General features: G+C 38.4%; 3 protein-coding genes and 1 long non-coding RNA gene across 4 annotated transcripts; 3 read left to right on the top strand and 1 right to left on the bottom strand.

The window, feature by feature from the left end:
• The first annotated feature begins 409 nt into the window (after positions 1-409).
• On the top strand, positions 410-3,605 carry sh3bgrl3 (SH3 domain binding glutamate-rich protein like 3). Its single transcript, XM_082186843.1, has 3 exons — positions 410-568; positions 2,213-2,380; positions 3,001-3,605. Exons 1-3 carry the CDS (start codon positions 524-526, stop codon positions 3,064-3,066), a joined length of 279 nt encoding a protein of 92 aa, XP_082042969.1. The 5' UTR covers positions 410-523; the 3' UTR covers positions 3,067-3,605.
• A 5,030-nt stretch (positions 3,606-8,635) lies between these two features.
• On the bottom strand, positions 8,636-11,277 carry LOC309511564. Its single transcript, XR_014210676.1, has 2 exons — positions 10,792-11,277; positions 8,636-10,434 (listed from the first exon to the last, which is right to left on the bottom strand). It is a non-coding gene; the product is annotated as an uncharacterized lncRNA (long non-coding RNA).
• Positions 11,278-14,885: 3,608 nt separating this feature from the next.
• Positions 14,886-18,824, top strand: trnau1apa (tRNA selenocysteine 1 associated protein 1a). Its single transcript, XM_082186792.1, has 9 exons — positions 14,886-15,254; positions 15,387-15,484; positions 15,699-15,798; positions 15,937-15,989; positions 16,638-16,769; positions 16,845-16,964; positions 17,748-17,919; positions 18,119-18,149; positions 18,353-18,824. The coding sequence occupies exons 1-9, from the start codon at positions 15,231-15,233 to the stop codon at positions 18,529-18,531; spliced, it is 909 nt and encodes a 302-aa protein (XP_082042918.1). The 5' UTR covers positions 14,886-15,230; the 3' UTR covers positions 18,532-18,824.
• Positions 18,825-19,245: 421 nt separating this feature from the next.
• Positions 19,246-32,862, top strand: stx12 (syntaxin 12). The gene is made up of 10 exons (XM_082186804.1): positions 19,246-19,363; positions 21,029-21,217; positions 25,035-25,104; positions 25,195-25,294; positions 25,457-25,594; positions 26,308-26,351; positions 26,484-26,589; positions 26,835-26,907; positions 30,176-30,258; positions 31,878-32,862. Exons 2-10 carry the CDS (start codon positions 21,121-21,123, stop codon positions 31,968-31,970), a joined length of 804 nt encoding a protein of 267 aa, XP_082042930.1. The 5' UTR covers positions 19,246-19,363; positions 21,029-21,120; the 3' UTR covers positions 31,971-32,862.
• Positions 32,863-68,883: the final 36,021 nt, after the last annotated feature.

The following is a 68,883-nucleotide window of genomic DNA, read 5'->3' as shown; positions in this document are numbered from 1 at the left end:
CATTATGACAGATATGTTGTTTATGGAATTGGAATGGAATTAATTTGAATAAGGGGGAGGGGGATATAACAGAGAATTTTGTAAATTACAAAATACAAGTCTTTATTGTCCATAATACAGAAAAGTTGGAAACACAGGGTTTGAGAACAGAATTATCTCTCATACACTCTAAAAACAGGCTCCAACATTTCTTTTCATAGCGATGACATTTTTGATTTCCTAAAGAACTATGTATAAAAAAAAATCTTATTGTAAAAAAAACCTAAACATTTTAATAATATAAAGAAACATTATCCACTATAAAGAACCTTTTGTTCAATTGAAAGGTTAAGCATTGTATGTTCACGAGGAAGCCAAAAATGAGACAGCATTTCCTTCTGTAGAATAAGGCGCTGTCTCTTTAAATGAGTGAATAGCGGGTGTCAGTGGTGAAACCTGGGTGAGACGGCGACTGTAGAGCAAGAGAACGGGAACTGATCGCCTCCAGAAACACAAAGGGACATTACGATTCAGCATCATCACTATGGGCATCAAACTGTATTACACCACCGTCACTGCATCAAGAGAGGTGAGAATAAACCTGTGACCATGTGGATTTAGAAAGTAAGCATTGTATCTGAAGAATGAGTTAAATACATTTGAAATGGAGGATTAGGCTTCTAGACACACCCAACTGCTACGTTTACATACATCTAGCCACATTTAAAGGCTATTGCGACATAATAACGCTTATAAATGCCTTACTAAGACATTATTGTTGCACTCAAACGTTTTAAGTGATTGCAAAACGTAGTTATTTGTAGATTCCGGATGTGAAGCGATTGAAGGAAAGATGTGCATTGCATTGGGAGCGGAAGTCATGTTGTCTGTCTGTGTTGAATGTAGGCTAGTTGGTCTCGCACTTCTGGTGTATGAAGTAGGAACTTGTTTTGCACGAGCGCCCATTAGATGTTGCTCATAAAAAACAAACAAACAAACAAACAAAAAACGTTTGCTTTAAATTGTTCACGTCATTATGGAAAATCAGATTGAAACGATGCATTGAGCTTCTGCAAGTTAAATTTCTGCTTCGTTGAGTGCGCACATCTGTTATGAATAAAGAAAGAATACCAATGATTTACGGCTGATTTTGCTGCATTTTTATAATCGCGGGCCTTCAAATCACGTGAAAAGCAGAACATATTGATACTCTGTCATTTTTTTTTGCTTATTAAAGTTTTACAATCTATTAAATGAGCAGCACTTTTGAGAAATGTTATTAAAATGAATTAGTCTATGTAGTGGGTCGCCCCTCATGGATGCCACCATGTTGGGATCACATGACCTGCCATGTCATGCAAATTACTTGCTAATTACACATGCAAGATACTACTACTAAAAACAAACAAAAATAATGACATGTTAGCACTTGCAGCCAGTGCTTAATGTGCTTTATAAAACACAAGTAAATAAAAAAGCAAATTAAGCTATTTAGCAAAAAGACAGCAGAGAGTGTTCTATACAATGGGGGGTCAGTGAAAGGATTGCTGGAAACATGTTTAATGTATGAGATATGCACTAAAGTCCCCTAATCAGCACTAATAGTATTTTTTTCCATTTTATTGTAGGTTCATGTTTAATTTTTAACCAGTGAATTGCCTAAGGTGTGGTTTCTGCAGATATGACCCAACTTCCTGAATACAGCCTCGTTACATAGTGTTTCATTATTAATAATCAACTCAGCATTTTGTAGTGAAACCACTGGCTGTTAAAAGCAAAGTACACTCTACACCTATTCATGCAATGTTGATTTGATTTGGTTGGTAAAAAGACCAGATGAGAAGAGTTTCTACTGTACCATTTTAATGCATTTCCTGAATTGGTGCAGTAAATTAACTTCCCCAATGTTCTCACATGATCATGTGACTTTTCAGGAAGTGTCAAGATGCATTCACATTTTTATCACTGTTGGCCTTTTTACGTTTTAATGGGCTTGTAATTATTTTATCGAAGAGACACTTGCATTATATTAGACTGTGAATCTTGTATATATTTTGTAATTTGTTCTCTTAAAACGTTCCTTGAAACTTGAGTTAAATTTGAATAATTCTAGTGGTGGCTTGAAAAATGCAAATTAGACAACAGCCTGGTTCAGTTATTTAACAAATAGGCCCAGGAAAGAGACTGTACAGTTATTTACTGCTTGACCTTGATAGTTCTCCTTGTTTCTCAGGTCAAGTCTCAGCAGGCGGAGGTTATGCGTATTCTGGACAGTAAGAGCATCAAGTATGAGTTAATTGACATCTCGGTGGGCGGTGCAGTTCGGGATGAGATGAGGAGTAAATCAGGCAACCCCTCAGCAATCCCACCTCAGATATTCAATGAAGACCAATACTGTGGGGTAAGGAGGACTGGCAACGGGGTGTTTTATGGTTTGAATTTAGGACTTGAAAGGAATAGTTCCCTGAAATTAAAAATTCTGTCATAATTTCCTCACCCTCTTGTCAAACCCTCATGACTCTCTGCTGTGGAAATGAGGTGTGTCTTTGAACAATATTTGGGCCATTTTTCCCCACATTAAAATAAATGGGAAATGGAAACAGAAGTACCATAAAACTAGTCTTTTGAAGTCATATGATAGGTTTGTGTGACTAACTGACCAAAATTCAAGTCATTATTTACTGAAATTCTGCCAGTGAACACAAATTTGAATGCAACAGTGAAGCATCACATTTTTAGTGAATAATGTCAGAATTCAAATTTTTTGATGAACTCTTCCTTTAATGTTGTCTTTCTAATGCAGTTTATTTAATAGTTTATTTGTCCACCCAAAAATGGTTCATTTTCATTCTTGGGTGAACTATCCCTTTAAATATAATTCATTCGTTTTATACAATATGTCTTATTGAGAATGAATGTAATTCAATAAATAAAATACATAATTTTACTTATTTTAATCAGATTAATTTAGTTTCAGAACTACATAGATACTCATACCGTGTGTGTTTCTCTTTCTTTCAGAACTACGAGATGTTTTCTGAGGCAGTGGAGGCAGATTCAGTGGATCAGTTTCTGAAGATTGCATGAGAGCCAAACCTGGTAGCATCCATCATCCTCTTCTCTTCCCTGGTCCATGTCCACATTCCCAAAGGGAGGCCTGCCTGTTCCCCTCTGCTCCGCTGGCGGTGCCTGCCTTATATGTCTCAATGCCATGCCACATGCCAAAAACAATCAACAGAAAAGCACATATTCACTCTGATCATTTACCCTCAATCTGAGACACGGTCACTCATTTACACCTTTGTGCTTTTGTTTTGATTATCTTGTTTATTTCCTGTCTTGTGTCCTCTTTGGTTCTGACGCTTAAACGCCACTAATTTGTCTTAATCTTGTTTGGATCAGAGCGCTTGGATGTATAGTAATTAGGTCAACTAATCTGGGCTGCAAACCCATGTTTATTCCAGATTACACTAATTCACAGTCCAAGAAATACAAGAATCCCTTTGGGTCCAGTAATCGAATCACTTTGCCAATTTGCATAGATGGCCTTCATATATTTCCATCTATTGTACTGATAAATCATTTGGAAATGGTTAACTATTCATAGGCTGAAATTTGATTGTGTTGGTACCTTAAAAACACGCCCTAATTTCCAACATGATGTGAACTGGCTTTATTGGATTCTAAATTAAGCACATTGCTTTGGTTTAGCAAAGCCACATGTATGCTGTCAGATTTCCATTTAACATTCCCAAATTCAGGGATCGAAAAATTTTCCATTGCGTTAAACTGTGCCAATATATTTCTGTATGTGTTTTTCCATTTAAGCATATTCCTCTATCCTCTGACAACAGAACTTGAGCTGTGGGTACAAACATCGGTCAAGAGACTGAAATATCGAAGAATCGTAAAATCCACCGATTTACAGCAAAAGGATGAATCGCACGATAACATGTCTTGGTCATAAGAAATCCTATTTTGCATTAGGAATATGAAATGTTTTCTTTGTTTTGTTTTTTGGCTTTGTGATATTACTTTCATCACAGTTCAACTTATTTTATATAATGCATTTCTATAATGATAATTGTGCTAAATTGCTGTGAAAATGATGTCAAAATGGAAGAACAAGTAGGCTTCATGATGCAAAATAATTAGCTCCTTTTGATTTTTCAGTGAAATATAACCCAGACACATTCTTGACAGTTTCCTAAGATTTCCTAAGACCTAATGAGAACAGTCTGCTTAACTCCAACACATTCCTGTTATACCACAGAATTTCATCTCATTTTATACTGGTAATGCACTAAATGTTGGTGTTTCTGTGATCAGCAATGCAAACATTCCCTAAGCTTTTAATTAGCTCAGTACTTCAGCTGCAACCACGAAATTCATCATCTAGTAGCCGAATCAGTCCCTACGGCATAGTTCACATGTACATGCTCTTCCATCAAGTGTCTATCAAATGAGTTCATTGGAGGTTGTAGCATTGACATTTCCAGCAAGTTAAGCTCTAGCGTGTTATGTTGGTCATATTGGTACTTAATTTATACTGTATACTTGGCACAGTCTTACAATTTTGATGAGTCGTGGTCCCACATCTTACTAATTAATTTCATCTGGTATCCGTAACGTCTGCTGCTTCCAGTTAGTCTTATAAACCTATTTACAGTGTATTCCACTATTGTTCTTTGCGGGCAAGACAGAGGATGTGGGACCTGCTCGCACAGACAGCTGGCTCATAAGATGATTGTGAATCTTCCTCTGTCGTTATTGTTTGTAACGATTTCTTGTGGTCTCTTTGTGCTGTACTGCTTTGCTATTGGACCAACGCCCTTTCTGGCCAAAATAAAAGAATGATAATTAGGGAAAGAAATGTTGTTGTCTTCCAAGAAGATGGTGAAATTGTGATGTATGGGTCAAATAAAAAGTGCAAAAAAGGAAAAAAACTAACTTTTTTTAATATATATATTTTTTCCCATATTGCTGGCATTTTTACATGTATCTATTTGGCTGACATTTGTATCTAAAACTGCAGGAAAAGAAGCAATTTTCATAATTAGCAACATTTTCATCGTAATCTAACGTACAGTTGGTTAGATGAGTGTTAATTGTAATTTAGATTTAGTGTTTATGTCAGTCTTTTAGGAGATGCTATGTGATGTGAAGAGAACAGATTATGGAACAATCATCATTTTGTTTGTTTTAAATATACAGTGAATATACAGTTGGGAAACAAAACCCTTTAACAAAACAAACACTTATAGGAATTTTTTTTATTGTAAAACAATTTCTAGGTCACTAATAGAAGGACACTGTAGGCATTGATCAGGTGAACTCTGTCAGATGTTCTAGCTTCCACTTGCTCTTTGAATCATTTTAAATCATGCATGATTATCAGGACTGAAGACATGAATGAAGAAACACTAGCACTGCTCAGTGTAGTGTTTGTACAGTTACTGATAACTCATTAGAAAGACTGACTTACAATGAAGACTGACATTAAAGAGTCTTATACTGCTGCACTGTATGATTGCATGATTTGTTTGTACTTTTTGATATAATCTTTGAACCTGAGCCTGAAGGGAGGATATTGACACATGATCAGGGAGCTGTAGTTAATTATTCATCTCCACTATCAGCTCTGCACTCTCACTACATGAAGTCGCCCGAGGAGGCCTATAAGAATTATGTTAGATTCACATATTTGTGGATATTAAATGTAACTTTGTGATGTAAAACAACATATGAAAATCTCTTAAATTGAGCAAAGTTTGTATATATATATATATATATATATATATATATATGGCTCCTTTGTAGTTCCATAATCTGTCAACATGAAAGATGCAATGTCTAGTAAAACAGTTATTCAAAGCGATCTAGTTACTCAAAGCTGCACTGCCTTTCTTCTGCTGTGTTGCTTCCTCCGGAAAATTAGATGTTAAAACGTAAACTCTCGAAATTTAGCCACATGTGGTTTAATTTCAACGTAAAAGTAGCCTACTTTTTCTTTTTTTTTTTTTTTTTTGCTTTACCACTTACAATTTTAAGTGAAACTTTACAGGCCCTTTATTTTAACATGAGAATATCCATGTATTTCCAGCATGTTTTGATCCAAATAACTAACCTATACAGATAATACAGTAGCCATTGTAATTTCCGAAACGTAGGTTGATAAGGGTAGCTACATTCATCAGAATTTAAAATGAAAGCGGTGTCTGTCGCCCTCATGTGGTTCTGAAAGGAAACAACCACTTTTCCACTTTCTTCATGCTTCTCCAATGGCCAGTGAGCGAATGTTATTAATGAGCCAAAAAGAGAGAGATAGATAGATTATGGAATAGGACATTTTAAAGCTGAAATATGATCACATATACTTCTGAAGATTGTAAGAAACATTTCATTTTCAAATTGAATGTTTCTGACAATCTTCAGAAGTATTTGGCAAAACCCCCAAAAAGTCTTCATGCTAGTGTTGGTTTCAAACACTAAATTTGAATTATTAATTCTATCCTCCAAAGATTATATTTTTTTATAATAGCTGTTGAACACAATAAAACCATACTGAATCTAACTCCACTTCTCTTAGCAATTCCAGTTACTTTTAACCAGCTTTTTGCAGTCAAAATCACACAGTGGTTTTTTTTTGTTTTGTTTTTTTAATCACACAGGTGTCCAGATCTAGCCATGGCCGTAGCCAGCTATGAGGTCACCTAGGGCTGACCTCGGTATTTTCCCGAAGCGTATAAATGCTGTGAAGTAATTGAATAATATAGAATAACTCTACTTTAGTCCAGCAAGGATATTGTACAGCATACGATCTTCTCATCTGAGATGCCGCCCATGCGGTCTGTCACCGCTCGCTCGTCAATGTCAAACTATTTGAGATGACCAATCAAATCAAAGTAGGCGGACTATGTTCACAGAAGCTCCTGCTGAGCGTGTGAATTCCGTCTATGGTGAATTCGCGCGACACACTTCAGGTAACGGTCATAAAGTGCGAGATGTAAGTAAGTTACCTAAACTAAACATTTCATTTTTGACAGCTGTTTTAGAATAGAAATGTTAAGCGACCGACAAAAATAATCAGGCAAACTAATCAAATTGTGTCTAATTTCGCCATTTTTTTATTCAAAATAGGCTTATAATTTACGCGATTTATATAGGCTAATGTAACTTAATAGGCTAATTAGCAAGTTAACTGTGAATGTGAGGAGACAAAAAACATTAACGAAGCCAATGTAATCAGATTAGGCATAAGATTAACAATGAATGTGTACTGGTAATTGATTTAATGAACGTAACGTTATTTACCGAGTGTTCGTAGCTTTCAGTAAACTAACTTGTCTAAGAAAATTATTAATACAACATATAGGCTAAATATCAGTTTACCCTGTTTACTTTTACTTTAACAGTCAACGCAGCTTTATGAGGGGAAGAGACAGGGCAAGATAAGGAGACTGATAGAATTGATGAGATGATGAGAGCAAGCATTGACAAATAATCTACTGCCCACTGACATGGTTTTGAAAGCTATTTAATATTCATATTTTTGGCCTTCAAAAAGCTTGAAATGCACATATGTAGATAAGATAAATGAATTTACTCGGGGAAGCCCCCTAACTAACTTACATTTGGGACCTCTGTGATTTTAAAAGTCTACCAAGTGCCTATGGCCCTGGTCCTAGGTGTAATAGGTTTAAATGTGGCCTGATATTTTGGGCGCTACTGCACCAAAATGAAACATCTGTCTTTATGCATTCGTGCTGAAAAAATAACTATAATTATATATAACAAATATATTATATAACACATTTTTTAATCTTCTGGCTCAACTAACTGGGAAGCAGTATCCAACTGATCCTTTGATCTAACTCCACCTCGGTTTGTGTGTGTGTGTGTGTGTGTGTGTGTGTGTGTGTGTGTGTGTGTTTTAAATGCTTTATTTGAACATTCAGTTTTTTTAATTATTAAGAATATAAAGAATAGTGAAAGAAAACACTTCAACATCATAGCACAAAAAAACCCCCAAAAAAACAACACTTGTTAGACAGTGAAATAAACAATGGGGGAAAGAGGGCATTACTTAAAAAGATATCTAAACATTAATTGATGTACAACGTTTTTTTTTAGTCGATAAAGGTTTAAATATGGATATTTTTCTTACATGAACGCATCACTTCACTTGAAAATAACTTTATTAACCCCCGCAGAGCCGTCTCGAGCACTTTAATCACGAATAGATGCGCTTTAATGGACTTCTAAAGTCAAAAAGCCAATGACTCCCATTATCAGGCTTGGAAGAGCCAGAATATTTTTTTTTAAATAACTCTGATTGTATTCGTCTGAAATAAGAATGTCATATACACCTAGGATGGCTTCAGGGTGAGTAAATCATGGGCTAATTTTCATTTTTGGGTGAACTATCACTTTAACTGTGAAATTAGTACATTATAAAATATATAAAAAATGTATAAAACACTTAGCCTAAGTGTTTTTAATCACGATTAATCACAGAAAATGTGATTAATCTAGTAAAAAGATTTGAATCGATTCGCAGCACTATAAATTATGTTTTCACGACTTGAGCTGTGTACATCAAAAAAGTATCTTAATTATTTACACACAATATAAAAAAGCCCACAACACCATCACACATTATAAAAAAAATTGGTGACTTTATTCCGTGACGTGATAAATCTTTAGTTTAATGTGAAAAGTACCCCTAAATGAAGAACTGAGAACTGGTACAAGAAAGTGGAGGATGTTAAACCTCAAGATCAGGAAAGTCCAGTCAGTCTGAGTCACATTCGCTGAGACAGCTAGACTGTGCAGATATCACAAGGATCGAGAGTTTTTAACAGTTTAAATAATCAATGTATTAATATACCACATTTGCCATCAGAAATAAGAACCATCAGAAGGAGGATTCGGCTCAGTCTTTGAGGGGACCCGTCACGAGGACAGCCTTCAGGTGGCTGTGAAATTCGCGAATCGAAGACGGAGAATGTGCCGTATCAGTCTTGTAAGTAGATTGTGTTCTCTGTGTCATCTCGTCTCAGTCACTGTCTTAGATTGATGTAAATGACAGAGTACAAATGTTTCAATAGAGCAACAGACTGGCCTAAATCCTTATTTTAGAAACTGCTTCCATCTAACCATCATAAAATCTTTCTTCTAGCCTGACCATCACAGAAAGATTCCTCTTGAGGTGTCCCTGACAGTCATGGCCAATCAAGGCCCCAGTTGTCGCCACATCATAGAGTTGCTGGACATGCAGGACAATCCAGAGCTGTACATAATGGTTAGAGCGTCCCTTACCCTGTGTGGACATGCACTGCTTTTGGCAGTATCATGGTGACCTTTTCAGTAAGGAGTTGCCAAGTCATTTCATGTGGCAGGTGATTGACACCGTTGCCGTGTGCTGTTCCATCGGGGCATCAAGATGCCGAATATCCTAGTTAATATGGAGACCCTGGTCAAATCTATTTCAGGTGTGTGGACCTCCTGAAAAGCTCTTCCTACAACACCTACTCTGGCATGTATTATCTCTTAAACGTGTTGCAACATGACACACTAAGGCTCCAATCAGACGGAACATGCTTAAAATTGTTCTTTTAAACTTCTGGTGGCTATTGCGGGTTACCCAGAGCTGTATGACTTAATGAATCGCAACTACCACAATGTTAACAAAAGGCGGCAGGCCTGGAGGCAAGTTAGTGTGGCAATAGAGATGTCGGGTAAGTTGCTTTCATTAATTTAAATTGTACTAACATTAACAGCAGTAGCAACAGTTTGTGGACTTCCAATTGTTATTTTAATAGGCCTATAGACAGTCAGGATTGTACTGTTGAATCTCTTCTACTCCCTATGTTGTCGCAAGTTGAGGTAGGTGTTAAGATCCCAGCTGATGGCTCAGTGCACAAGGCTGTGCTGCTTGGGTCCTCTTCATCAGCAGAGTGCCAGCGAATGAAGTTGTGCAAAATGCATTTTGCCTTCACCACGACTTCAGCAAGAGGTGCATCTGGCGGGAGGTAGAAAGAGTCATGACGGAGTGCTTGGCCAAAGACTGATGAGGAAAGCGTACCTCCATCGCTGCTCTTGCCATATGCTCCCACATCAATCATCCTGAAGCGATTTCTGGCATCCACCACAGCGAGGATCACAATGGAGAAGGAGCCTTTGTAGTTGTGGAACTGGGAGCCACTATTTGCTGGGGCTTGGATTGTGACGCGTTTCCCGTCAATTGCTCCAACACAATTTGGAAAATTCCACAATTTCTGGAAGTCCTACGCAATGACCTTCCACTCCTCCGTTCCAGAAAATGGCATGTATTCTCCAACCATACATGATCAGATTACATCACGCACCTCTTTTACAATGCCCACCACGGTAGAGAATCAAACCCTGTAGCTGAATGCAATTGTTCTGTACGAATCTCCAGTAGCTACAAATCTGTAATATAAAAGGGGAGTTACAGTGGGTAGTGCAAGAGCCTACACTTCATTTTCAGAATTTCCAGGTATCGGTTTATACATAGCCCCAGCCCTGGGTAGACTAATAATTGCACATAATTGCAGCCTGACTTGAGGTCTAGGTGTGTCTATGCATAATTTCAGAGATAAATACTGTGCTTTTTACTTTTACTACATTTGTCTGATACTTTTAATTAGTTACTTTTTAGATTTTGAGTACTGATACAAAATATATTACAAAATATTAACTAATAAATTATGCTGTACTATCACAGGATTTAGACTAGTAATTAAAATTAACTAATGTTACATCTTTACAACCAACAACATTACCTACCGTAAACAAATGCTCAGCCGCTCGGCAGTACCGATGGACTCCTGTAGCTGGTGGTCATTTTTGTGATGCTAGGCCTGATGATTGACAGCAGGTTATCAAACTGGCCCCGACTCATCCTAAAATAAGCCTTGAACCGACCATCATCAAGTCGAAGCTCCTGGATCAAGTGGTGGTACTCCATGTGGTGTCTCCTCTTTCTGAGGGTCTCATGTACCCACACGGATCTCTGTTTCCCTGTCTTCTGCGTGTTTGGGCACCTTTCACCCTCGAAGGTCAGAGCAAGCGCTCTCTGCTTGTCCATATTTTTTTTTACGTTTCTGCTAATATGACAGTTTCCTTAACAGCAAACCAAATATTCTAGAGCGCTCGCGCTATAATCCTTGATTAGACTGACAGGACAGCTGTGGTGGTTGCCTAGCAACAAAGTCAACCAAAAAAAGGCAGTGCACCTCGTGTTTTCAGACCTGAAAACGCATTCTGTCTGATCGGGGCCTAAAGCTCTTTCAGATGAGTTTTTGTCATAAACTGCTGCTGTTTGCTATGATCACCAGCCTTTTCTCAGACAGCAGCAATATCAGTTTTGATGGACGCTGATGTATGGTTCCAGCCAGGCTTCTCAGATGGTGAGGACTTCATTAGGACTGAGTTACAAAGTTTTATAAAAGATGGCATTATGGATAATGCAGGAATCTTTCACAGTTTTACAGCTTAGAGAGCAGGTGTGAAGTTGAAGGCAATACTAATCAGACATCTCTCCCATCTTTCTGCACAGAATTCTGCTGTTTTATTTGGGGTTGTTTGAAGAGCGACCCAGAGCAGAGTCTTCATCTGGAGGAGATGCTGTTCCATGAGTGGTTCAAGGTACTTAGTATAAGACAAGCCAAAATTATTTTGAAGATATATTGGCATTTGGGTGTTTGTTTATTTTTTTGGTTTGGTTTGATGCTCTCAATGTGGACATCAGCTTCCTTGCTTTACCATTCAATACCTGCTGCAATGATCATATTAGTCAATCCTCATTCACTGCACAGATTTTTGTATCTTATGAAATACAGTATGTTTGTCTAATTTCTACAATTTCAAATTCTGTTTCAGGTCTCCTGTAAAAGTCATGGAGAAGAGGGTCAGCCTTGCATCTGGCGGGCCGACACGAGTGACTCCTCCCTTCCCTTAGCTCCCTCTGGCGCCTTGGCTTGAGGTAGTTTTAGCATCTTGTGGAACTACTCGCCTAGAGATGTGTATTTTAAATAGTTAGTTTAGCTTTAGTCAGTTAAATTTGTCCCTCCATCCCTCCAGCCTTAGCGTATTGCTGGGCTGGCAGGCCTTTGGTTGCGTCTGGCGCCTTGGCTTGAGGTGGTAGTTGTAGCATCTTGTGGAACTACTTGCCTAGGGATGTGTAATGTAAATAGTTTTGTTTTATTTTTAATAATGGAGTCACCAAGAGCTCACTGTCAAGTCCGTCCCACAAGTTCCTCGCACTGCCGCCCCAGAGGTTCTTGCCAGGTCCATGTCCCAGAGATCTATGTCACAGAGGTTTCAGTCATGGTCAGAGCTCCTGTTCTCAGTTGACTTGGGCCTAGAGATCCTATCAGGGCAGCTCCAGAAATCCGTGTGAAGGCCACCCAAAAGGTTCCCGATGCTGCTGCTCCAGAAGAAGGTCAGAGATGTCATATAACAAGTCCCTGTCCCAACCTGGAGATTCCTGCTATGGTTCCACAGCTCAGCAGCTCCAGTTGCACAGCTTGCCAGAGGTTCCTGACATGACTGACCGGGTCACACTGATGCCATCATGTCCACCACAAAGGTTTCTCTCACGACGGCTGCCAAAGAAGTTCCAGCCAAGGCCTCCCCTCCCCATTGTTCACTATCGCAGCCTCAGATGGTGTCCCAGAGCTCATCTCTCATCCTCCCTGGCCCAGAGTTTCCTGCTAAAGCTGCTCTGATTCTTGTAGTTTCTTGATCCTCTCTCCAAGTGTTTCTTGTTACTGTTGTGATTCCTCCATAAATATATTACACCTGTGTACCACATTAAAAATACAGTGTTTGTAAAAACATAAATACAAAATGTGTTGTTTTATTGGGAAAACATGATATTACATCTGGATCTGGAAATATTAACCATATTATGTTTCAGTTCTAGAGAGGTAAAGACTAATTTTGGCAGTTTATATGTATCACTTGGAATGTTAAATTGAATAATAACCTCACCAGGTAAGTAACATCTTAAAGGGGAGTTACATCATCTGGCCTTCCATTTAGCTTTGAATGCAGAACTGAATTGTCTCTGAAACTATGTGTGAATTGTTGTTTGAATGAGCAGTGGAGTCTAAATCCTCACAGTTTTGTTCTGAACAAGAATTGAAGAATGAAGAGAGATAGGGCTATAGAATGACTCCCAAGCAATACAATATATTCATATCACTGAACTAGCGAGAGCTCTGGAACAGTCTGCAGCACTCTAGAAACTTTAAAGTCAAATGGCTCTTGTATGCAAATGATCTGGTGATGCAGTCACCCACAAAAAAAAAAAAAAAAAAGTTTACAGCACACAAAATAATTGGACAGGATTTTACAGGATTAAAGAGTATTATTTTACAATAAGTTACTGTAGTCATACAGTTACTGTGAAATCAATGCATGCAGAATGATGCTAACATCACAGTAATTTACTGCTCTTGTTTTACTGTGAATTCACACTTTAAAGTTGTCTTTAACTATGCCACTGTTAGAAATGTAATTGTTTACTATACTGTAATTTAGTTTAGGTTTCCATTTGTTTGGGATCTTAGACATTGCATATTCATATTTAAATTTCTGATATAGCCAAGTCAGAAGTGTGAGAAATGAAAACATTTGTTAAAACGATGGCAAGCTAGAATATGAATACATAATTATTCTTAGCATAAATATGAAGATTTAATTTTAGCATTATCCAAGCATGAAGATTAACCAATAACTCATTTCATTTTGTAGATGCATCGTTCACAATAGTGAATATATCTTTAAAAGATCAACATCTATACTTCAAAACACAACAATGGTGATCGGGGCTGCAGCTGGCCAAATGCGTGCCTTGAGCAGAATTGTATTGTGGAATATATAATAAAATAATATATATATTTGTAATTATTTGCAATTGTAGCTCTACCCAACATAAAATACAAACTAAATCATATGAATCATATTATTAATTATATTAAATACAATGTATTATTATTTTGGTAATCGGTTGATTATTTGGACAATCAAAAGTAATCCGATTTATTTTGTGTGGTAATAAAAATAGACCTATTTTTGAACAACACCCTTTTAAATGACTTAAATACATATAATAACAATGAGGCAATTTAAATTGGTATAAATACATAATATAAATATTTGTAATATAATATAAACTTATGTATTACATATTATAAGAAATACTGCAGAGTGATTGTTGTGACACTACAGCATGATCAAATCCTTGTTTAATATTGGCCAAACAACATTTAAAAATGTCCACTTAATCTTTCATATTTGGCCACTTCTTTGGTAGAAATACTAAGTTACAGCCACTGTATTTCTTGAACAAAAACATGTGGACATCAAAACATGCAAACTCAGAGTAAAGGTTTTACTGTATTGATGCATTCTCCTGTTTAGGCTTATAAATAATAGCACTGGCCTATGCTATATTGATTTTTACATCGAGCCTTAGAAAACAGTTTGTGGACTCTCATCCGTGGTCGTGACTCGTGGAATGCGCCACTTCCGGTATTGGCAATACAGGATTTTTTTTTTTTTTAAATGTATTAATCGAGTAATCGTGACAGACACCCCTACAAATATTTATTTACCATATGGTTCAAACCGCAATGGATAGCACATAATAATTTAAAGTACATGACATAGTATTAAATCAGGCACATGCGTGGTAGTGACATCAAATCTCACCCATTACCCTCAATAGACAATATAAAGTTTCACATGTTTGTGAACATACCTGAAAGTGATGCACATAATTAATATTGGGCTTTTTTTTTTTTACTTTCTTTTACGCTCCTCAGCTTTCCCGGGCTTAGTTGTTGTCGATCAGCCAGCCACAAACAAACATGGGGCGGGGCGGGAATGTCGCATGCGCGTGCTGCGTTCAACGAAAAATGCATATTATGAAAAAAACAGTCTCCAATACCTCTAACTTCAAATTAGACAATTTGTCTCAGTCTTACTTACTGGTCTGTGCTGGTTCTCGCTTCTAGATGGCGCCGTCTGACAACAGGACAACTTCTTTATAAACATTTGCACGTGCTGCGAGTAACTCAACCTGGCTTTACTTAAGAAAGAAAGAAAGAAAGAAAGAAGCGATTGTTTGGAAATAAAAATGCAATAATTCTACGGTAATGTAAACACACTTTACAAAAAAATAACAATAGGAACAGCAAAAATTACACGAACGCAAAATGAACAGCCTCTGGATGGGCAACGTGAGTTCAGCAAATATAACATCTCTCTCTATAACTTATAAGTGTTCTATTGCGTGTTTACAGTTTGTACAAAAACGAGAATATGACGCTAAAAGTATCTGGCTGTAAAGTTCGTGGTGTCTGTGTTGATAGCTGGAGTCCTACATGGATGAAGAGTTCGTACACAGAGCTTTTGCTCATATGGGAGAAACAGTGATGGGAGTCAGACTGATCCGAGACAAAAAAACAGGGTAAATATCTATCTATCTATCTATCTATCTATCTATCTATCTATCTATCTATCTATCTATCTATGAGACACCCCCCCCCCCCCCCCCCCCAAAAAAAACAGGGTAATATCTATCTATCTATCTATCTATCTATCTATCTATCTATCTATCTATCTATCTATCTATCTATCTATCTATCTATCATTAAGTGTCAGGATGTTGTTGATCTCTCCAGGAAAATGGCAGGATATGGCTTTGTGGAGCTGAGAGATGAGACATCAGTAGAGAGATGCCTCCGTAAAGTGAATGGAAAACCTTTACCTGGTGCCACTCCTGTAATCCTTCACAATTTATTCTCACTTGAAGTGATGACCAGTTTATATTTGTAAAATATGAGACTGCAGAACATTTCATAAAAAATAAAATGTTAGACACTTCTATCATAACCATAAATTAAAATGCAATCTTTACAGCCAAAGAGGTTCAAGTTGAGTCGTTCCACTTACGGGAAACATGGTGAAAGCTGGTAAGAAATGCATTTTTTCCTTTTTATGAGTGGACTACCGTACAATGTTTTTTATTAAATTTTTTTTAAATGACTGGTGCAATATAGTGCTGCAAGCAAATAACTATTCAAATAAAATCCTGTGTGGACAGAAAGAAGGCTTGGATGAAAATATATAATTACAGACTCTGTTTGTGGAGGATGAGTATAGAATAGTGTTCAATAAAATCAGCTTCAATAAACCTACAAACAGAATTCTTAATTTCAAAATTAACAGTAATTCTGTTCAAACCTGACATGCAGCTTCTAAAAGCTTTTGAGCGTAGGTTTCATTTGAGTAAATGTTTTACTGTTCTATTTGTTGTACTTTGTATTATTCACAAATTCAAAGCAAAAAAATTGCTGTGTAATAGATTATATGATCCCTGAGATATTGTCCCTGTCCCTGAGACAGTTAATTTACAGTTCTCTTGAAAATCAAAGTCAGTCAGGGAATATCACAATGAAAATGTCCAGTGCCGGCACAAAGTGGTCAACAGTAGACTATCAATGCTGAAAATAGAGTTCAGACAATTAAGTGAAAGTTAATAAACTGCTATAGATGTGGTAACTCAATACGATTCATTAAAACAGATGCTCTCAGCTCTGTCTTACTGCTGTTCCCTGCAGCTCTACTTTCTCCCTCTTCGTGTCGGATCTCACCCCAGACGTGGATGATGGCATGTTGTATGAGTTCTTTAATTTTCATTTTTCATCCTGCTGCAATGGGAAGATAGTTCTGGACAGCAATGGATACTCAAAGTGAGACCTGATGGATAAGTTCCTGTCAAATGTTTTCCTCTTCATTTCCTTCTGCTGATTCCTGTTGTTTTGTAGGTGCTGTGGCTTTGTGAGCTTTGAGAGTGAGAGAGAGCAGAGACAGGCTTTGGCAGAACTCCAGGGTGCTTCTGGACTCGGGAAGAAGCATTTACGCCTCAGTCTGGCTGCAAATAAACTGTGAGGATTTGTTATGATAGGAAATTATTTTATGAGGTTGGATTTGTTTTTCTTTCCTTGTTAATCTGGACACAAACTTTGCTTCTAATATAAAAAAAAAACACACTACCGTTTAAAAGTTTGAGGTCAGTAAGAATTTTCTTTAAAAAATTTGTTCGAATTTTTATTCAGCAAGGACACATCAAATTCCTCAAAAGTAGCAGTAAAGACACTTATAATGTTACAAAATATTTCTATTTCAAATAAATGCCGTTCTTTTGACCTTTCTGCTTGTCAAAAATGTTTCATGGTTTCCAAAAAAATAAATCTCTTTTCAACATTGATAATAGTAAGATATAATTCTTGAGCATCAAATCATCATATGATTTCTGAAGGATCATGTGCCACTGAAGACTGGAGTAATGATGCTGAAAATTCAGCTTTACCATCATAGGAATACATTTAAATATATTATTATTATTACAATACACTTTACAATATATTACAATAGAAAACGTGTTTAAAATGTGAACAATATTTCACAATATTACTGTTTTTACTGTATTTTTGATCAAGCCTCTCTGAACGTAAGACTTCTTACCGACCACCAACTTTTGAACTGTATATGAAAAGAAGCATTACTCAATGTAAAGTGTAGCAAGGTATCGTTAATGTCCGTAGCAAAATAGGCTTGCGTGCCAACGTTTATAAGTTAGTGTTTTGATCAAATCTCAAGTACTGTATAAATAATGCTGTTATCACAAAAAAGTTTACATTAATGTTTCTAATCCTTCCCTCCTCTAGGAAGAAGAAAGTGTCGTCTGAGAACCAAAATGGGCAATTCCATGCAGACACCTATAATATCCATAACTCATATCTGAACCAGTACTATTACCCAGGGTTCTCCAGCTGCTCATCTACATATGACTGGAACTATGATTACAACTACTTAAATCCTTCCCAAAACATCCTACAGGTACAATAGATGTGATTTAATTTGTGCACGATTTTTCAGGACATGCCAAATGTGCCTGAACCAATCAGCAACATTTTATTAAGTGTAGATTAAATTCTATTCCTATAACTGTCAGCGGTGCTTGTTTATCAGATTGTATAAGTTGTATTCAGTATTTTGTTAGCCTTAATGTCTAATACATTTGTTTTTGTAATCACAGGGTGAAGAGATGGAAGATGATGACCTAGAGTGTAAGTTTTTATTTGCATATTGGACATGTTACCTCCTAACTTCTTTTTTTTTTTACTCTTTGGATTCAATATTCCACAAAAGCACTAATCACAGCTTTTAATTGTAACCCGATGTCATACAAATTACAGTTTACACTATATAAAATCCTTTATTCCACCACATGGGGTGTTTTACACTTGCACCTTGTTTCTCTGTGTTGCAGATCCAGACTCTGAGATAAATGTGATGGAGGCAAATGAGAGATTTATGGACCAGAGTGAGGAACTTTACAGTGCTCTGATGGGTTGTTTCTTCCAACCTCCGGAATCATGGGACGGGGTCACCTGTAGTGTTACCTGTTACCTACCAGAACCAATTTATCAACATGAGGATATGGACTGAGTATACTGTATATACTCTTGTTTGTTCACATTTACTGTTTGTTTATATTACAAAGAATCCATTATTAAGGTAACTGAGGACGAAGATTAATTAAAATAACATTAGTTGATTTTTTTTTTTTTTTGGAAGAATGCAGCTTTGGCAGTACTGTATGTGATTTATAATGTTACTGTAGAAGTGTATACATTAAATGAATTCAGGTTTGTTTGTTTTGCCATGTTCTTTTGTTTGGAAGTGTACAATAAACAGTAAGTTTAATAAAATAAATAACTTGAAATAAGTTTTGGCTTAAACAGCAATGTCTGGTTTTTCCATTAAAAGATGGTTAAGGTATTACATATTTTATTTTACCCATCTAGCTTTATGCATAAACCGCATCCAAATAAATCCAATAGTAACCCAATAGGGGTTTACTAATTTGACACCAAATGTTGATTGCTGACTTTATTTATTTGTATTTAAGCTTAAGTATATACAACAACAAAAACAACAATAAAACATGTAGGCTACAAGAAAAAAATACAAAGAGATTGATCAAATATCAACCATGAAGTATCAGTGGTAGTAAATAATGATAGAAGATTCAATAAAATAAGGTCGTTTATATAAATTTGAAGAGATTGAGAAAAAGACTTGTACATTGTTTTTATTAGCTTAGAGTTCAGCTATTTACTGTTTATTTCTTTAAATCCCAGTCTAGTAGGATGTTGGTGTGTGTGTGTGTTTATGTACCCAGTTGTGCTATCACGTGCTCTTGAAGGCTCTGCCCCTTAGCGGAAGTACAAAGTGCATCAGACCGGAAGTCCCGAGTAAGGAGCGGCCCTGAACTCAAGTAAGATCATTATATGTATTCCTTAGAATTCATAAAAACAACGCAATGACTGGTTTAATATATGTTCGGAATGGACATGAAAACGCCTTTAGATGTCAGACTAGGCTAAATGCGGATGGTATAATGCAGCATTATTATGTTTTTGTGTCAGTTTATTTATGCTAATACTAGGGTGTTGTTTTGTGCTTTAACGGGTTTTTGTTTGAATTGTAGTTTTCTGTGGTATTTGAGAGTAAACCAGTCTGTTGACTTTTTATAAATAAAACCTAATCATTTTATCATGTTACAAAAGTTTCCAGCGGTGTTTTACGTCATTAAAGGTGTTTTAGTTAGTTAGCTCTCCAGCTTAGCTTTCACTGTATTGGTGTCAGTTTCTCTTTAACATAGTTTTATGTTCACCTGAAAATAAATAAACGACACAGTCATGTCTAGTAAAATAACGTAAATGACCATTAATTGTTTCTACCGCCTCTTTAAGTGTTCTATGTAATATTATGCTGGTCATTTACATATATCATGATCTTATTTAAGTATTTAATCGTTCATAAATTAACGTAACGTTACTCATCTGCCCAAAGTAACGGTAATAGTGCTATAAATGGACTTTTCCTGCATGTTTTACTAAACTGAGTGTGATACTGGTGAAACATACTTGTTGACTGCAATATGAGTAAACAGTTTAACACTAACGTTACATTGTGTCTAAATCATGTTTTGAGATGAAACTATGAAAATGTAATATCATGAACGAATATCATGAATATCAAAAACGATCACAGTATTATTGATATAATGTGCTGTTAATGTTAAGTCTTATGCAGTTTTTGTTTGCATTTAACATTAAAGTAATAACATTTACAACGACGGATGAATTTTACATTAATTAAAAATGTTGGTGGGGTGACTCTAAACATAACTTCTAACAAACTACATCTTTAAAAAAAAGTGACAAATGTATATAAAACTATTTCAACCTTTAAACCATTTAAAATAAAAGGTATGATAAATAATTATAGGTATTTTATCTGTGCATAAAATTTCGGCCCGGTTTTCGCATTGGTCTGAACAAAAACTTTCTGAACAAACTTTTCTGAAGAAAAAAACAGAGAAAACACTAATATAATTTATTCATTCATACATTCATTCATATAATTTCCCTCAGCACTCGCAGGTAAAGGTTTTCAAAGGTTGTAGAGGTTGTAAAACCTCTTACTCCTTCCACCATGTTTTCACACAAAACACAACGTAAAAAGTATTACTGTGACTTTTTCAAATTGTGGAAATCAAATACGGTTTTAATGATAATTAAAATAGGAACAGATAACCGCTGGGAATTTTTTCATAGTTTTTCATCAAACCAGTAACCGTTTCATCCCTAATCATGTTAATGTGTTTCATGTGTGAGACTGTTCATTAAATTTTTCGAAAGTTATTCAGTCAGTATGTACTACAGTTTGTAGGCTTTAAGGTACACACTCGTACTGTGATCTGGGCTGTTTAATATCATGTTGTGTTTTATCTGGTTATCTATTCTTATCATCACTGCCACCGAGCATGTAAGGTGACATTACACACTGTTCCTTATACTAGTTAAAGGCACAAGGTGGCTGCAATGATAAGGCATTATAGCGTGTAATGTTATAATTGCTGTTTCTCTGTCCGCAGCATTTTTAGGCACTGACATATACTTCCTGCTGTAGTTTCATCCGCCCTTTCTCCCGAGACATCCATCGGAGCCAGCAGAATATCCTGCAGTCATGTCGTATGGAAGGACAGAGCAGCGCGTCCCACCAAAAGACTTCATCAGCCTCATTCAGACATGCAGCTCCAACATTCAAAAGATCACACAGAACAGTGAGTGTCTGTCTGAAGATTGCTGGATCTGTGTCGGTTATTACTGTGTGATGTTGATCTGAAAGTGCTAGTTAGTAGCAATTCATCTAAAGATACCACCAGGGAGTATATCAGATACATTTGACAACATAGAGAAAGGTTCATGATGATTAAGGTCTGCATAAAACCGTTAAAGGATGCATGTTGTGTATAAAGGTAGGGACACACCAAACCGACAGCAAAGAACTAGCGCTGATGTAAGCCGACTGTGTTGTCACCTCGCGTCACATGCGTCGGGGCAAAAAATCTGTGCTTAAACTAGGGCTGGGCGGTATATCGAGTTTGTACGATATATCGATATACTTTTTTGAAACTATGTGGAATGAGGCAATACTAGTGGTGCACGATATATCGGCCGCCGATATGGTCATTTTTTTACACATCGGTATCGTTCTGATGTCAAAATAGGGCCGATGTGAACAGGCCGATAATCATTCCTGTGTATTTGACGTGTGAAGTTGAAGATGAAGTTGACGATGCTTACTCGCGATCTTCGCAGTAGTGAACGCGCCTGAGAGAAATGCACATTTCATACGGATGACATAAGCAGAGAACAGTCTGTTTTCTTTCGTTTTGAATTGTTCTGTTTAAAAGTACACATTCAAAGCTTTCTATATGTCTCAGGTCTGTGAGGCAAGTAGGCTACCGTATACGCTGAATTTCAGTTCATTTATGAGACAAGCTCCAGGTTCACGCGCCGGCTCCTCTAATGTCGTGATTAAATATTGTCTACTATATTAAATCCAGGCAATTGGTTCATGAAACATTGATTAAATTTGATTCGAATATATTCAAAAACATTGCTTGATATTTGATACCCGTTCGAATTTGATTTTTCTCAAAAGTGACAGCCCTAGTATCAGGCAGAATGTAGTTATATGGTCATAATAGGAATTGCAAAGAACAGCAGTCGTCTTGCCGAACAGTCCAGTTTGGCTCAATCCATATATTTGGCGACATAGAATTTAAGCTAACGTCCTTCGGGCTATGCACGTACACTTCCAGCCCGGGTCAGTACCCTATACAGTATCGATCGGCTGCAGCTTGCTTTTACTCTAAAGTCTTGATGTATTGTCACCCTAGTAAAAAAAAAACAGCCTATGTGGAGGTGGAAAAATATCTTCCTTGAGTGATAAGAAGAGTTTCGTTTCACCATTGAATGGATGAAAAGCACGCTAACAATTAAAATATCCACTGTAGCTGCAGCCCAACTTTATTCTAGCCTACATGTACGTACACGTAGCAAGTGTTCAGCGTGTGTTGACGTGAACCATGGACATAATTGAACGTTTATGCACTGGGATTTTGTAGGGATTCACTTAATATATCAGAGATTGCTGAGGGGTGTTTATAAATATCTGGGAAATTTCTGGATGTTTCTTAATGACAGAGGTTAGGTACAGAGCAGCCTACACAACCGTTGAACTAGGCTGGAGGCGGAAATTCAACAGCACAGTTTTTCAGCATTTGTCAATCTCACCATTTAACCCAATGAGCATGTTATACAAAACTCTCAGACATTGACATTGCCTATTCATTGCCTTTTCATCCTTATTCATAGTGTGAATTCAGGACACACTTGTATCCTTTATACAAATTATTTTTTTTATAAATATAAATGTTTTCTTCTGAAAATCTGATGACATATTTTGCACACAGGTAAAGGTGCCCAATATAATTTCTGAAGATAAATAAAAAAAAAAAAATAAAAAAAAGTGTTTTGGAAAATAGCTCTTTATTTGATTATCATAAAAATGTGTTTTCTATACAGAGATATCGACATTGGTATCGGCCATAACAGCAATATTAATATCGGTTATTGGTATCGGCCACAATTTTCACATCGGTGCATCACTAGGCAATACCGTTTATATCGATACAGTAGTTTGATACGAGCACATCTGAAAAATAGCAGACGCAGTGTGAGCTCCTGAAGTGAAAGTACATAGTACAATTTGTCCTAATCAAGCTTATATTAAGGGCTTCAAAATAACTGGTAAGATATAGTTAACAAGTTTAAAGCAGCTTACCCTGTCAGATGCTCTGACAGATACTGTTGCTGACTGACAGATAAATACTTGCGCTGTTTAATGCATTTGAGATGTGGTACTTTAATTAGTGCTTAACTTACATTTCACAGGTATATTCTCCACCTGTAAATGTTAGAAGGTCAAACAGATGTCCATTTCACTGTCAGGAAAGGACGAGCCTTCTGCAAGTGAATCTCCGCTAAAATTCCAGTTTCCGTGAATGGAGCTTTGCGTGATTCCGCCGAACAGACGGAGCACAATAGAATAGTAGGGCAATCATTTATAAACAAAAGGATTATTTTTGTTTTTAGATTGTAATGTTACTATGTTAGAATGTAATGTGATTTTAACCACCTTTTTGCACATAATTGCATAGCCTACATTACATTCACTATATTTGTTTCCATATCCTTCAATATCAAGATTTTAAATAAATACAGATTTTCTTTATCCAAATAGAAAAACGTAGAAAGTACGGAGATATGTCGTATATCGCCATTTAACCAAAAAATACTGAGATATGATTTTTTGGCCATATCGCCCAGCCCTAGCTTGAACATAACGAAAGGACTACAGCCAGCTGTCAGCTTGCACGCATTGTTCTGTGCCTGCGTTTAAAGGAGATAACTGTCTATTTAAGCAGATATATTGGTCTATATTCATCATTAAAAAAGGGAAAGCGAAACAAAGACTGCAGATATACAAACCAAACCATAAACAAAGCAGTGCTTGCTCACTCCGCTCATGTTATTATGAAAATATTTGCGCATTGGAATGCTCAGGTAAGATGACTTAAAATTAGATCAGCCTTCTGTCTGTGCGTCATGATTTCATCACTTTTTCTCTTATTCTTGTGCACTGATTTGTTCGCTAAACTGAACAGCCAATCAAGAGTTCTCTCTCTCACTGACGCCGATTCTACATGAAAAAACTGCATCTTACTAGAGCCAACGGTGCAGAACACACGAAAAAATGAATTCGGCCGATGCTCAAAAATGGCCCGATGGCTGACCATCGGCTTGGTGTGTCTCTGGCTTAAGAATGAGAATGAAAATTGGAAAATAACAAATAACTGAAGTGGAAGATGATTATGAAGTTGAATTTTTTTAAAGAAGTCTTATGCTTACCAAGGTATTTGTTTAATAAGATAATAGAGAAAAAAAAGTAATATTGTAAAACATTATTACAATTTTAAATGATATAATTTTCTATGTGAATATATTTTAAAATGTAATTTACTCTTGCAATGTCAAAGCTGAATTCTCATCAGCCAGTCTTACAAAGTATAAATGCATTATTAATGTTACTGTCACTGTTCACTGACACAATTTAATGCATCCTTGATGATTAAAAATATTAATTAAAAAAACTCTTGCTGACCCTAAACTTTTGAATGACAGTAAATAAGTCATTCTTGAATAATCTCTGAACTCTTGAGATGATTGTTTTAAATAAGAATTTCAAAATTAATTGTGATTTTTTTTTTTTTTTTACTTTTTTTTATTGGGAATTAAATGGGATTTTATTTCTTACTAATAAAGAAACTGGAGTCAGTTTGTATTTTGCTTTTACTTTTTTTTTTCTCCATGCACAAAATAATATTTCTTCTTGTTTTGTATTTCTGTTTTAATGTGAAATTTGATTTATACATTTGTAAAATAGATTTAGTCCCTATTTGTCTTCTGTGAGAGACCTGCATTGACTCTACACAGCCTGATTTTAGAGTAACTTTGTGTTTTCTACATTAGCGGCTCAAATCAAGAGCATGGTAAACCAACTGGGAACAAAACAAGACACCAGTGAACTGCGTGAGAGACTGTGAGTGTTTAACTCTTGATTTAATTATAGCTGTGCACTTCCTGTTCCTCTTGTGCACTTGTATTCTCAGTATTTGTGATTTGTATACAGTCAGCAGGTGCAGCACTACACAAACCAGCTGGCCAAAGAGACCAACAAACACCTGAAAGACCTTGGCGTACTCTCTCTACCTGTCTCCCTGTCTGAACAGGTGCGTTTGAATGTGCAGGCTCACATGTTAACCTTCAGAGTAATGTTCACATGAAGCCTAAGGAAATTAAAATTAAAATGAGAAGGTCAGTTTAAAGGTGTTGTTGAATAATCTATTTTCTGAATCGTTTGGTTAAAATCATTGATTTCCATCTTTAAACAGAGACAGCAGAAAATCCAGAAGGACCGGCTGATGAATGATTTCTCTGCTGCTCTCAACAACTTCCAAGCAGTGCAGCGTCGAGCCGCGGAGAAAGAGAAGGAGTCGGTGGCCAGAGCCCGAGCAGGGTCTCGCCTCTCTGTAAGATATACTTATCGGTCCTTTAAGATTAATGTTTCCACATTAGCTCTGATCCAAAACCTTGTGAAACATCTCCATAGGTAGCTAGTTAGGGCAGAAACCTAAGTGACACTGTCATTCATGATCGCCATGCAAACACTGCTCCACATGTGAATCGCACAAGGCTTGACTACATTTGCATTTGTTTGCAATAGAGCCTGACGTTAGAATTTTGATAACTTGAACCCAAAAATACCTTACAACAGGGTTAGAAATTAACAGGGACTCAGGGCAAAAAATGTCATCAAAATGAACAAGAGCAGGTACATTTAATAAGGTAATCATAAAAATTACCTTACAAAGGTAAAAAATGGCCCTAGAAATCAATCTCAAGGGGCAAATATTGCTCCTTATTGGAAAAGCTAATTTCTTGCCCTACACACAAATATTTGATTGAAATGGATAATTTCTATAAAGTCTTTTACTAAATAAATTATAATATTTGAGATCAAACATTGTGAAATCATTCATTGTGTTATGGTACACCTACTTCACACCATTCAAACAATACCCAGTGGAAAAAAATAATTCTGCCCTTTTTTGTGTGTGCAGAATATACTGACTCAGTAAAATGAGTTGCTGATGCTGACCAGTTATTGATGTTTAAAATATTAATAAAGTATTCTTCAGTATATAGTTAAGTTGAAGTGCTTTTGTGTTGTGATTTACTTTAGGTTGAAGATGGAGGTCATGAAGAGCAACTCGTCTCCTTTGATAAGTATGTCTCAGATATTCCCTGATTATGAGCTCCCAGCACTGAGTCAAAGCATAGCAGTTGAAAACATTGTCTCTGTGTGTGTGTGTGTGTGTGTGTGTGTGTGTGTGTGTGTGTGTGTGTGTGCGCGGGCAGTAATGATGACTGGGGTAAGACCACCATACAGACAGAAGATGTGGCCATAACAGAGGAGGACCTGGAGCTCATTAAAGAAAGAGAAACTGCCATTCGACAACTTGAGGTTAGTTCCTCTTTTCCTGCCAGCACTACCTGTTTTTTGTTTTTTGTTTTTTTGCCTATTCAGTGTCAGTTTAAAACTAAAGATGCTGCACATAAATATGCAAACTAACCTCTTAAGACACTTGGACAATCTGTAGCTGTCATTGTACACTACATTTACCCTGTTTACACCTGCTGTTTTTTTGTGAAGTTACGTGTTTGTGCTGTCATCTGTAATTTTGCTCATTACCTCGTCTGTTATTGCAGTCGGACATCTTGGATGTGAATCAGATTTTCAAGGATCTTGCTGTGATGATCCATGATCAGGGTGAAATGATAGGTGAGGACAGTCTGTCTTTAATCTATACTTCTGAACACTGCTGTAATTTTAATGGGGATATTCAACCAAAAATGAAAATTCTGTAATTTATTCATGTAGGGCTGGGCGATATGACCAAAATCTCATATCACGATATAAGTCATCTCATATCCCGATAACGATATATATCACGATATAGTACCTTTTCTGTAAATTCAATCAATTAATAGTTTAAATATTTACCACATGGAAAATACTTTCTTTTAATATATATATAAACTAAAAGAATATATATATATGTACTCTTTCATATGTGATCATTTTTCTCCCTTTATTTAGAACTTCAGGGCAAATGTTTGATTAAGAATGTAGAAATATAAAATATGAATGAAATATAAAAGCCCAACATAAAATATTGATATATAAAATGCCAAATGTAAACATTGTACTTTCAAGTTTAAAATGTAGCAGCAATCAGGGCTCTGAATCTGTTCAATGAACAAAAACAAACGAACAAAATTTTGACAGGAACATAACCAGAAAAGGAAACAAAATCTAATTTAATCGTTCTCAGACACACTTATTTGAAAAGGCCATTAACCGGTTATTAACATTATTTGATCATTCTGTTAAATATTTTAATTTGGCAGTCAACCAATCATTAATTCAAATAGTAGGCTAGGCTACTGTGCAAATGTGATATTGACGCATAGCCAATATCAACGTGAGTGAAATGCCCACGCTCAGCTGTCAAGTCATAGGTAGCCTAAGTCGCAATGGCAAGTTTTCCCGAGGATGTATATGCTACTGTATATGTCACCAAATGTCAAACAATTAGGCCTACATTTCAGTGAAAATGAATAGCAGGTAATATGCAACTTTTTGTTTTTGAAACCAGCGAAAATTGCAGGATAGTGTAGAACATTGATTCAAACAATGTCACATCACGCACTTAAAGCTCTTCTGTAAACGGAGGAAACAGAATAAAACTAAATATATAAAACTAATATATAGGCCTATACGCAAAATATAGGCTATTTCACTTAAATAATTACAGATTAACAAAACGAAAGGAACATTTTTGCTGGCCTCGGTTCATGCAAAGGGATCCAAAGTTCACATAGAGGAAACCGAGACGGCAGAAAACGGCATCGTGCTTGTTTTCTGTATTTTACAAAAACTATACAGTTTTGAATAATTTTGTTGTTGTTGCTTCTATCCGTATGACTATACGGAGTAACAGGTCCCTCAGAAGGACAACAAATTCTGTGATCGCGCCGACGCCTCACACGCGCACACGTTCTAGCATTGCTAACTTGACATCGCAGCATGTTCATTATCAAAATAAAATTGTCAACCAAACATATATAGAAAGTTAACCAAACCATGTCCATGCTACAGAGGTAGCCCCTCGTTTAGGAACGATCTCCTCGGTTTGTCTTGGCTGGTTCTTCTCCTGCTCGGAGCCACCCGGTTCTGTCTCCCCTTCACTCGCCATTATTCACGTTTCTGCCTGCGTCCCCGTGGTTGCGTGTAAGATTGCAGTCATCCAAATGATGAAAAAGTTTTGTCGTAAACAATGTTTTTTGCAACACCACGATATAAACGATAGAGCATAATATGAAACAATATACTTTTTATATCGTCCATAGGATATGTATCGTCATATCGCACAGCCCTATATTCATGTATTAATCACACATCTGTATGACTATTCCATGGAACCAAAAGGTGAATTTTTGATAAACGTATTGGCTGTTTTGTCCCATGTTTCGTCCCAAGGATGCAAAAGCACCATAAAAGTGTCAGACCTAATGTCATATGGGTTTGGAATGACATGATGTGTGATTAAATGATGAAAGAAATTTTAGGATATTAGCCGTGAAATTTGTTCTGCAACTGAAATCTGCAACAGGTTAAACCTATACATTTTTAAGGTTTTGAGTAATGTTTATTTGTACATATCTCTATCATCATTAGATTATGTTTTGACCCTTACAATAAAACCTTCTGAGCTATGATCATAAAACGAAGTCATTAAATAACCTCTTATTAAGACATACAGCCATGGCCAAAAGTATTGGCAGTGACAAATGACGTGTTTCGCAAAGTTTGCTTCTTCAATATTTGTAGATAATTTTTTCACGTTTCTACGGTATACTGGACAACAATAAGCATTTTGTAAGTTTTAAAGTTTTTTTTTTTTTTTTTTTTTTTTTTTTTTTGCAAAAACATTCAATATATGCAAAGAGTCAGTATTTACAGTGTTGATCCTTGTACTTCATAACCTGCTATTCACTCTGGCATGCTGAAAATCAGCTTATATGTCAAATCCTGACTGATGGTGGTGCATTCTTGCCTTATTAGTGCTCAGAGTTTGTGGACTTCTGCTCGTCCACTCCTCTTTTTCAGCACTGACCACAGCTTCTCTGTGGGATTAAGATCAGGGGAGTTTCCTGGCCACGGATCCAAAATTTCAATGTAATGATCTCCAAGCCATCTGAGCCAACTCTTGCCTTGTGATATGCTCCATCATGCTGGAAAATGCATGGATCATCACAAAATTGCTCCTGGATCGTTAGGAGAAGTAGCTCTTGAGGATGTTTTGATACCATTCTTTATTCATGGCAATGTTTTTGGGCAGAATTGTGAGAGTGCCCACTGTCTTGGATGAAAAGCAACCCCACACATGTATGGCCTCGGGGTGCTTCACTGATGTGACGACACAGGACTCATGGAAGCATTCACCGATTTTCCAGATGTCCCAAACAGAAGGAAGGGGGCTTCATCAGAGAAAATAACTTTACACCAGTCCTCTGCTGTCCAATCCTTGTACTTCCTGCAGAATTTCTGTCTACCCTTGATGTTTTTCTTGGAGAGAAGTGGCTTCTTTGCTGCCCTCCTTGATAACACACAATGAAGCTCTTTGCAATTATTTAAAATGCATTTGATCACTCTGCACAATAATCTAGAAACAGTGTTAATCAACACACAACAACGGAAGCAGCAAACTTTGTGAAACACAAAATTTGTATCACTGTCACGGCTGTATTATTGGGCAATATAGAGTGACAACTGATATTTATATGCATTTTATGCAAGTAGTTTTTTATACTTTTATAAAGATCTCATTGATTTACATCAACCACGTTTGTGCCACTTTCAAAGCATCTGAATCATGAAATACACTTACATCTTTTATGTTAATTATGGAAACTGAGTATGTTTAACATCAGGTTGTCAGCTTGTAATCTCTAATCTAAATGCAAGTAAATGTGTGTGGTTACAGATAGCATAGAGGCTAATGTGGAAAGTGCAGAAGTGCATGTGGAGAGAGGAGCTGAACAACTACAGAGAGCAGCTCAGTATCAGGTACAGTATTACACTCTCTCTCACACACACACGCGCACGCACACAAAGACAGCTATGGTATTTTTTAAATACCATACATGCATTCTCAGTTAGAGGGGGGGGGGGACACAATGCTTAATCATAAAACAGATGTACAATAACATTACGATGTCCAGCAATCGATTTAAATAGTACATTGGTTGGGTTTAAGTGGTCGTTCAATGAGGCCTTTTATATGTTGATCCGACTTAAGCATGTATTTTAGTGGTCCAGGGGTAGAACTTTTGCCAAGCGTGTCAGATGTTCTGGGTTCTAATCCGCACTCATATAGTTTCTCATCAAAACTGATTGTTTTTCAGTGGTTGTATATCAGGCAGGGACTCTTTGTGTGCATTTTGTTTTGTAATTTCACCGGAACGAATAGAGAGTTTCTCCACAACGGATTGAAGCGTGCGTCCGAGTGAAGACTGTGCGCGAGCCAGAAACAAACATAGTATACGCGCCACTGATCGTAGCGGCAACGAGCACTTTGATCAGTTGATTTAAAAATACAACACATTTCAGCGCTAGATCGTCTCTTATTTAAAAAACGAACGAAATGAATGCTCTGCTAGTTAACTGAAGATGTTTTGTTTATTTGTATTGGTACATTCGTGCCGCGAGATGTTTCAAAAGTGGTGGGGACAATATCGACCTTAGAAAATAGTGGTGGGGACATGTCCCACCTGTCCCACCCGCAAATTACGCCTATGCATTTGAGTGCAAGTCTCTGTTATAAATCATAAAAATCAGATCAAATAGCACTGACGTGGAAACCATGAGAAACATTGTGCCATGAATGAACAAGTTAAAGAAGGCATTTCATACCACAAATCACCAACATTCGCCATGGATTTAATGTAGTAATGCTAACTGTAACCATGGTATTGTGGCAGAAATAGTCCAATGTATTTACATTATTTATTTCAGGGTTCATGCAACCTTTTGAGAGTGAAATTCAAGCACTTTTCAGGGACTTTCAAGTGCTTCACACTTTTTCTAGCACTTCAAAGCCCTAAATATTATCAAGTTTAAATGTAATTTCAATGTGATGACCAAAAAATGTTGGCCTATAACCAGTAGATGGCAGCAGAGGAGCACGTATTGGCTTATTAGCCAATTTTTCCATACGTTATGCTTTGAAATTTATATTTAGATATTATGAAATCCATATTATAAAATATCAAGTCATCAAGAAATAAACTTTTGATAAGGTTTGACACTTTTGTACTGAAGTATGAAGTAGGAAAAGTCACAAAGTCTCATGAAAAGCAAAAAAAAAGTCTTCAAATTGCGAAAAATTACCGCAAGTGTAATTTTTTAGTGATTAACAATCCCCCCACCCCCCTCTGCACTACCAAATCAGGTGGCTCTACCATCTGTAGAACTTAGTGGCACCAGTGCTAGTCTGGAGGCCTGCAACGCCTGATACAAACTTTAATGTAAATTAGAGTTTCGATTTAGGGCAAATGGATTCACTTATTATTGACTGTTTGTTAATGTATAACAAAATATGTAGCAGCATGGCAGGATCTAAAACTATGCATGTTGCATACATTCTATTTGATGATAATGACAATATTTTCTTTCCATCACTGTAGCAAAAGTCTCGTAAGAAGATGTGTATCCTGGCAGTGGTCCTTTCCGTAGTGATCATCATCATCAGCATTGTTATCTGGCAGTATTCCAAATGAAGTTCCTTCCTCTACCCTTCCCCCTTTTCTCTCATTTCTTTAATTTATTTTCTTGCTTGCAAATCCACTGCCATCCACATGTGAAGGGAGGTCAATGGCTCTCAGCAGCACCTGTAGGTCCATTTCTGTAGGTTTGCAGGGTTAGATACAGTATGAAGTGGCTAAAGCGAATGTAACATTCCCTAGCCTCTCTATTCCAGCCCTTTAGTTCGTGATGAAGAAGGAATTAGCTCATGGATGTGGTGAAAAAAAAGAAAAGTGATATAAGATTATATTTAGATTCTTGTGATACATTTCTAGCACTAACACTACTTTACATTTCTTAATAAAACCAGGTTATTTCATTTTGAGATAAGGTGTAAAATGGCATTTAATGACTGAATTGTTTGTTTTTACATCTTACTGTAATATAATTTTGGCTTTAGATGTCTTGTATAATGTACATTTCAAATATGTCAAAGTTTTCAAGTCACTCCAAAGGTTAACAGCAAATTGCTTAGATGAGCTGCAGAATTAATCGTGCATTGTTGTTGATACCATATAACAGTAGACCAGAAGAATTGCAAGTATGAAGCAGCAATGATACCTAAAGCTCAAACATCTCTGAACTTCAGTTTCAATACTGTTACTGATGTAAAAGCATAGGTTTATTATGCAGGTCTATTAATCATATAGCTGTAAATGTGTTGTATAAGCACTTGTAATCAATATTATGGCTGAAACAGATTTGTATATTTCAACATGAAAAGTCTGCACAGTACATTAAAATTATGTAAAAAGAATTGCACCCATACTTTTAGAACATGCAAAAATGAATGTCTTTTTTTCTTTTTTTAAAATTGATTTATATGACTGCTATGAGTACATGAGTAAAGAAACATGTCTTAATCAAGTCTGCCTTCCTGATTCTCTTTTCTAATTATTCTAGCCACATTTAGCAGTGGTGAAATGAGCACTGTGAATGTGACCAGTCAGGACATGCTATGTATTTCAGAAAGTACACAGTGTACGGTATATCAGCCCAGCATTCACTGCAGTCTTTTGATTGGCTTTGGTTGTGTGGGCTAATTAAAGTTTAGGGCTTTTATTACCCTTTAGGCTTACCTTTAAAAATAGCAGAATATTAAACTTTGCCGGGCAACTAGTGTCCCACATTGTTTTTGCTATGGACATGAGAATAGGTTTCAATTAAAAAAATTCTTTACTTTTCCTTTAATCCTCCCTTATCGGGCTTATGCGTATTTTGAGCACTTCTTGCGTTGTTTTTGCCTTTTCACGATGACCCTCTTAATTTAGTCCTAAATTGTAAGTCGCTTTGGACAAAAGTGTCTGCTAAATGACTAAATGTAATTGTAAATGTAATGGGATAATACTTAATCCGGGATATTCATCTGATGGGCAATAAAATAAGCCAACCAAAAACAACCGGTGGGTAAATTATAGCAACTGCACAAAAAGTGCTTAACCACTTTGACCACCATGGTAACCTCATATCAATTCCCTGATCTTGTGTTTCACAAAAAAAAAAAAAAAAAAGAGTTGCTATGTACAGTCAGACATGCATGCTTACAATAGAAATATTAGACTCAACAGCAGATGTCAGTGTTAAACAAGTTTTTGGGGGTTTAAGACATTACCTCTACTGAAGCTATATTCCTTAGTACTGGCTAAGTCTTTTGTTTGTGTGTTGAGCACTCTATTTAGAATTGTTACTTTTATGTACGTGTAGTTTGTTACCAAGTAAACTGCTACCAATGTGATGCTTTTAGAACTCCTTCCAACAAAGTTCAGCTTTCATCTGGGCCTGAAATAGTCGCATCAGCATAACTCTCAGAATTAAAAACACATGCATAAACCGTGGCATTTAACAAAATGACTAACCTTTAGTTCTCCTCATCATCTGACTCGATATTAGTCTGACTGAGCCTCTGCTTGAACCCAGAAATCATGATGGATGTGTTGCTCACATTCTGTGGTGGAACAGTCAGCGGTTAATGCCAAGGAGCAGCTTGCCCTTTGCAGATAAATAACTGATGGTTATGAAAACACTGAAGAGTTTTATTATATAAATGCTGTGTTATGCTGCTCTTTGTTGTCAGTGAATTATGACGTTCACAAAAAAAGACGTAATTAATCTGCAAACTATCAGTTTATGTATGTCCAATGTGATTATTTTGGATGAACATGATCACAGATCGAAGAGCATGGCCATATGTCAAGTCATGTAAAGTTAGCAATTATGAACGTGGTAAAACATTCAAATGAGGCAAAATACTGGGCCTGTGAATGGACGGTACAGCAGGGGAAATTCCTTTCTTGGTTACACACCACTGTCTGCCACAGGGAAGACCTTATTCAACCTTGTCTGAGATTTCCCATCAGTACTGCTCATGTCCCTCATTTCATGCTCCCCATAGCTGGGCTGCATCCTCAAACGAATCCTGGAAATGGCGTGGGATTCATCAGGCTGGATAATGGGTATGGATACGGTTCAAGACTTTGATATTCGGCTCTCCTCATGTGCATCTGTTGCTTAATCTGGCTCCAAACCTCCAGCTGAGCTGTCACCATGAGCCTAGAGTGCTCACTTTTTTTTATCTTTTTCAGTGAGTGGACCAAGAACATCAGGCTTGTCTTTTCTGGAAGGTCAGTACATAGTATTTAGGGCTGAGTAGTTCCTCTAAGGTAGTAAACAGACAAGGGCTGCTTTCTCCTTCACAATCAATTCTAGTTCAACACTGGTATCAAACTTGTCCAAATACTATGTATGATAAAAAGATATTTTCTTCAAGTCTGAAAAAAGAAAAAAAGAAAAGTTGTTGGGTTGTCGCAATAGTCTTACCGCTTTTCCACTGGGGCTGGTACAGAAGTCGGTTCCTCTTGTACCGAGTTGTGCTTTTCTATACAAAAACCCTGGAAGGGTGCCCAAATCCTGATTCCGAACTGGCCACAAAACATTGCTGGTCTCTAACAAGGGAACCCGTGACCTAGGTGGTTAGAGCTTTCACAACAGACCAAATCAGTGGAAACATGAACCAGTAGTATGTTGTGTCATAAAGTGGCATGAAAGAAAATGGGTTCTTCAGCATCCATGTAATTTGTCTGATCACCATCTTTCTGATTATAATAATGGCCAAGCACAACTTATGTGAAGTTCACAACGTAATTTCGGGAGGAGTGAACCCATCTAATCTTTCAATTAACTGCCAGAGCATATAAGCAGCCGCTCACCTTGCTGTGGCATCAGCTGTTTTGGCATCCCTCCACCTCCACAACTCCACCAACATCATTTAGGTATCTTGCTACCATACTCATCATCCGAGCATTACTAGTCCCACTGGGGGGTATATCTAAGCTCGAGTTGAAGCTGCTTCCTCGAGCCCCTCCACTGCGGACAGCAAGCCAAATACGCTTAACCTTATTAGCTTAAAGATTATATGGGCAAAGGAACTCGTGAATCTGCACTTGACGTGTACCTGCAGTCTTGTGACCTTCTTCATGCACATCTGTGAAGTCCACGAGACTGAAGTCAGGGTTCCTCGTATGTGGCCAGTGCTCTACAGAGTTTAGCTTCAGCCCTAATCAAAGTCACATGAACAAGCTAATCAAGGTCTTGATAGTTACTAGAAAATGACAGATAGGTAAGTGTGTTCAGTTGTTTGAACTAAACTCCCTGCGTCGGACCCTCTGACCCTCCAGGTTTGGATTTGAAGAACCCTGCTATAGGTTGCAGGCTGACTCTGAAGGGTGTTCAGGAGTGCCTTGTTTATGGCTGCTATGCATTCTCATTACGGCAGACATACTGCTAGTCATTTCCTCAAGTTCATTTGTGTGTTTGGGTACACTGAGAAGCTAAGACAGATCAAGAAGGATATTTGGGAATCTTATCTATAGTGGTTGGGATAATTGTTCTACCTGGTCGATAATGCGGCGCGATATGGCAAATATCAGCAGCATGCACATTACAAGGTTGTGATCAGTGACATCACTTTGCAGTAGAATATCTATATCAGTAGGACTGATTCTGTGCAATATAATTAAATCTAGTGTATGATTAAGACAATGAGTGTGTCTAGTGATGTATTGCGTGACCCCAAAAGGGGTTTAGTAAATCTGTAAACGCAACCCCTAACGCATCATTTGTATTATCTGAATGTTAAAATCTCTGACAATCAATGCTTTGTTGACGTTGTCCAATAGGTGTACTACACACGCACTTCTATCAATTAAGTGGGTAGAACAATGACTGTGATTTGAGGTTTGACTTACTAGTCATATGGTCTGTAGCGTCTTGGAGATATTGTCAAACAGAAGATCTGCTCCGATTCTGCTAGAGTGCAGGCCATCAGCACGATAGAGCCTAGGTCACTCCCAGAAAAGATTCCAATTATTTACAAAGAGCAGTTCCTGTTCATTACACCATGACCTTAACCATTAATTTAGAGCAAATAATCTACTGAACCTTTCATGTCCTCCTTTGGAAGCAGTCTGGACACAATGATCCTCGTCGCGAGTGATGTGCAGAATACCGTCTTGTTCAGTCTCCTCCCTCTTCAGAACCTCCGTCTGCCGCAGCCTGATGACGTTCACCCCCGTGTGCAGCACGACAGCTCCGATGCACTCGTCACCATTTAGGGTTGCAAGTACCTGCGTAGTGACATGGAGAACACGAGCACCAGGAAAGCAGTGACTTACCACACCTTACCTTTAGCTGAGGGAGCGTGGACACGCCGAACTATGGAGTCACCGATGACCACAGTGTTGCGTTCCATCTCGAGAAGAGGGGCGAAGTGGTTCCGGGTAGAGATCTTGAAGATTAGGGGCGGCAGAGGGGGAGAACTTCTCGTCCGGGCCTGGCTCGCACCTTCTGCTGCTGAAGCACCCAGGGTCCATGGTGTGTTGGTGCCTGAGTGAAGGACACCCGTGACCCAGGATGATTGCGTGACTGAATGGAGAAAAAAAAATCTTGGAGAAATCAGGCTCAGTCGAAGGGCCAGTCATCAACATTAGTTTCACAAGGAGCAAAACAACAACAACATGTGAATACAAATATTTATGGGTGTTAAATAAACGCTTTCGAAATTTGGCATTGAAACTTTAATTATGTAGATTATCACAAACTGCAGCCAATCAGCAAACAAGAAACATTCATATACATTTTTCCAATGGAAAAAAAGAACAAGAATATAACATGTTGTGTCTGAATGCTAGAACCCCGTAAATTGTTTTCATTTGAACTTCATCACTGAGAAACGCAGTTGAAAGTGGATCGGACCAAGCACCAAAACACACTTGTAGCCAATCAGCAGGAAGGGGCGTATACACTCATTAGGGGAGGTGAAATTTTGTCCGACTTGAGACAGTGCCGACGCCACGACTGTGACGTATGCTATCAGAGCAGCCGGCTGATTCATTCTGCGCAGCTTCTCCAGAGCGGCTGCACAAGCTCTGATGACGACACAGCTGTTTCACGATTGGCCGGATTCGCCGCATGAAAATGATCACGTGTGTTTCGTGTTTATTCTCACACCTTCAGTTCCACTAATGCTCACAAATCAGTTTTTTTATAACAGTAAAATCTCTTCATGTAGTTGCGATGTTATATTTAACATCACATGTTTATTAAAAATAAAACTGAAAAAAAAAAAAAACGTAGACCCCAATTCATTGATAGTAGGCTTATGTTGAACTTTATTCTTGTACAAACAGATGCTGTTATAAGCAGTACATAAAGTATTGAATGAAAATGTCTCTGAAAAGTTTGTGTATGTGACAAATATTGCATTTATTTAACTTCAGCTGTGGTAAAGTCTGCAAACGCAGTGCACTATGGGAAGCAGAAAGTGTCAGACTTCACGTCTCCGTTTTCAGCTCCTCCACGCCTCCATGCGTTGGAAAAAATTGCTTACTGCACCTTTAACCTCATTAACTTAGCATTTAGCAAGTCTCATTTAACTAACTCCATGCTTTTTTGCCTGTTCCTTAAAGACTGTTGCAATATTTTGACATTACACATTCTCTGTCATCTGTATCTTGGCCAGCAGTGCGTTTGTGGTTTTGTTTTGGCATTCTCTCTCTTTAATTGAAGTTAGTACAGAGACTAACAGTACAGCTGCACACATCTCCTGCTGCAGCGTTACATAACCAAACCACAAGTGACTTTCAGAAGTTTGGTTTGTTGTCCAGACCTTTTCATTAGAACGTTTATGTCTTGTTTCTCCCATGTGCTTTTTATTGGCACATAAACTGGCTAAGGGCATGCATTTTTGCAGCTCTGATAGGTCTTATCATGAACCCACTGGAAGGGTGTGTGAGAGGAGAGATGAAAGACAATGGGACTCCACAGAGAGCATTAGATGGGACTCCATGTTTCCTCAGTCAAGGACTTTCTGTTGTCCTCATAGCTTTTTTTGCAGTGGATTGTTGTGAGCAGAATATGGCCATCAGGACAGTAGCACATGTGATTGGTTTTATACCATAGCAATGAGATGTCTTGAATCAAATCACAGCTGCACACCCCTTAACTACACCATCACTGAAAAATCGGGAACTAAAGCATTACATGCACATATAGGAAATACATAACCTTCATTGAGGATTGGCACAACTGATGAAGAACTGACTTACAAATGAGGAAAAACGGATGCAATTTATCATAAAGTAGCTAAATAACAGTGTAACATTATCAAATGTCAAGAGAAGAGGTTAAATTCTCTGAGATTAAAATAAATGACAAAAAGTGTCTATATCAGAAAAAAGCTCAGTCCAAACTGGATGTTTAATAGCAAACATGTTGAAGATTAGCAGACAGACTGTCAGTTAATTAAGTGATTAGTGTCACAAAAGCAATTTATTTAGCATAATGAAGCATCTCCTCCATTGACATCCATGAAAAAGACCTCTTGTCTCCTTGCCAAAGTACAGCAGCATTACTCTTTTTTGTTAACCTTGAAGGATACCCCGAGGGGCTCTGTTCAGGATCACTTACAGATAGTTAGAGACAGGTGAGTTTGATCAGCATTGGAGCTAAACTCTGCAGGACAGTAGACCTTGAGAGAGTCCAAAGTCAACAAACCTTACCATAGGGTCATACAAATATGTAAGTTGATTCATTGGGAAATATGTGAACAATTTACATTTTAAATGCAAATATGAAAATAATCTTTATTAATGAACCAGGGTTAAAAGCATTGCTAGCTACCTTTCAAAATAAATGTGAGACATTGCTTGACACAATGTTAAGACAACAATCTAAAACAGACCCTAACAATAGAAAAGATATTAACTGAGGAATAAGTGTAGTACTAAAAGATTCCAGAGTGCCACATAATAATGTATTTTTCTGTTCAGTGGATTTACTAAATTACTCTATTTAATGACTATTCTTTAATCAGTTTGTGGATTTTTCATCATTACTTTTCTCCCTTTTCCTTTCATTTAAATACCCATAATGTTAAAGGGATAGTTCACGCAAAAATGAAAATTCTGTTATTAAAGGTGCTCTAAGCGATGTTGGGTGATGTCACTTCTTGTTGACGTTCGAAGTATTGTCAAACAAAACGGAGGCTAGCTCGACCCTCCCTCCTCCTCATCCCGTTAGTCGTTGTTAGGACATCTCTCCTCTAGCTAACTTCCCTCTTCATGCTTCTCTCTCCTCCACTCCCCACATCCCCCTTCATGTGCATGCGCACTAACCCCCCAACCCCCACCTCCAAATCATTCTTGTCGGTTATTGGCTGGAACACTGTTTGTTATGTTTCGTGGTCCAGGCTGGGCCAGTTTGTTTTTCTTGCCGTTTGTGGAGCCTGGGCTGTCTACAGAGACCCCTTTTTTTTTACAGTGTGTTCAGGGGACAGGCAGCTAGCGGATAGTGAGGAGATGTTTGCTGGATGTGACAAAAAAAATGTTGGCCTAAAAAACATGTGACATCGCTTTAATTACACCTTTAATTACTCACCCTCATGTCGTTCCAAACCCGTAAGACTTTCATTCATCTTCAGAACACAAATGAAGATCTTTTTGATGAAATCTGAGAGTTTTCTGTCCCTCAATTCACAGCTACGCAACTACCACTTTGATGCTTCAAAAAGTTCATAAAGAGATTGTAAAATGAATACATGTGAATTGAGTATAATCCAAACTTTTCTGAAGAGACACAATTGCTTTATATGATGAACAGGTTGAATTTGAGGCTTTTTTGAAGCATCAAAGGGATAGTTAGCTATCAATGGAGGGACAGAAAACTCTCAGATTTCATCACAATGATTCATCAAAGTAATTAATGACAGAATTTTCATTTTTGGATGAAAAAACCCTTTAACCAAAACATACTACCTGTCTGCCTAATAACATTGTTTTCTTTTTGGGGGAATGTTAATAGATTTGTTTACTGGTTACACAACACAGTCTAGTCAAACTAAACTGATTCATGATGGTTTCTCACACCCTGTCAATACACCATAATTGCTTCAGCATTTGGAATCATTAGGATTTGCAGAATCTGGTATGTGGAGTTTATTTGGATTGTTGGGATAAATCTGCCGGTGTCTGTGAGATTGGTAGGTCTTTAAAGCCTAGACCCTCACCGGAGACAGCTGGGCCGCAGACCTGTGGTGTGACTTCAGTGTGTACACAAACATGTGTTCACTGTTGTGGAGAGTTTCGATATTTTAGAGTCAATGTAGCCTGAATAGAAACACCAACGAAACATGAAAAGACTGCGTCATTTCAACTGTTGCAGTAACTGGCACTTCCTGAGAAAACAGGAGAGAGTGAATCAGGTACTGCCTGCCGAACAATGGAATGATTCTAAACATAAGTTTGATACTTATGAAGTATAAAATTGAAACATGATTGATAATTGCAATGGGATATGTGCTAATGAAAGGGATGTGTGCTGTCTATGTACATTAAAACGATTACAGCCAAGAGCAAAATGAGGAAAGGAAGAAAAACAGAACAAAATAGAGTTTGCTGCTCACGCAAGAGAGAAAATAAATGGGAGTTCCCATTGGGTTGTGTTTACATTCCAGCTGGTTGTGTCGTATTTTCCATGAGGTTCACCCGAGGATAATTGGGGGCGCAATGGGTTGCAGATGTTGGTTACACCTTTATCCTATGGGCCCCTGGGTGCCCACTCTGGTTTTGTCACTCGGCTCCACCACGCTTCAGAGGATTTAACCGACGACCTCTGACATGTCCTTCAACTGCTCCCATGCAATCCATTCACCATGTGATGATGACATAAAACACGGTTTAATCCAGTACAATATAACACTAATATGTCACAACTCAACCACCCAAACAGAAAACTGCTCATTACCTCACAATACCATATGGAATCATTTGTAAATGGTGAAGTGTTTCTTTCAGTAAGGCGTATTCACACCGAATATAAATTTTTGTTGCAAGGAAGCCGGTGAATTTTGATTGAATTTTATTTATTTTTTTGTCTTGTCATAAATACAAATTTCAGATGAGATTTGTCTCACATTTGGTGTAAGAAGGTCTTTGTCTTGACAAACCTCACAAGTTGAGGTATTTATCTTTGGATGTGGATCATCACTTCAGATGTTGGAGCTGGAAGTATCCATTTTATAAAAACAGTTGAGTTTAGAGATGTTCACAAAGTTTGGTGCATGTTAATGTTACAATGGTGCTGGTTTTAATGTAAACAGTAACATCACTCTTATGACAGTTCATAACAGACACTGGTATGTATAATATTTATTTAATTATGTAATATATTTATAATATTTACTGCAATGGTTCTATAGATGTCAACTTTCATTTCAAGTTTAAGAAAGCAATAAAGCTACATATTGGTGCTCGGTGCCTGGTCTCTTATATAGGACTGTTGTAGTTAAAATATTGCTGACTATGTAAGATGTATTAGAACCACAAAAATGCTTCTTGTCCAAAGAGTTGTCATCACCAGTATTTTTAGGAGAAAGTATAAAGTTGGTTGTCTGACAAACTTCAGCCACTCCCATGTGTCTTTCATGAAAAAATGCCAAAGAGCAACTTGATTAATTGCTGGGTGGTAAGAAGCTTGACATTGGGAGTTAATTCACTTAAGTCTCTGAATCCATTGCCTCATCAGCTGTCACGAAGTTAAGTGCTTTGTGTGAGGTTCTCAGTTTTGTGTCGGTTTGGCCCACTGCTGCAGGAACTGTATGAATCACTGTTGAAAAAAAGTGTTGCAACGGTACCATAGTCCAGTGATGGTATCAAATGGTAAGCCCATGATACTTTGATATATACCATAGTATTGAAGGATTGCAATATTCATGTACTATGGTATATGCTAGTCCAAGGTACTTAAAATAAATATGTGCAAAAAAGTATTGCCATACTTTTTGGTGCTTTTCGTTATTTTACTGCTGTGACGAGGGCAGAAGGGCATGACACAGCATATGCTGGCATTACATTGATAAAGCTTTTTTCCGAAGCGAATAATAATAGTGAGCTACTGGAATGCACTAGGGAATGCTAACCTTAGGAATAATGACATATTTGTCTGATCCCTCTATTAAAAATAAAACAAGGTGCAGACACAATGAGGCCTTTGGATCTAAGCTGTTATTAGGTTGTCTGTTGCTGTACTCGAGCATCAGTTAGGTTAGAAATCGTCATTACTGTTTCCATCCTTTACCGTGGGGAGATCAACTGTACTGAGGTGCTGATCCTCCCAGGGTGATGCCCTTTTTATATTTGGTCTCTTTTGCCATGACCCCATTCTATCTATCTATCTAGCTCTTTTCCATATCCCATTCCATTGCACTTTAACATGGATTCCCCATGGAAGCTGATCTTTAAGCTGTCATTGAATATTTTTAACCTTTTTAACCCTGCCACAACCTTTTTGTGGCAGGGGCAGATGGAAACCCAGCTATAATTTGAATACATGGGCAGCTGAATCATCTCTCTCTTTATTTTCTTCTACTATATAGGGAAATTGGATGTGTGACAACATGTGTCTAATGTTTCCATCAGAAGGTCACGATTAGTCTTGCACATGTACCTTTTTGTCTGTAATGTCTAATGAAGCTTGAGTGCACATTGTGTGAAAATAGCTATGGTCTTATCCAGCAGGACATTCCCCTCCCTTTTACTGAATGTACTTTAACATGTACACACCTAATAAGACACTAAAAAGTTGTAGAATTATATTGGCTAATGTTTGCCAATACAGTCATCAATTCAGGAACCATTCCTAGATTCTGTTCTGTGTTAGCCTTCAATCTATAATGAACAGAATATTGAATGCAATAGACCACAGCCTGAAATGGGTTTGGCTACAAACAAATGCAAGATTGCAGAGGTATATTCAAGACCACAGCAAACAGAGCATTTCATTCATTTATACAACACTTACTTGACATTGTGTTCTCCTGAAAACATTACAGGTATCAACGTACTTGAATCTTCATGCAGTATAGTCTCATGAGAGGGCCCACAAGTGCTTTATGTAAATGTCTTTACAAAAAAAAGCTAGTATGACAATGAACTGACACAGGACAGAAAACACTGGGAGAATAAATAGGAGAGCAAATTAAGAGGGTAACAACGATAGACAGGTGGGACCAACACCCTGCTAAATATTTTCAAGAAATCCAGGACACCTTGATTACCAGGTTGAAGTGTGTTTGATTAGGGTTGGAGCTGAACTTTGGAGTATGGTAACCTTCAGGAGCAGTATACTGATAGCTACTTACAGAAGGCCTATCTCATGATCATTCTTCTTTTTAAGCTCTTACTTCGTATTACACTTGCTCAGTTCTAAAACCTAGTGAGCCGCGTTCCTGTCTACTGCTTACAAATGTAGTAAATAGCTGCTTTTTACCTGTTTTTACATCATGTGCACTGCTTTGTAATACTTCTCCTGACCTACAGAGTTGTGTCATCTTTCTCGATTGCAAAGGTACTTTCTGACCTCCTGGCATATCTTTTTTGTTGGTTCCACATTTGCTTTTTGTTGAGTTTATTTGCATTTTTGACACTTTCTTTGAGTTGTTCTTTATTGCACCAGCTTTACTGTGACTGTTGCCACCTAGTGGACTCACCGTTAATTCCAGGCATGAGTGCAGACGACTCAAGTGGACAACTGAACCATACTTTTGGTTTAAGGCAGCCATGCTGAAACCACCTCCGTTGGCCACCAAGCTTGTTCCCAGTGGTCAATCTTGTTTGTTTTGATGAACTTGTCATGCTTAGAGACAACCTGTTTAAATATGCTAAGATCAGCACACCACCTCCATGTTGCCTTAGAGTTTTGCTAAGGTATCTCGATTTCAGAACTGAGAATGGTGTGCTTCATGGCCTTCTTTCCTTTGTTTCCAGACGCCGACACCCAGTCCTCACGTTTTTCAAATAACATCAGTGTTAACTTTCAGTACAAGGTCTGTGTCAATATTCTGGCAGTTGTACAGCACCGCCCCGGCTCCTCGCTGCTTATGTCAACTCCTCTGTAGACCTCACCCAGAAAATACTACAGCAGCCCAGTTCCTTTGGAAAGCTCTCAGAGAGCTGGGCCACTAACATGTAGAAGAAACCCATTAATCTTGAAGATGTTTCTGAAAAGCATTAAATGTGCTTAATCTGATCTGGCAGTCATTTTGATTGATCGAGGGCCAGCTGGCATGGGCGCCTGATATTTTGGCCCTTGATACAAAGGAAGTCTTGGGAGAAACATCGGAACGGAGAAGGTTAAGAGGTCTTCCAGCATTCACTTAATCATTAGGCTACAGTAAGCTGAACTCGAGAAACAGATTAGGATAATTCAGGAATGATTTATTGAGACTATTCTTATTAACCAATTCATAAAATGTACCTCACAAATCTAAAAACAAACTAGGGTGAACTGTCCCTGTAATACTGATGGCATCTTAATGACTACTATGTTTGACATTAGATCTAGTGTGGAAATATGTCCTCATTTTGAGAGAGTTGTTCTCCTTAAGAACAAGGGATTGGCTGTGAAGGTGGAACAGGGAGAGATGGTAACGAAAGAAGAACCTAATTCTGATGGGGTGTGTCTCCCTGACTCCGAGAAAATTGGTCCGACCATCTCGTCCACCTCCCCCACCCCTTAATTCCTTCCAGACAGGCTGAATGTTGAAGCTGGAAGGCCTTCAAGGGCCTCTCCTGTCTGGAATGTGTGAACGCACTTTGGGGGGAAACAGTGAGACGGGTTATTGGGCGCTGGAGAGAACCAGGGCAATGTGATATGCCACCTCAGCCACTGCTGAGCACCTGTGGGATTTAGTTTGGAAGGAAAAAATTCCCCTGCTTTCATCCTTGAGGGCTGTCATCTCTCTGAACACTCGCTGTCCACCGCCTCTACCCTTTCTACCCCAGCCGATATACCCCAGCCTCCCTCCCACTTTCAGCCTCCAGCCCTGGTGCAACATTTCATCCATTCGGCTCAATGGAGACCCACCCCAGAGTCAGCCTGGGCTGTGCCAGAGGTATTTCCGTGCAAGAGTCTTTCCAAGTCAAACCTCTGGGGACGGAATAGTCCCTGCCAGCATGGAGCAGTCAAAACAACCCTCTATTCTGAACAACTACCCTGTGGGTCTGCACTAACAGTGCCTAACTAAACCAACTGCTCTTGCAGTTTACCAATAGAGCAACGGCTGGATTGTCTTTTCTGGGTGTTTTATAACTTTCCTCATTACCAAATGGGATAGTAAATATGTCAGTTGAGAATATGTCTGTAATAAGGTACAGTATGTGATGTGGAATATTTGCTCTAGGTATCATAGGGTTGTGTAAGATGATGAATGGTAAAGTTGGTACAATTTTTATTTCCTCCAAAGATACAGGAGGAATCAATGCACTCTTTGTTCACTATCAACACCTTTCAAGTCACTCACAGCATTATATAATATCTAAATTTCTTCTTGAAGAACCTAACCAGTTGTAGAATGCAAAGATTTGTGATTATTATTCCAAATGTATGTTACCACATGAGTTTTGAAAGGGGGAAAAATATTTTTCCACTGAGAAAAAAATCGTTAAAAGATAATACGAGTTGCAATAGATGTTTTATTTAGTAGATTCCTTATTGTATAGGGGAAGGGGAGGGGGAAGACTATGTTGACTTAAATGTCTCAAAGTTATTAAGCATTTAAAGACTGTTTTGGGACTGATTTGTCCAGTGCAACCTTTCTGTCAACTCTGGTGTTGTATACAGTGTATTCACCACAACAGTTCCTATTTTTCCCCCTGTCTCTCTCTCTCTCTCTCTCTCTCTCTCTCTCTCTCTCTCTCTCTCTCTCTCTCTCTCTCTCTCTCTCTCTCTCACACACACACACACACACACACACACACACACACACACACACACACACACACACACACACACACACACACACACACACACACACACACACACACACACACACACACACACACACACATAGACAGGCTTGTGGAAAACCATGTCTGCTGCAGTGCTTTGCATTCCTGTGGTTTGACTGGCTTTTCCTGCCTTGAACGCGAAGAGCGGCTGCACTGAAGAACATTCCTTGATGCTTTTTTCTCCATGTATTTTTTATTAGCTCAGTTTGTCTTTGTCAAAACGCACAAAGTCCACGCAAACCCAGAGGCAGTGATTGTGTGTCCATGCAGGATGTTTTAGCTTTGCTCTGGCCATGAGAACAGCTAACACATCTTTTAGTCACCATTCGCCACTGATGCTAGACTGATAAAGATGATAACAAGAGTTGCGAGTTGACACAGACGTCCGAATGTTCTCATATCTGTCTCATATCCAGCAGTGAGAAGGAGGTCTTTTAAAACTGTACAAACAGAGAGAGGTCTTTTAAAACTGCAGCCAAGGATGCAAATTCAAGACCACATGTTTTTCTAGTTGGTACATAGTGCAATGACTGAAACCGACAGGACAGTTCATTATGTTATTGAGAACTATGGTGGGATTTCGAGACATCATAATATATTTGTATCCCACCCTAAAGATCTTCCCTTAGCCTAGCGTGCCAAGAAACCATAAGTTTATTGAAAAAGCAGCATGAGTTACATATGATCTCACTGTTAAAGCACAATCCTGGGGATAACCGAAGCGCAACCCTTGGGCCTTTTACTCTGTGAACAATAGTAGTCTGTTGTGTTTAATAATAACTTGGAGACATAACAATAGTAATTACAATCAACATGAAATAAAAAAAAAATCAACCTATTTACTTAAAGCATGTTAATCAGTGCACAATATTCCAAAAAAAAAAAAAAAAAGCTTTTCCTCATAATCTTACATTAAGATGTAAAACCTTTCTTTGCCTTTGAAAAAACTTTTGCTCCATTTTGGTGTATGTAATGTTTATTTTTTTTATCTAGCCAGTTTCTGAAGGATAAAATCAAGTCTGGCCTACATTTCTTCATATAATATCCAGTTTTCCTCAGAAATATATCAGATTATGGAATGAAAACAGGTTGATAATGGCATTTGGTCATGTTGACCAAATTGTAACAGTATGAGTAACAAAGCAAAAGTTACTTAATGTTATTGGTTGTTTTCATGACATTCTGCATCAGTTTAGAGTGAAGTAAAGTCAGAATGTTTTTGATGTCTGCAAAATGAACTTAACATAATAGCTATTTTCTACCATCACCTGTGTCACTGAGTAAATGCTGTTTTCCTTTGTCTCACCGTGATTTTTCCAATGCAAACGTCGTTGCTCTGATCCATTCATGCAGCTCTGTGCACACTTAAATTGGCCTTCCAGCTGTGCATTTCTTTGGATCCCATTTCCATTGAGCTTTAGCCAATCACTTAATGGCTAAGTTTAGTACAGTGTTCAACAGTGAATGAACAATGTAATTCCCAGCTGAAATGTCAGAGCTGATTTGGTTGTTTTTCTTTGACTCTGCTTTTGAGAAATGAAAAATCAACTGTCATTTTATGCTACAGATCTCTGATGCAATCGAACACACCTCTTTGGTAGCAAATATTGTGGAATTTTTTGATATTTAATTTGAAAAACATTAAAATACCTCAGTCTAGTTTCGTAGTGTTAGCGTTGGGTGGATATAAAGAGCGCATGACAATGGAGTAGCAAACAAAACAGGGAAATGCGCAGGAGATAACTTGAAAACACAGAATAGCACAACCACTTCAACATAAATAATACAGAACAAATAACTAAGGAGAACTCAGGGCATATATAGAAACAGGATAAATGAAACAGAACAGGTAACATCCATAGAAACAAACCAGTGGCAGGAAAATGAGAACAAAGGAAACAGGAACTAAATTAAACCAAAACAGAACATATATGTGACAATTAGACTGGCCACCAAGACAAATCCTAGCAACTATATAGCAACATGCTTAATACCATAGAATTGTGGTGGCAACTTTTAAAGGTGACATATTATGCCCCTTTTCACAAGATGTATTATAAATCTATGGTGTCCCCAGAATGTGTCTGTGAAGTTTCAGTTAAAAATTCCCCCCAGATAATTTATTATTGTCAAAGTTGCCCCTTTTTGGGTGTGACCAAAATCGGACTGTTTATGTGTGTGTCCCTTTAAATGCAAATGAGCTACTGCTGCTCCCCGCCTTTGTTCAGAAGAGAGTCGATCCTTTACACAAGCTTCGGATACTCCAGCAATAACAAACGCGAATTTCAGTCAAATCTCAGAAATAACCTGTTGCGGAGTGAAGCCTTACAGTAAGAGGTTCAACTTTTAGACGCACATGGACGTTTCTGAATGGTTAGTGGATACATTTATGTAGTTGTTGTGGAGTTACATTGATTAATCTCATCGACTTGCATGTACTGTCATGTTTAACTTTTACACAAGTTGAGAGTTCCCTGAGGTCTTTATAAAACAGCTGTGACATTTTTTGGTCAAACATTGTTCTGTGCTTGTCTGTGCAGCAACGACAGAAAAGTTTGCATGCTTTGCTCCAACTTTTGCCATTGCGTTAGAGCTGGTTACACTGTTGTCTCTTGGGAAAACCAAATGGCGGTGCCGTGGGTGGAAACATGCAGATTAAGGTGCGGTAATATTATAATAAGATCCCCTTCCTACTTAAGAAGGGGAGTGAAATCAGATTGGCTTAATTTTTGACATGCTTGCAGAGAAAGGCTTACCAAAACCAAGTTAATGGGTTGTCACTTTTCACGTTTTGAGGGTTGGTAGATGCCCAGGCGACCCAATTATAGCACTTAAACACGGAAAAAGTCAGATTTTCATGACATGTCCCCCTTTTTTTTTTAAATACACATGCTATTGTTTTTTTCCTTTTAGAAAATGTACACATCTAGTATACTTGGTTATACAGATACTTATACAAATACTCACACACGCACAAACTAACAACAGTTAGGCTAATTGTTTTGTTTTTGTAAATGTTAGAGACATCTTTCCTTTATTAAACAACAGAATAATGAATAATAATAAGAGTTTGCAGAAATAACCCAAAAGGGCAACACAGCAGAAGACTCATTTCCAGGAAACAGACCCCAAGCAAAATGTTTGACCTTCCTGTGTCTGTTATTCTAGCCTCATTACCAGGTCATTTCACAGGGTCAGCTAACAGCAGCAGATGCGTGTTACACTGGTTGTTATATTGAATATGAACTCATAGCTTTCAGATTTGGTTTGATGGTTGACCAGGCACAAAGCAAATGATGAGGAGGGTGACTGTGGACGGATGAGGATGAAGGAGTCATGAGACTGAGATGTTGATGAGCATTCAGAAGCTGAACATCATAACATTCAGTGAGCACATGCAGCCACTCATCCTCAAGAGCAGAGTAAGTAACAATGTATTAGCATGAGAGAAGTACTTTTCACAAGTCTGGATAAACATTTTCAAGTTTAACGCTATAAACTACATTACCATTCAAAAGTTTGGGGTCAGTGTTTTAAAAAGTCTCTTATACTTATCAAAGCTGCATTTATTTGATCAAAAATAGAGTAATATCGTGAAATTATGGGAAACTTGTTGTGAAGAAGTTCACGTTGTCATTACTGTTGGTGGTGTAGATGCATATGTATATACAGGCTAACCTGAGTGATTCTCACACCCCTAGTGCATTTACCAGTCTGCCATTGAGAATGCTCTTCCACAGCCAGATTTTCCATAAATGCAACCCCCTGGGATCTCACAGCAGTGCCGTTATGTCATCAGAGTTTCCACAAACATAACTCACATAACTGTTGTGCATTTTGTCTCAGAATGGAATGAACAGTCCTGTTTGACTCATCACAGCTCCACGTCAGCAATGCTAAGATGTATTAGTGTATTATTTAATTTTAAGTCTCCAAAACCTCCCTTAAAATGTGTATGTAACCCTTCCACCACTAATAAAAATGAGTCTTCCCCAATACAGCAAAGGCAGACCTCTGTTCAGAAAATAGCTCACAAATAGAGTCCAGTATGATAATGACAGGACAAATTAACAGTCAAACCACAGTCGGGCTGATACTAACGTTGGATATATTTTTTTGCCTCTGAAAATACACAAGTTTGGGATGAGACATCAGACCACCCCAGAGCTTTGGTGGAGTTCCATTCTGGGATAGAAGCACAAATCTTTAACTCAATATTTCATGGAGTATATAATTTTGAAACAGCAGTGCTGCATATCTCTCCCTTACCTCCCACGTAAAGCGTAACATTGTGTGGGAGAGCTGAAGCCAAATGAACAGCAAGAAATCAGCTTAGTTTGACATTAATCACCTCAATGTTTGTAATTAGCACATGGTAATGGTTTTCACGATGCCTATAAAGTAAATGTTTTTGATTACGTACTGAACATACTGATGAAATTCTGAGCTAATCATTTTCATTACAAATAACTTTCACACTCTTATATAAGTTGTGTTCCACTTGACATACTACACACTATGCACTATGTACTCAACAGTCTAATGTATGAATTTTATAGGGCCCTATCTTACACCCGGCGCAATGCAGCGCCAGGCGTCGCGTGACACAAGTGTTTTTTGCTAGTTTCAGTCCGACGCAGTTATCATTTTCACGTCCTGCGCCATGTTGTTTAAATTGCAAATGTATTTTGCGCCCATTTGTGCGCCCATGGGCGTGCTGGTCTGAAAACGAGGTGTGTTCTGGCGCATTGTTGGCGCGTTGCTATTTTGAGGCAACAGAAATAGACTGCGCCATTGACCAACTGAAACCTGGCCTAAAGTCAATAGGCAATATTATTTTTGTTATTTAATGAGCGCGTTAGTAATGTGCGCCTATTGGCGGGTCCACAACGCACGTACACTCTGCTTATTAAACTCACAGGGACGCACAGCAGCACACAAACATGCCAAATATTTAAAATAAAATGATTACAATGTAAACGATTATTATTGTGTACAAGATATGGTGGAATACGGCTTGTCCCGTATGGCCTGCTTGCGCACTTTTACCTCGCACATGAGCAGCTCCGCTTGCGCTCATGCGCATGCGCATAGCGAATCTTCCATGGCGCGAGCGCAACTGGCATTTAAAGGGAATGGGAGATGAGACTCTGATTGGTTTAACGCACGCAAATTCCAAAACACACCCATTACTCATTATGAGAATGGGGACAACCCCTTTAGACCATGTCCGCCGACCATTTTTCCCATCGTTAAGTGATCCCTAGCAAAAGTGGATTCGGACACGCCCTAAGTGAACTTGCGCCGTGCGCTTTAGACCATGCGCTTAGATCATTAAAATAGGGCCCATAATGTTATTTTGTCATCTAGTGTCTATAGAGTCTGAAAGCCCCTCCACCTCCATTACAGAAGCTGCAACTGCTGAGTGTACGAAGTGTCCAACGTGCATCATCAGGGTATTTAAGAATTTGCAAACGCACTTCTTCATTTTGGAATTTTCAGTATCAATACACTACATTTACAAAATAGCACAAAAAATATATTGGGGCACATATAGTTTTAGGCACAAAAATGCTAAATGCGAACTATTGTGGCTAATCTAACACCAGAGCTGTCAACACACTGATCCAACTTGAAATCCAAGGAGTCCATTGCATAAGACAGGAAACATTTCCATTACTCTTGCTACATTGGTCAAAATCAGCTAGACCAGCAAAAACAGTTCATATCATATGAATAAAACCACCTGCTGTCAGGTAGCCTGCCTTCCAAGTGTACATATTTATTGTAATACAGAACCTGCTGGGGAAAAACTTGCTTAAACCAGACTAAACTTGTTAAGATGGTCTCCCAGCCTGGCCAAGCTGGTCTTTAGCAGTTCTAGCTAGTCCCCCAGAATGGTTAAGATGGTGTTCAGCTAGTTTAGATGGTGTCCCTGCCTGATCAGCTCAAAAGTACCCAAACCCCTCAAAAATACCAGCCAGGCTGGTTTAAGATGTTTGGAATCCCTTATGAAAATTTAAGTTTATTCAAGTGTTTTATTAGTATACTTCCAGAGGTGGGTAATCCAGGGGTCAAAGAGTAAAAGTCCTGCCATATGTTTATTCCACCCATAAACTCAGTCATCTGATTTCACTAATTAGTTCTGTCTCCTGTCTGAATTAGCAAATCCAGGTGATTGGAACAAAATACTGAGGAGGACTTTTACTTTCTGAGCCTGGACTTTACACCTCTGTATACTTCTTTTAAACTAAAAATAAGAAAGTATACTTTCAGTCTACATTTGATTTACTTCTCAAAAATATACTTTATGTACTTCTCAGAAATATACTTAAAATTACACTTAAGTGTACTTGAGAAAAGTACTGAAAGAGTACTTGTACTAAGAGAAAAGTCTCAAGTATATTTGGCCTGTATTTGTACTCAATCTTTTGATCGAGATATACTTAAAAGTATAATTAAGTATTCAAAGTATACTTGGCTTGTAGTTGTGTTAACTCTTTTCATCGAGTAGCCTATTAAATATACTTTTTTTTTTACATCGTTTTTCATATACAGTCTTATGAAACTTACATTGTTTGAAAATATTGATTAGAATATTGATATAAAACAGATATGTTTTAATTTTGCGTATCTGAATTTTTGTGTAGGCTAGTCCACTGAAAGTGTACATAGGAATTTATTTTAATTCTACTTTACTCTTTCCCCACCATTGACTGAATTTTCCAGCTATCCATGTTTTCACTGTTATACGGTAGGGGGCGCTATGACACATCTTCTAGTATAGAATCTCCGGATCAAAACACAGGAGAAGAAGAAGCTGAAACAAGTGATATAAGATTGCTCACGCAAATGTAAAATAACGTGATCGTCAAACATTAAACAGCATGTAAATCAAAACTACTTAATGTTACCAAATGAAATGTCGAACCCATGAAGAGAAAACGACTGTGAAGCTTTGGACTCAATCTGCAGCAGTCAGGTGGTAGGCCTACAGGTAAGTGCTCTTTAAGTTGTTTATGATCCTTATTATTATTGTAATGTTATGTGCTTTGAGACATGAGGTGTGGTTTTGCAAACTCTACTGTATGTGATCATGTGTTTAAAGAAAACGTGGCTTTTGAGAGCGCTCTGAAAAAAGGGTGGGATATTATGCCTTTAAAGCTAATTTGCTATTGCTAGCCGCTCCAAAAATTGGCTAATCTACCTTTAAGTCTTGTCTGTGAAAACGGGGGATAGTCTTTTGAAAATGATAGTCTTCGATAGTTGCTAGAGGGGGGTTTTACCTTCAGATTCTCTGAAGCTTTGGGCTTTTAGCATGCGGAGATGCCCCATTTTTCTTGTTGAATTTCAATGTTTCATGATGACGTTAACCTTGTTCCTAAATCCATTTTTTTCAGGTGCTGCTGAACTGTTTCTGCTATTTAAGAACAGGGGTCTCATTTAGAGTTCAGAAAGGGTTGCATATGGTTCATTGACCTTAGCTCAGGGATCAACTATTAGTAAATATGTTTAGACCACCTGTAGGCTGAAATGGTTTACTGTACATGCACTCTCTGTGGATTTACATGCTTTCAGTGTTTCTTATGGCAGTTAGGATTATCAGTCATGTGGCAGCTTTAAAATGTCAAATGTCTGTGTGAGATAGGCCTAGATGCTTTAGAGAGGCACATCTGGGCTGCAGACTTGAGATATTTCATTGGTAATATTGACATTGGTGGAATCTGGAAGCACAGGATGTTCCGGGATTAGTGGAACATTGAACATTTAAACATTCTATTTTCCTTTTCATGTTGGGGGCCGCCCGTAAAATCTCCACCTTTGTAAAAAGCAGGGCTTTCTCGAGTTCATGAGGATGCATTCATTCCATGCCAATAGCAAATCGCACCCCAGATCACCTTTACTTGCAGATAATATAATATTAATGAAATAAAAGGCCACTTGAGTATGCATTCATGACTAGAAAGTACACTTATAAAAAGTGCACTTTATAATAATGTTTTGTACATTTTAAGTTATATTGTTTAAATTATCTTTTGGCATACTTCAAGTACCTCATTATACTTTAACTGTATGTTATTGAATATTACAGTACAAAGTTAATTTAAAATTATTCTTGAAACCCTAGTGATCAGACATTAATAGGACACAGACTTTTGAATCTCGTGTGCGTTTCATTAGTTCATCATGCAAACCACAAGCATTGACAACTACATTGAGCTCTATTATACATGATTTAACAAAGGCCCATTTCCTTTAGCAAATCTCAGAGGCGAATTACAGCAGTCAGCAGTCTTGATTCTCTTCATCCTCAGTGAATTTATTGCATCATGCATCCAATATAAGATCCCAGGCCAGTGCCAAAAAAAAAAAAAACCTGTTTCCAGAAAGGGAGCAAAAAATAGAAAACATTTTAATTTGAAAAAGAATCAGCTGTCTAAACTTTACTCATCACTAGACGATACAGCAGAACACCACAAAACCACAGGTATGGGACACAAAGTGCTTTTCAAAAACCATCCACGTTGAGACAGGAGGGAATGGGAAAGTGGAAAGAAAAAACAAAAAAGGATAATGATGCAGACAGGCCAAGTGTGTAAGGAATGTACCAGCAGCTTCAACAACATCCTGAGGGAAAAGAGAAAAAAACTATTTTTAGCAGAGTACGATTCACCTCATTAGAGACAAGGTGCTTTTGTCATCACAGTGGGCTACAAGAAATTGTATTACATAAAGTCAAACAACGTGGGCTGCTAAAGAAATATTTCACCCAAAAATGGAAGTTGTGTCAGCATTTTCTCAGCTTCATGTGTTTTCAAACCCATTTGATTATTACTGTGGAGCACAAAAGGTGTTATATAAAAGGTGAATATTTGAAGAATATATTGGCTATATTTTTCAATGTATTGAAAGTTAGAGTCTGTCAAGTTTCACATGCTATAGCTTGTGTTGAACAGACACTTCAAATCTTCGTGTATTCATGAGATAAGTGATTAAGTGAATTATGAGTCACATCTTCTCAGTCTCAGAAAGATCAGTGAATAATGACTTCTAGTAATGACTATAACTAGTTAACTATAACAATAATGAAATAAAGTTTGCATTGCAAAAATAAGGCAATCAGTTTCCAAAAATGTTTTAAGCAAACTGAACTTGTTAGAATTTACAGTACATCCATTGTGATTGCATGGAATAGAGAACCCAGTACATTACATGGAGTAAAGAAAGTCACATGAGTTTGGAGTGACATGGGTGACAAAACAGAGATAACAGAATTTAAAAAAATTTAGTGAACAATGCATTAATGTCCACACATTTATATGGATTTTGTCTATTGGAAATGTTTGTCTACTATGAAACCTAACTTTTTTAATGGAGCCTATACGTTTTTTTCTTCTCTCTTAGACAGTGTGCTTTTGCTTTTACTTTCTTACTTCTTTAAGAGAAATAATTGACAGCAGTTTTTAGTGCACTTGTGTTCAGTCACAGATTGAATGGGCTCTTTATGTATGTTGGGAAATTACGTTGGTGTTGTTTTAGATGTTGAACATACTCTCTAATATTAAATTTGCTTTGACAGAATTGTGCTTGACCATTTCAGACAGATTGACATTTCAGTTATTGATGCAATTTATTACAGCCAACCAAAACTATTTGAAAAACACCGTCATTAGAGGGAGTATTGGATTTGTACAAGGCTCTCATTGACAATGTCTTACATAAAAGTTTTGGAGTTGGATAAAAGAAAATGTTAAAAGTTGGACTCCCTCCTGTTTAAAAGAATGTGCCCAATAAAATAGCAAATTGTTGGATTTCTTTAGATGGGTTTTGGGGGGAAATGTATTTATAATGTAACAAATCTGTTCCTTTCTTTTCAATATGTATGCTAAAGTTTACAGCAACCAATGAATCTACTGTAATGTGCATTTGGCTTATAGATCAAATATACAATAATAATGGCTTCTATCTTCCATCATTAACATCATTATCCTCTTTAACTCTGCAAATAAATAAAGGTCCCAAAAGGGGGTTTTCATAGTGATGCAATTGGAGAACCATTTTTGGTTCCTCAAAGAGCTTTCAGTGGACACTTTTTTAAAATTAGTTATTTTCATAGGATATTTTAACAATCTGAATAACCTTTTTCCACTATAAAGAATCTTGTACAATTGAAAGATTCCATGGATGTTAGGTTCTTCATGGATGCGTAGATGCCAATAAAGAATGTTTATTTTTTTTAGAGTTATATGACATACCCACAATAGGAGTGAAAGCAGAACATGCATGGGACTTATTTTACTTCACTTCTGAAATCCACCATTATGTCTCTTTCAAGTCTCTCTTTTGGGTTTCCTCCGAATAAAAATGGCACTACTTTTTATTTATTTATAGTTTTGTACTTCCTCTACCCATTTATGTATAAAAGGCGTCCATTCATTACCACAGTTCTAAATCCATCAGTTCTACAGTAACTTCCTGAAAAAAAAATGCTGGTGTCCCCATCAGGCCTCTTAACTTGCTTAACCAGCAAGACTTCCTTGGTCAGTCAGCTTCAGCATTCCACCTTTTGCACTCCTGAAATCCCCTACCTTCAGCAAGAGGATATAGCCATATAGTAATCAGATGGAGAGTAAACCAAAGGCAGGTGTGAAGTATGACATACTCATGAGAACAGGTGCTTACATCTGCATTAAATCAAAAGGGGGAGATTAACTAAACCGAGAGCCGCCTAATGAAAGTACCTTTGGCATAAGCATGAAAATACACTCAAAGCTCTGCCCTGTCTGGGCGTCTTTGAAGTGGGAGGTAATGAACTGAGTACAGGATAAGTGCACTGATGCTGAATGAGAGATCTTTACAGACATGACATTTACCCTGCTGTCCCATAGCACACCACCACCAGAAAATAAACTCATGGATCTGAACACCTCTGATCGAAGTAAGAAATGCACCGTGCTTCTTTCTTTTTCATTTATTTAGAATGTTGGTTCAGTAGCACTGTTGCCTCACAACAAAAAGGTGTAAATGTGTTTTTTCGTTGTAAATGTCCAGTGATGTTTTTCTCAAAAGCATCATAATCTTAAATGGATTGTAGAAACTACAGGCACCAATGATATCTACATGTACATATATCTACTGATGTCTACTTAGGCTTACAATACTTTTGGCAAACAGTAGGTTCCAGCATACCCCATAACTAGGATAATGATGTACTGTATATAGGATGGATGGATTGAATCTCATTGCGAGTGAGATGTTCTGCTCTAGCATAATTTAGAGATGTAAAGGTAAGCCTTGAGGAACCCCAATATAAAACATTTTTATCTTTAAATTATGCTAATACCCACTATAACACCCATTTGCTACAGTGGTGATTTTGCAATGTGCTGTATTATAAATTGTAGTCAACAAAATCCAGCTTGCTTTCATAAACTTCCATAGAGAATGTTTAGGGCCTCTAAACACATGGTTTCTATAAGGTAACTGTAAACTATCCCATTCCTACATAGAATTATATATCCTCCATGTTTGTTGCTCTCATGATAGCAGTGCTGCAAAGGTTACCTGCTGAGGCTACCAAGAGGAACCAAGATGCCAGGTCGGATCAGGGCAAACACCTCATGTAATGGAGACTGCAGCGAGGTCAGAACCCATCCTCATATCCTTCTCTCTCCACACCAAAGGGGGCCAAAACGCTTCCGTTAGACCACTTGATAGATGCATGTGATTTGGGTTGACAAAGTTAACATGTCTCTGATGAAGGGTGTTACATCCTCCTGACAGTGCAAATGTAGTGGAATGTTTCTTTTCAAGCTGTGTAGTGTGATTACCGGAAGATTCTCCTCATAGTTAATCGGAGTGTCATGGAGTTCACAGCTACAACAGCTCTGCTGAATCACTGAGAACCAGGAAAAGACCACAGGGCTGCATCCCAGTTTGTATTCTTATTCTCTGCACAGAGTAAACACTTTAAATAACAAATATTTCATTATAGTCAATGTTTTCCCATTGAATGTTTTCACTGGGAAGGGCTGAATGAGGCTAAAAATGAATATTTTCCGTCTGCTGCCTTTGAGTCATTATTCACACAATATTTAAGGCTCAGAAACAACTTTGTTTCCTGGTGGACTGTTAAAGATCAACACACACTATAAAAAAACGTGGAAAACCTGTAGAAGTCAGCCAATCAGATTAGGACTTTCGCCTTTGTGAAAGTGTTTCATAAGTGTTTTTATAAACTTCTGTAATCAAAACTGAAAGCTATGATGAGCAAAGATGACAGCAAGCATGTTGCACACTTCAATTTTTCCTGTACCAGCCAAGAAACTACAATTAAGATGAATGGAAATTCTAACAGATAGCTTTGTCCATCTATTAGACCTCCTTGGAACATACTACATGTCGTAAAATAGTGTATTGATACATAAATCCCTTTTTGCATTCACTTTAGAATCTCCAAGTGTCTGTAAGGAAGGTGTAATGCAACATACAACTGCACATGTATCACATATGCAGTGCTCCAAAAGCAGACATTTTATGTACCCATTAAATTATGTAATTAATCTAGGATTTGGTGTACCAAAGGCTGGCAGTAAAGTTGTCCATATCGTGAAAGCACACCACTCTGTATTCCGTAACAGGAGAGAATAGCAGATGGCAAAAGCTATTAAACCTGCGTACAACAGGTTTGACCACTACACTCATTAATGAGCTTGCAAACAAAAAACAAGGGTAAGATCAGATGCTGATGTTGGGTGTTTTTCATCAGGAGAGAATCTCACTATTTGTAATGAGAATCAATGACATAATTCCATACATCAGCTAGATAAACACACTAATATTATAATGCCTAGCCTGCTAAGATCACTATGGAGAACAGAATAAGATTGTAATATTTGAGATTCTACAAGCTTATCCTAATTATGGAATTATGAATGTTATCATATTTGTTGCTTGGAGCATCTAATTATCACTCAAAATCTGGGCAACCTGAAATGTTGTGTCCCATCCTGCTGCAGTCTGACTCTGAAAACTAGCACAGAGCAGCCACCAGTCACAGACATGACATAGACTGAGAGTACAGTTAGCAGCCTTTCCTGCAGCAACAGAGTCATGGCAACTCCACACTCACACAGCTTGAGGATATTTATGGCACTCCTTAGTTACGGTTCTGTTTTGAACTTATCATGACCATACCGGAGTATCCCGTTGTCAAAGCACAATCCCCATCCCACCACTCCGTAGGAGAGGAAAGAGTCCACGGCGCGCTGCCTGCTGTTACATTCCTGCACCTCAAGTCCCCCAGCCCTGAGAAATAAAATTCCCATGAAAACACTACATCACATTGGCCTGGTGACTGGCTATAAAAGATTGCCTGTAGTACACATTATCCTCTTCTTTGTCTTCATGGATCGTTTGTTTGTGATGTGTTGAAGGCGACTGTGGATAGCGCTATTGTGAAGCATTTCAGGAAGTGTGTGCATACATGTCAGCGCTATCTGACACCTGATGGCTCACACGACCTGTGTGTTATTTGCATGGGCGAGGAGCATGCTCACTTAGTCCTCAATGGAGCTGAATGTGAGCATTGCAAGAGTTTCTCCATGAAGTAACACCACTCTCGTTTGTCCCTTTACTTGAGGGAATTGGGGCAAGCATCTGTGCCTTCTGCCAAGGTGAAGAGGAAACTGTGTTCTTGGGGTTCACAGTTGGAGCTTGCCAAGGAATTTGAGAGAGGTATGGACTTTTCTTGTTCCTCGGTGGCGGACGAGGGCGATCTGCTGGACGAGGATGTGTTATCACTCACATCCTCTGATCCAGCAGGCAGCGCACTTTTGGCTTTGAGGCAGGAAGAGCAGGATGTGGCTGATGAGGGAGAAGATGATACTGAGCCCTCTTGGCTTGGCTTGCCTGCCCCCCGTTTGATGGGCTTCTTGAGGTTATGTCCCGTGCCACAGACAGATTAGATCTGCCTTAGTGGCGTGAGAGATGTAAACTTGCTCGTGGCAGGTTAGACAAGCGTTTTTTTTATCCGGACATCTGGACGTTTTTATGCTCCTGTGAGCCTGCCGTTTCTACCTGATCTCCACGCTGAGGTAGAGAGATCATGGAGGAAACCATATTCTGCCCGCATCCATCCATTTCAGCATGCAAATCATGCGAATGTGGAAGGGAAGCAGGAGCATGGATATTTGTCGATGCCCCCTGTGGAAGAGATGCTAGCGAGCTATCTGTAACATCTTGGTTGAATGGCAGAGCATTGGCTGGGGCTGCCCTGCACATGATGGCTGTGTTGCAGGCTTATCAGGCTGACCTGCTGAAGGACCTGGACCAGGGTCAAGATTTACCCCCTGAGGCAGTGGCTGAACTGTTCCACACTACAGACTTGGCTCTCCGGGCCAGCAAACAGACTGCTGCTGCGACTGGCAGATCATTGGCGGCGATGGTGGCCACGGAGTGGCATGTCTGGGTGAACTTGTCCGACCTCGAGGAGAAAGAGAAAAACTTTTATGGTTTTCGTCTTTGGAACGACTGTTGAGACGATGGCTGGGAAGTTCAAGGAGGTGAAGGCAAGGTCTGCAGCCTCTAAGGGGCCTGACCCATCTGGGTCTGGGACCGTAGACAGGGCCAGAGGGTAACACCTGCCTCCACTCTAACTGAAGTGAGGATGGTATAATAGAGGTTTTGGCACACACACTTACATCAGGCCCTGAGGCTGGACCGATGTTTTGGCTGTGTCTCATTTTTTTATTAGTTCTTTCTGATAGGTTCAGTTCATGTGAGTGATCTCTTTTCAAGCCTCCTTGTCACACTGCTTGTGTTTTTAGCGCAAAAGCATAGCTCGTTTTAGAGATTCTTCATGCTGAGGCATCCGCTGTATTGAGCTGATTCTAGATGGTATCACCAGATGTGTGTGGCTCTCTTTGAACTCCCTTGGTGAAGCTATTTAGAATAGAGTGTTGCTAGGCCTCCTCTTTCTTAGAGAATCATTCTGCTGAGGCCTCCGCTCCCCAGAAGCTCCATCTTGATGGGCATATCAGGGTGTATGGCTCTCTGTAAGCTCCCTAGATAGGGCTGTCTTTAGCTTAGCTTTTTGTTAGGGCTCCCCTTATTTTAGAGGGTCATCATGCTGAGGCCTCTGTTCTTTATTGCTTGATCTATACATGGATGCCAAAGGTGTATGGCACTTTTTAAGGCCTCCTTGGTATGCAGCTTGTTGGAGGGAGTGTTGCCAGGTCTCCTCTCATTTTGAGAGTCATCTTATTAAGGCCTCCACTACCCAGAGCTCCGCCCTGATGACAACTCTTCTGAGCCTCTTTGGTAAGGGAATCCTTAGTGTAGCAGGCCTCCCCTCGCTCTAGAGGACTGTCATGCTCAAGCTCTATTAGAGCCTAGTCCAGATAGTAATACCACATGGTATGGCTCTCTCTGGGTCTCCTTGGTAGTTTGTCTTCTGGTTGAGTGTTGCTAGGTCTCCTTTCGTCTCATTGAGACTGCCACTCTCCTGAGCTCCACCTTGATAACGATATCAGGTTGAATGGTTCTTTATGAGCCTCCTTGGTAGGGCTATCCTCAGCATAGAGTGTAGTTAGGCCTCCCCTCATTCTAGATTGCTGAGTGTGGTAAGGTGTGCTTGAGGTCCTGCTGAGGCGTCCACTCCTCAAAGCTCCACCTTAATTGCAGTATCTGGTTCTATGGCTCCTTTTGAGTCTCCTTGGTAGACTAGTTCTTAGTGTAGAGTGTAGTTAGGCCTCCCCTTGTTCTAGAGTAGTGGTTCTCAACAGGGGCGGTACAGAGAACAACGGGGGGTGTTGGAAGCAAGATTTTTGAAAGGGGGGTGTTCAGGTGTTCAGGTGTTCACGAGTTTACACCAAAGATCCAGGCAAGACCAGGCAAGACTTAAACATGTAATTACTTGCAAAATAATTGCCTACAGCATTCTAAAATCTGCCAGTTTAATGCGACATGTAAGCTATGTATCGTTTCTTTTGCAACGACTCCATTATTTTTCCAGTCATAGACCAGCGCTCAAGCACTGACTAGAATCCAGCGCTGACAAGAATCAGCAATCACATGCTCAAAAATGTGTTTCGCACTGACAACAATCTGGTGGTGGCTAGAATCCAGCGCTGGCTAGAATCACGCAGCGGAGTAATGGAAAGTGTACAAGACATTAAAAAAGTATTGACTTAAGAACCACTTATATATTTTCAAATATGTTCAATAAATCATGTTCCCATTCACTCTGGCGACGAATTTTAAAATTAATTAAACTAAATTCTATTTATAAGGTAAAACTTTTACATTTTTTAGGCATTAACTAATGGCAATGCCTAATGCCAAAATGTTTTCTTTGTTTACCAAGTAATTTACTGGTCAGGCATTATCGTTAACTCGCAAGACTGTAAGGAGAAAATGACAATTTGATGGATAATTTAAATATATTCTGTAATCACATTTTGGTAATGTATTAATTCCGCCGTCACATCTGAGCGCAAAACTCTGCTCGGATAGTTTCAAGATAGTTACAAATAATTAATAATACAATAATAATTGAAATACTGATTATGAACACAAATGAATCATGACAAACCAAATTAATTGTAATTGTATTAATTATACCATTGATGAAAACAAGCTGATACCAAAGTATTTTAGGCCTACAATTCTAACATAATTTTTCATGAAAAATCATGATTGTACTTTTTTTGTTTTTTTTTTGAAAGTAAGGTTAATGCAGTTTCTTGCAATACTCTCCTAAATGCGTAATAAAACCTAAGTGCAAACATTACTGCTTTAATGACCGTATAGCCTACAGTCATTTTTACTGTCCAATGACAGCCCATCTTATATCTACTTTGAGTTGCATGGGAGAGAGTTGGAAGTTCATTTGTTGCCCCTACGAGTTAATAATAACATGAAGATTTTCAAATGGATAAAAAAACAAAAAAGTTGCCAAAATGTTTTTAAATGTTGGCTTTATTAAACTGTTTAAAACGTGAATATACAGTCTCATCTGTCTATTTATTTTTAATAGGCCTACTATTCATTAATTTATTGTTCTATTTTGTTTAACATTTTTACATTTAACATGGATAATCAAACATTTAACATAAAACAAGAATTGCACAACAATTTTAAATGTCTACTCATTTGTCCATTTTAAAATTATTTATTCATTTACATTTTTATGTTTTAATTAAATTGATTTATGCTATTCTTTATTTCGGTTTATAAGGTGTCACAACAAATCCTGCATTCCTAGTCTATACATAATAGTCCATACATAATAGCCTCTGTGACATTTAGTCATTTATCAGTTCAAAATGACAGTCTACAAAAAAAAAAAAGAAAAAAAAAAAGATTTGTCCACTTTTGCGCAGGCAAATACACTATCATAAAAACAATTGAGCAAAATTGTGCCGTCGAACAAGAAAAAATGCCATTGAATACCTTAATTATGGTTTCATACCTTCTCCCACCAATGCACAGCTTCCAATCGTGAGCTTAGAATTATAAGGTTCTATCTCCGTTTAGGGTAGTTCCGAGATATTGAGTATCAAAGTTTTTAAATCCCAGCTGGCAATGGAGAGATGGAACCTTTTTATTTGATTAATAACTACTAACAAAATATTTTTTTACAAAAATAACACCACACAGGCATTAATAAACACCTAATGGATCAGATTATGTCAAAAACTCAATTTCGACCAAAAGTGGAGATAGAACCTTATAATTCTAAGCTCACGCAATGTGTTTACTATGTGAACAAGTTTTTTTCAAATGAAGCCATGAAACCTTCATGTCTGAAGGAGCACCTTATGAAGATCCACCCAGACAAGGCAGATAAGGACCATCCGTTCTTCCAGGCCTTAAAAGAGCAACACGGTATGAGAACCATCAGCAGTCTCTTCGCTAAGAATACCAGCCAAAATGATAGTGTGCTAATAGCGTCATATAAAATCTCCCTGCTGATCGCCAAATGTGGACAACCGTTCACAACTGGAGAAAAGTTGGTTCTTCCTGCCATCAAATAGGTAATCTCTACCGTGATGGAGCGCGATCCCACACAGGTACTGAAATCCATCCCTCTCAGCAATGATACCGTGGCGCGCAGGATAAATGAAATGGGTGCAGATACAGAGGAGCAGCTATGTGCCATCCTGTGGGACTCAACATTCAGCCTTCATCTGGACGAGACAACCACCGCTGACAACAACGCTCTGCTGATGGCCTATGTCTGTTATAGGGCCTCGAACAGTCACAAGATGGCAGAGGAATTTTAGTTTTCTAAATATCTGGAAACCGACACAAAGAGCCAGACCATTTTTAATGAACACACTTTCTGCTTATCTACAGGAGAAATCAATTCCCATCTTTAACATCCTCGCATGTGCCACTGAAACTGCCTTGCTAGTGACATCACTAATCCAAGGCGGTTATCCACAGTCTCACCTCCAGGCTAGATCTCTACAGGCAGAGTATAGGCAGGAGGCAGTTTGCTCATTTCCCACAGCTGGCAAAGGTGATCTTTTTTCAGAAACAACACTAAATAGATATAACAGGCCCACTATTATTATAATTAGCCTAATATGTTTTATTTCCATGAATACCATTTGTAATGTTTATTATTTTGAATGATTATATTGAGTCTGAAAATACAGACCTATAGCACACATTACCTTATAAATATAAATAAACATTTTAGTAGAATAATAAGCGATAAAACAACTAATTCATATTCAGACAGTCTAAAAATATTCATGGAGATAAAAGAACTATTGAACTGTAAAATAATACTCATTACAGGTGTCTGAGGCTCTTACCGATGACCTCCTCCTAGTTTACACTGACCACCTGAGGATGGTTGAGGCCGACATGGAGATCCGCTTCAGGGACCTCCTTAACCTTGATGTTCCCAGTTGTGTGTGCAGCCTTTTCAAACAGATGTGATCGAATGCAAGCCCGCTATCCAGGAGCATCTTGTCGTCATCCAGTGCGACGACGAAGCCCAGGCTATTTTTCGCACCTCTGGCTGGAGCTGCATGTTGGTCAAATATGCCAGACGGCGCTACCAGACGTGCTTGGAGCCCCCTTGGTGACCAGTCTGTTGGGTGGAGTGTGGTTAGGTCTCCTCTCCGTCTAGAGAGTCGTCCTGCTGAGGCCTCTGCTCCCCATCGCTCCACCTTGATAGCAATATCAATTTGTAGGGCTCTAGAGAGCCTCCTTGATACCACTATCCATAGTGTAGTTAGACCTCCCCTTGTTTCAGAGGTTCATAATGCTGAAGCCTCCACCCTTTTAGAGCTCGATCTAGGTATCACCAAAGGTGCATGGCTCTCTGTGAGTCTCCTTGCTGGACAGCCATAGGGTGGTATAATGGTCTTGAGTTGAATGTTTCTGTCTAAGCCTCCTCGAAGACCCCTCTGTAGAGTAGAATCCTTCCGCTCTTCAGCCTGTCTAGACAGGCGACGCCAAGGCATCTGGAAATTATGAGCCTCCCTGGCGAAGCTGCTTTTTAGAATAGAGTATGGTCTAGCCTCCTCTCATTCCAGAGAGTCTTCCTGTTGAGGCTGCCACTCTCCGGAGCTCTTCGAGACACCTTTGGTGAACTGTTTATGGATTGGCAAATACTCTGGTTCCTATGTCCACTGAAAGTGACAAGCCAGGAGTGTTATTACAACAACGGCTACAGAAAAGAGGCAATTGACCTCCACTGCCATGATCCTGAGTAACGCAAGGTCGCTGAGGAATAAGATGGATGAACTTTGAATTCTAACAAGGGGATACTTTGAGTACTGCGAGTCCTGCATTATGCTTTTTACAGAGATTTGGTTACACCCAGAGATACCTGACGGTCTATTTGGAATAGAGGGGTTCTCACACATTCGCTCTGATAGGAGCGAGCTGTCGGGAAAAATTCAAATGTAGTGGGCTTTGCCTGTACATAAATGACAAGTGGTGCAGACAGCACACAGTTCGGGAGAAAATCTGTAACTCTGATGTAGAACTGTTTTGTGTAAGTCTCAGGCCGTTCTATCTACCACATGAGTTTGGTAATATCCTCATCTGCTCTGTTTAAGTACCCCCCAACGGTAATGGCTCAAGAGCTGCGACACAGGTGGCAGACTGTGTTCATGAACAACTACATCACACCCCAAATGCCCCTATTTTCATTATGGGAGATTTTAATCATTTAACCTGTTTAACTCTGACCATAATACTGTTCATCTGATCCCTACATACTAGACAGCCCTTAAGAGTTGTAAACCCTCAGTTAAATCTGTTGATGCATGGTCAGAAGACAGCATTGAAACACTAAAAGGTTTTTTTATGCACAGACTGGGATATTTTCTCTAGGGAGCCAAGCCTGGACAAATGCCACAGAAATTACCACAGATTACATAAAATTCTGTGTTGACACTGTGATCCCAAAACAGAAAATAAAAGTCTACCCCAACAACAAACCTTATATCATTAAGGAGATGGACAATGTGGCAAGCAGGGCGGGGCTAAGAGCCATGAGAGAACTGCACGAGGCCGGTGGCATAACTGATGATGAGCTTTGGAAGCATAAAAGGAGAAGCGACGACAGTGAAGGATGAGAGAGGACCAGGCCTGGACTTTTTTTTTTATGTTATGTTTTGGATTATGTGTGTGTGGCAGTCGTCCGTGAGGGGCTGCCGCCATTACTTTCGTTTTGTGTTTGTTTATTTTATAATTAAATTGTGCACGTTCGCCATTTCCCGCCTCCTTCCCATAACAACATACCTCGTTACAGACTGTATTAACAGAAAAAAAAAAACAGGCATGTAAGACCAAAGATCACTTACAACTTAAAACTGTACAAAAGGAATTGAACCAGAGGCTTAAAAAGTAAGGGAACATCATATGGAGTCGAGAGAGGAAAGCCTCCAAACTATGAACTCTAAAAAACGATGGGACTCAATGAAAATAGCCACCGACATGAAACCCACAAACAAATCTTTGCATGCTGTAGATGAACTGTCAAAAGCAAGATGAATTTAATTATTTTATAAGAGGTTTGACAATTATGATTTCTCAGCTGAATGTGACTTGGTACTTGATAGTATTGCGATTGATTATGCTGATAGGCTAGAGATTTACCCTAAATCCATCAACAAGGTCCTTAAGCAAATCAATGTCAATAAGGCCACAGATCTAGACAGCATCTCTGCTTTTCTATTAAGAACATGTGGAGATGAGCTGACACCTGCCTGGTGCCCGATTTTTCAGAGGTCCCTACATTCTCACACTGTACCGACACAATGGAAAAAGGCAATCATCACACTTGTCCCAAAGAAACCCTGCCCACAGGAGAATTATGATTTTAGACCTATTGCCTTTAGAAAAGCTCATTATGTGCAAACTATAGCTGGATGTAGGCCCACAGCTAGATCTCTATCAATTCACATACAAACACCAGAGAGGCACTGATGATGCAACCAACAGTATAGTGCACCTAGTGACTACACACCTTTAGAATCCTAGGACCTATGCTAGACTATTGTTTGTAGATTTTACTTCACCCTGCAGCCTCATGTTCTCTTGAAAACACTGCAGGGGATAAATGTCAACCTTTTCCTTATTAAGTGGTTCCACTCATTTCTGACCAGTCGCAGTCAGCAGGTCGCAGTCAGCAGGTCAGGGTGAACAGGATGTTGTCTGAACCTTTGACCACCACCACTGGCACCCCTCAGGGGTGCGTTAGTTCCCCAGTCCTGTTCACACTGGACACTAATGAATGTACATGCAGTACAGCTAACAATTACATGATTAAGTTCTCTGATGATACAGGTATCCCAGATCTCATATTAGACACATCAAATTCAGTTGCATATAAACATGAGGTTCAGAACTTTGTCCAGTGGTGCGACAAACATTTTCTTACTTTCAACATTAAGAAAACAGTGGATATGGTGTTTGACCCCAAATCCATTAGAGACCACTTACCAGTGGTCATCAGTGACCAGAATATAGCCCAGGTTGACTCTTACAGATATCTGGGAATACACATTGACAATAAACTGACATGGAGTGTTCAGGTAGAAAACGTATGTACTAGGGTCTAACAGCGACTACATTTTCTTCGTAGGCTAAGGGTCTTTGGTGTTAACCAGAAAGTGTTGCTTCTCTTCTACCATGCTGTAATTGAGAGCATTCTGTGGTATGGCATCTCAGCCTGGTCTGGCAATCTCAGTGTACAGATGAACACAGAGAGCCATTAAAATCATGGGAGTCAAGCAGCATCACACACTCCAGGCTGTCTTTGACGAAACAATCATCAGACAGGCCCAAAAAATGATCTCAGACCCCACCCATGTCCTCCACCCTGAGTACCAACTTCTTCCCTCGGGAAGATGCTTTAAAGTCCCCCAGTGCTCAATCACTTTAAGAACTACTTTCCCCCCCTGTCCATCAAAGCCCTAAATGACAAGTAATTTTTCAGATTTGCCCCTTTAAAGGAACACGCTGACTTTTTGGGACTTTAGCTTATTCACTGTATACCCCAGAGTTAGATAAGTCC

The sequence above is a fragment of the Leuciscus leuciscus genome (genome assembly GCF_965113295.1).
Source record: "Leuciscus leuciscus genome assembly, chromosome: 12".
Classification (NCBI taxonomy): Eukaryota; Metazoa; Chordata; class Actinopteri; order Cypriniformes; family Leuciscidae; genus Leuciscus; species Leuciscus leuciscus.
This window is presented reverse-complemented; position numbering and strand designations above follow the sequence as displayed.

Coding starts and splice junctions, on each gene's coding strand:
- sh3bgrl3 (XM_082186843.1), top strand. CDS start 524: ATGGGCATCAAACTGTATTACACCACCGTCACTGCATCAAGAGAG. Junction 569..2,212: donor CCGTCACTGCATCAAGAGAG/GTGAGAATAAAC, acceptor CTTGTTTCTCAG/GTCAAGTCTCAGCAGGCGGA. Junction 2,381..3,000: donor ATGAAGACCAATACTGTGGG/GTAAGGAGGACT, acceptor TCTTTCTTTCAG/AACTACGAGATGTTTTCTGA.
- trnau1apa (XM_082186792.1), top strand. CDS start 15,231: ATGAACAGCCTCTGGATGGGCAAC. Junction 16,965..17,747: donor AGTCTGGCTGCAAATAAACT/GTGAGGATTTGT, acceptor TCCCTCCTCTAG/GAAGAAGAAAGTGTCGTCTG. Junction 18,150..18,352: donor GGAAGATGATGACCTAGAGT/GTAAGTTTTTAT, acceptor TCTGTGTTGCAG/ATCCAGACTCTGAGATAAAT.
- stx12 (XM_082186804.1), top strand. CDS start 21,121: ATGTCGTATGGAAGGACAGAGCAGCGCGTCCCACCAAAAGACTTCATC. Junction 25,295..25,456: donor CTGTCTCCCTGTCTGAACAG/GTGCGTTTGAAT, acceptor ATCTTTAAACAG/AGACAGCAGAAAATCCAGAA. Junction 26,590..26,834: donor CTGCCATTCGACAACTTGAG/GTTAGTTCCTCT, acceptor CTGTTATTGCAG/TCGGACATCTTGGATGTGAA.